This window comes from Dryobates pubescens, chromosome 8 (genome assembly GCF_014839835.1).
Source record: "Dryobates pubescens isolate bDryPub1 chromosome 8, bDryPub1.pri, whole genome shotgun sequence".
In the NCBI taxonomy this organism is placed as follows: Eukaryota; Metazoa; Chordata; class Aves; order Piciformes; family Picidae; genus Dryobates; species Dryobates pubescens.
The window spans coordinates 24,580,925-24,652,838 of record NC_071619.1 but is presented as its reverse complement, the minus strand read 5'-3'; the positions used below and the strand labels follow the sequence as shown (position 1 = coordinate 24,652,838).

The following is a 71,914-nucleotide window of genomic DNA, read 5'->3' as shown; positions in this document are numbered from 1 at the left end:
GTTCTGTATCTGAAAACCAGAAATATTTTTCAAAGTAATAGAACAAAAAACCAACCTGTAGCAATGAGATAGCTATGAAGACACCTGCAACAATGTAGATATTTTTGGGTAACCAAGCTTCAAGAGCAACAATACATCCTTTGACAAAAATTTGATCGTCCCATTCGCTCTTGCTCTGAGTGTAAAAAGGAAGACAACATTTTTCTGTTCAAGTTTATTATACAATAAATCACCTGATATAGCTAAATTCATGTCAACTATGCAGTAATGTTTTCAATCAGACCACAGAAATACTTATATGATCCGATCATACTTATAAGATCTGACACGGATGCAATCCTCCTGCCAGTCTTGTTACTACGGTACTTTAGAATCAGCAGATAATACAATTTAGGCTATTAAAACTGAAAATTGATAACTACATTTGAAATGCAAGTCCTACCCCTTCTTCAAACACACCTTTCCATTTCCCATCCTACCGCAGTACAAGTTTAAACAAAGGAAAATCTTTACCACATTCTATTTGCAGTATGATGTAGCACAATCTGGTTTTTCCTATAATTAATCTGACACCTATCAGCAATTCCACCACTTTTTGCCTATGCAAGCACAGAACAAGACAAACAAGATGAGCACAGCAACTTACCTTCTTTCTGATGTCATAGCCACACTGTGTATTCACCACCTTTTGCTGAAAAGCAAAAATATTTAACACAAATCAACTGAATTGTACTCACATCTGTTCAATAGAAATTTCTGTCTTTTAGATACACAAACAAATCAGGACTGACAATTAAGCAAAGCACTAACAGAACACATACAAAAAGTAATGACAAAGCAGAGGTGTACACTAGTGGGAAAATATCTTCCAAATAGAAATCCCAGCTTCTTCAGTCACTTGGCTTTCAAATAGCAAGGACTTTTTCCACAAAGTACAGCAACTGTACTGCCAGCATATAGCCAGTTTGAGGCTATTTCACATAACACCTAAACACCCAAGTAATAATAAAATTTAAAAAAAAAGGTACCAAGTTGACTGACTTATACCTGCAATGGAAAAATACACCTTACAACTCCATCATTTGAAGTGGTATCCAACTTGCTATCCCAATCGGGCCAACTAACGTCTACAAACTACTTGAGCCCCCTCAATTGGTATTTCAAACTCTCACATACAACCCAACTCCAAGAGACAGCCTTGAACACCAAACACTCCAGTTTCAAATTCCAAGTAGGAATGAACACCTTCCAGATCACAACCACATACAGAGATAAATACTGTCATTGAGTTGTATGAGACTTACAAAAACATGTATTATAACTCTGTAATGCATATCTAATTTACACAATTACATTATATTGAACTATTAGTAGATAAATATTTTTTTAATGTACTTATGCCACCTTAAATATAGCAACCAAAAAGATTCAGTGGAATATTAGTGCTCCAAATTGAAGAAGGAAAAAAAAGTAATATTCTGAACAAGGAGTATTTCCCTCATAAAGACTTTCTTGGCTGATTTCCAAGACAGTGAAAAGCCTCAGTGTAACTTAGCAGTGGCTATCTGGTCTGCACTAGGATTGCTGGATTGATTTTTGAGCTGTAACCCTGTAAATATCCCCACTAGTACTTCAAAGCATTACACCCTAGGTCCTACCTCCATATTTGGGCTTCCACCAAAAGAGTCAGATTCCTAACATTTAGTAAATAGATTTTACCAATAAGTACCGAAGTTTGCCAAAACCAGTCTTAACTGGGACAAATTCTGCTTAGCGCTCTCAGGTCCTCACAAACTAGATAAAACAGGCTGTGAATTCAGGGAAATAATGCACAGGGGGAAAGATAATAATAGAAAAAATAAAATCTGAGGGGTGGATGTCAAGTGGATGGGGCCAAACTCTTTTTGGTGGTGCACAGTAATAAGACAAGGAACAAAGGGTTCAAACCTGAAAACTGAAGCTTTCACCTCAGCATGAGAAGAAATTTCTTTACAGTGAGGGTGTCTGAGCACTGGAACAGGCTGCCCAGAGAGGTTGTGGAGACTTCTCCTCTGGAGACTTTCAAAATCCACCTGGATGCATTCCTGTGTGGACAACCCTAAGTGATCCTGCTTTAGCAGGGAGGTTGGACCCACTGATCTCTTAAGGTACCTTCCAACCTCTGATATACTGTGATAACTTTTAGGGCCCTAGTCCTCACACTTTATTCAGGAAATGCTTCTTTTCATAATTCTCCAACAACATCAGAACAACAAAGCCAGGAAACAACTTACAGCAGGATCAGGTATACAACAGGAAAAAGGAACGCCACACTTCTCACGACTTTTGCTTTCACTGCTGCAATTAAAGTATATGTTGAAGTCCCAGTCTTCTGGACCTTGGGCACCACAGCAATGGTTCTGCAACAGATAAACACTTAGTAATAAGGGGTATTTCAGAGGCAGTTTATCCACTGAATGAACTCTCTGGAATGGTATCTATTCATCACCTTCACTTTCTCCTTGACTGTTCTGAAAGAGTACAAAATAAATATTGCAGTGTTTGGCATATTGCTTCTGGAAACAGGTGTCAACAGGACAAGCAAACCCATAAAAATTACGGCTTTAGATGTAATTAGTGTATATCTGCAAATGGGGCAACAAAACAGTTTGTATAAATGCCTCATACCCCTTGTTTCCAAGTCAACCAAATCCAGAAAACCTATTAAAAAAAAAGTTTCTTTATATTTGTGATTCCATCCTTAAATCTTCATGAATCAACAAGTTTTCTTCTGCCCATTTACTCTTAAAAGTAGATCCAAACATTTGTGAATACACTTCCTTTCTTTTAAATGAGCAGGTTTTCATATCTAAATGAATTAACTGGTAAAGTCTTACTAGCTCAAAGGTCAGTCAGCTCTAGAAGTATTTCACACAAGTTTCTTGACCTAAACAGTGTAACATAATTACTATAATTGCAGGTTGGGAAAAACTCAGCATTTCAAGGATTGTTCAGTTCCTGCAACTAATGGAAGCTAGTTTCTTATTAAATTACACTTTACACTTACTGGCCTCAATATTTAAGGGCACAAATCTTTCTCTACAATTTGAACACTTGAAATGTTGTTATCACATGCATGATCTATGTGCCTAGTGAAACTCCATCCTCATGGAATATCTCTAGCATCTCTTCTACTCAGTGCCTGTCTTCACAAAACTTGAAGTCAGTAGATAGATTCATAAGTTATCAAGTTGTGACAGATAGATGTGTACATACACATAGTTTTTGGAAGAAATATTAAACAGAGCTGCACAGAATAGTCAGAATAAACAACCACAAATAAAAACTGTATCAAGTCACCTATGCATTTACTGTGAAAAAAGCAAATGACATTCATCTGCTCTTTCTAGCCCTTCCTTCCCTCAGACATCTACATCTTTGTCAAAAACAACCCGAAAAAAACACAAACAAACCCACCCCAAAACATAAACCTAGAAAAGACCCAACCACACACAAAAAAAATTACAAAACTAAAAAACAACCAATAACAGGCCCAAACTACACTAAACATGTTCATCTACATCAGTAATGTACAGGCTATGAGGTCATTTACAGACCTGGCAGTAATAAAATCAAACAGAATAAGAAGATACCTGCAAAAAACTCCCTGGATCCCAAGGCATACACTGAGAACAGAGCAAGTCAGCCTAAGGTGCATGGCTCCTTAGAAGACTGACTTCAGTGACGTGCTTGAACACACTGCTGCACCTTACTGTTCAATCCTTGCAGAGCTACACTTGTTAATACACACTTCATACTTCCCCTCCATTCTCAGGACAGTGAGTAATGGATCAACAGAACAATTCAGAGACTTTTCTGGTCTCTCCTTTTACAGGTTTATTATCTTGTTAATCTGGGTTGTGAACTCCTTTTAGTGAGCTAAGTCTTTTGGTTTTTGTCAAAAAGTATTTAACTGGAAAACAACTGTAAATCAGATTAACATATTAAGAGTGGTTGACTGCAGTGAAACCAAATAAATAGAAGGAACAAAAACTGAGTTGACAACATTGAAATAATTACTGGTTTTGGTTGGAGTCAGGAGAATCCTTACCTTACAATGCTCCTTTAGCACTAAAACATAAAGCAAAACTGCACTGAAATCCACCCAAGCAGCTCAAAGAATGTTTCCATAATCAATGCACACAACAGTGAATGAACATGACAGGTAAGTTGCTGGTAATTTACAACTAATCAAGCTGGTATCCACTGCAAAATGGGATTTTCCATCAAACTGAGATGTGAGGACATTTCTAAACAAGACCCTCTAGAAGATGGAAGACATGAAAAAACAACCTTCTTTCATAAAGAGGAAAATATTATACAACACAAACATTTTACCTCTTCATGAAGCACTCACATGTGTACTCTGTTTCTCTCCTTTTAGCCACACACAAATGAATAAAGTCATAAGAGCTATCCTCACTGGGTACTTCCGAGGCATGATTACAAAATCATTTCACTGAAGGAAAGCCTCCAGGTCCTTACTAGGCCTTATCGTTTGCTGGCGTACATCACTATCCTCAAATAACCAAACAGGAGCTGGTTCAACCTTCTTTGACAAATGCCTAGCTAGAGAACAGGTTTTCCCAGTTATAAACGCTCTTGTGCTTCAAGATGAGGTTCATCTTGGAAGATACAATACTGCAATGCATCTGTGTACAAGACTGGGGTGCCTCCTAAAATAGAGTGCAGACTACCAGTTCCTTTTTGCACAACTTCAAGTTTTTTTTGCTTACTTCTCACTTGAGCTGGTGCAACACTGATCAGAACTGGAAAACAAGTCAAGAAAGCCAAGAACAGATGGATGTTTGGCAGAGATTCTGCATTTGCAGTTAGAACAGTACTGTACCTCAAGAGTATCTTGCTTCCCTCACGTATTCAATGCAGAAAGAGCAAACCAGCACACCTGTAGCATGCCACTATTAGCTACAGAATACAATAAATTAACAAAAAAGGAAATCTTCCATATCTGCATCTTCCCCTAGAATGAATGGGGGAAAAAAAGTGACAGGATATACACTTACAATTTTCTGTAGCGAATCAATGAGGTTCTGGAGGTCAATATCATCTCGGTAGGACTTAATGTTATTCTCAAAGAATTCCTTGACCCTATCCCTCACCCAATCCTGGAACAGGAAAGCCAGAACTGCCACTGCCAGCTCCAGCAGGAATATAAACACAATAGCTCCACAGAACTGTAAAAAAAAAAAAAAAAGAAAAAAAAAGAAAAAGAAAAAAATCATCCCAAATTAGAAAGCACCCATTCACACTCCATATCCTATGCCAACTCCAGCATTAGGGCACAGAGAATTATCCTGAAATGCTTCCTTGGCACAGATACCATGAGAACACAGCCTGGTAAATGAGAAAACAATGCACAGAAACTCCCAAGAGGCAGAGTTACCTTTTTGTTGTGGTCACCTGAACACAACAGCAAAATGAGAACCATAACACAGTTATTACACACAGCAGTAAAAATACTAATAAATGAGAATTCACAAAACACAGGGCTAAAGTAGTCTTGATGTTACTCCTTGTGCTGTTTTCAGTTTGTGCGGTTATTTTTGTTGTTGGTTCTGGTTTTTTGTCTGTTTGGGGGTTTTCTCTTGATCTTATTTTGTTCTGTCCAGATTTACAGATCTAAAGCAAAGAAGCCTCATTATAAACATTTCAGTCACTGAAACTTCCAAGTTTTGCCCACCAAACCTTTAAAAGTTTAAGGGATTTTGTCCTCCCTAAGCCACTACTATCTCCTCTCAATAATTTCCAACTGATTAAGTATGTTCCAGATCATCGTATTTTGTGGTATTACATACACAGTGTTAGATTCTGGTATACATGCTGTAAACAACATTGCTGTATAGCAGAAAGAAAAAAAGGCAAGAAACGTTTCCCAGAAAGAGGAAAATATACATCAACTATGAACCTACACTGCTTTTAATACCATTACTTAAAAGGCCCATCAGGGGGTGACATTTACCATATACACTGTAACAAAGCAAATGCTACAAATGAATTCTCTGGGTTTGCTACTAGTTCTTTACCCATCATTCCCGGCTTTCACATGCATAAAAAGCCATTCATACCAATGATGTTACTTACAAACTTCAGAAGGCAGATATTCTCTCTCAATGCTCCAACACAACCAGCAAATCCTAAAGTAAACATCACTATTCCCACCACTAAGACAAGCACCACTGGGTCCAGACCATGAAGACCAGTCACCTTTGTCAGATCAGACAATACACCCTGAAAGAAAAAACAGTGTAAGAGAAAAATGTGACTGCTCTAAGTATCTTTTTTCATTTAACATTCCTTCTGGACATTCATAATTTCAACACGATTCCAAATGAATTAGTTGCAAACCCTTGAGCTTGCCAACAGCAGCCCATGCTGTCCTGTTAGAAAGTGGTTAATGACAAAATCAAATTTTATTCACCCTTGCAGAGGAAGTATTAATGCAAAGTTACAGCTAGTAATGCTTTTAATAAATAAATCCACTGCAGTGAACTTCTCAGATGACATTCTCCTAGATACATTTGCCTAACAGGCTTCCACAAGATGGTGCCAAAAGCTCAATATGGAACTACATGAATATTCAGTGGTACAGGCAAAAGAATGAATGCTTTATATCATCTTGAAATGCATCAATTGGAATGACACACCCTTTCATAGTCTGTTTCAGAAAACTAAATACATGAAATTTTCCCAATTTTAGTATTTAGGCAGCAGAAAGGGAGAGACAGAACAGGTTATGGATGTCATTTTAAGGGAGGGGAATAAAATTTTGGTTTTGTTTCCAAAGGAAGACTTTTTCCTCTCACCATTTCAGTTACATCCCTTCAATACTGAATAGTCTTAGGAAAGTTCCTCCAAATCTTGCAAGAATACAGAATTATAGTCTAAATACTCCCCTTTCACCCCAAATAAAATTCTTACACCAAAAGAAACTATCTATCCCCTATAAGATACTTGCAAATTGCCAAATTTGTCTGCATTTTGTGTTTTGTTAACTATCCAGACATACCACTCATCTTGACAACAATATTGCCTATTAAGCTTGGTTGCCTAGACCTTAGGACAAAATTTCTAAGTTCAGTAAATAGAAGCCCTTATTTTTAATTTAGGTTTTAAAGAAACTAAGTTCATACACCAGCTACCATTAAAATCCCATCAAATATGTCTAACACAAGCTTCCCATGTAGCATGCAAGAACAATATGCAACACAGAGAAGATGGAACAGACAAACAGATGAAACTTAAAGCTGTGGAGAACAATTTGTAGGGATGTCCAGGTGGCCCTGCAAGAGTCTGTGTGTTTATCATACATTCATCAGCAAGAGAGCATTTTAATAAGGAAATACTTTCCCTTTAAAATACAGAAATAAAAGATATAAAATACAGTACAATATCCTGTAATCATCTTCACTATATTCTTTATAAAGTATATTTTGAAGCTAGCTATGTTTACTGTAAGAAAAAGGTATCAGAGACACCACCACCCCCACCCCCCCCCCCAAAGTCATTCATATAAGTAGTCTAACTCTGCCAAAGGAAGGCAAATTTTCATCTTGCTACTCAGGTATTTGTGCTAGAGTTAAGTGCAAAGATTATATATCCTAAGAGAGGATCTTGGAAATATCCTTATCATTTAAGTACTTACCTCAAAATAGCATCTACAAAATACAGCATTGGAAAAACATGTCCACACAGAAAAATATCAGCTGATGAAAAAAATCACTTACAGGAGTTCAACTGCTTTCATTATGTTTCATAACAGATCTTGTAAGGGTACTCCGTTTGGCAACAGCAAGATAATTCTTTTTACCAAAACCGGGTGAAGGGATGAAAAGTGAAAAAAGGTAGCTGAAGCATAGACTTCAGAATTGTCATGTGATAGCTAGTGACTAAAGCTGAAACAGCTTGTTAAAAAGCAATCACTGCTTATAGATTTCCAAGAGTTCACTAAGTCTTGGGAAGCAAAGACTTTTCTAGCATCACCAGTGATGCATTTCCATTCTTACAAACTGTAACACCTTGCAGGTACCTATCAAATTTGGTCTACTGGTTTAGTGATGAGAGTCCCACCTAATCAAACCTTGGCTCAGATCCCACAAGCAAGGAAAACACACCAAGATTAGCTAGGCTAATTCACTGTCTTTGTGGAACCAATACACTATGAAACCAAACACTGTGACAAGGATGTTGCAACTTTCACAGCTATTTCCAGTCGCATCCTCCCCCAACAAAAGCTAACTTTTTTTTTTCCCCTTTTCCTCTAGAAAATCTCGCTTGCTCAAGCAACATCTTTTGGAAGAGAACTTCCTCTCGTCAAAACATGTTACGAAGAAAAGTTGGCAGGAACTGAGCTTTATTATTCACCCTCAGATGACGTTGTTTCACAACAGTTTCTTCGTGATCACATTTGATGGTTACAAAGTTCTCTTTAAAAAAATGAAGTTGAAGGAGAGGAGGTCTGCCTAACAGAAGACATTAAGCAAAAAGTCCTGATGGAAAGAACTAAATAAGAATTATTTTATGGGACTATCTTATTCTACCTCACTCATCTCTCCAAGGATGCTTCTGTCTCTGCCATCTGCAGGACAGTAAAAGCTCTTTGAAGTAGAAGCTCCCCTTTACAACAGCATCTAGATTTCCTACAGGTATACAGAAATTAAGTCTGATACCTGAAGCCAGTGTCCAAAAAATCCAAGAATAAAATTGTCTTCCTTTTAGTCACTTAGAACAGTGAATTAAAAGTTCAACTCTACATGCTTAACTTGTTTTCAACTTGAATTCATGTAAGCATTATGCCACCATCTCAACTGTTTGCAACAAAGGGCAAACATGGATTTGCTTTAGAATAAGCACATACATAAATATCCAGTACAGCCCATCAGCAAATGCCAAATCAGTTACTGTTATGAGACACAGGAGTATAGATACTACAAAAAACATCTGACATAGACACAGTTGATTTCTTAAAATGGATTTCCATGAACTCGATGTTGATTATTACAGTAATGCATTGCCACCGATTATTAACAAGTAACTTCTAGAAAGTTTACATATACCTCCGTACAAACACATATACAGATCAGCAGATTAAACACACTAAAACAGAGTAATTTAAGACTGAAAGATCTGCCTGACACAGGCAAGTCCAAAACTGGATATGGTACTCCACATGTGGCCTTAAATGGGATGTATATTGTTGGAAGAAGCCCCTCTCTCAACCACTGGCCACATTTGTGCTAACTAGTCCAGTATGCTGTTGCCCTTGACATGAGGGCACACCCGATACTGAACTTACGGATTTCACAGACTACACTGCCCAAGCCCCCCTCAGTGAGCAGGGACACCTCCAACCAGATCAGGCTGCCCAGGGCACATCAAGTCTGATCTTGAATATCTCCAGGAACAGGAGGTCAAGGTTTCTTTCCTCACAAAGCTGCCTTCTGAATAGTCAACCCCCAGCCCATACTAATGCATAGGGTTACTCCATCGCAGTCACAGGATTTTGCAATTGCATTTTTTAATTATTATTTTTAAATAACTTTCATACAGTTCCTATTAACCCCTCCAGAGAAGGGCAACAAAACTGGTGAGGGGTTTGGAACACAAGCCCTATGAGGAGAGGCTGAGGGAGCTGGGGTTGCTTAGCCTGGAGAAGAGGAGGCTCAGGGGAGACCTTATTACTGTCTACAACTACCTGAAGGGAGGTTGTAGCCAGGTGGGGGTTGGTCTCTTCTCCCAGGCAACCACCAACAGAACAAGAGGACAGTCTCAAGCTGCACCAGGGGAGGTTTAGGCTGGATGTTAGGAAGAAGTTCTTCACTGAAAGAGTGATTGGTTATCGGAATGGGCTGCCCAGGGAGGTGGTGGAATCATCATCACTGCAGGTGTTTCAGAAGAGACTGGATGAGGCACTTGGTGTCATGGTTTAGTTGATTAGATGGTATTGGGTGATAAGTTGGACTTGATGATCTCAAAGGTCTTTTCTAACCTGGTTAATTCTATTCTATTTCTTCACGCTCTTGGAGTCCCTCTACATAAGAGTTTTGCATTGAAGTAAACCAATTCCTCCCTTTCCATTTATTATTAGCCCTCAACTTGCTGAAAAGAAGTTAAGCTGACCAGTCTCTATCTTCCCAGATCTTCCCCTGTATCATTATTAAAATTGTTTTACCAATAAGCACTGCTTTCCCAACCAGAGGGCTGAGTGTTATTCACCCTGCTTCTATTAATAGTTTATAATTCACTTTGTCTTGGTGATTTCTGCAATATTCCTTAGTGACTTTTAAAACATTATGCAATTTAACTTCTACATGATTGCTCAGAACTACAAAAAACCAATTACAAGACCATAACGATGAGCCAGTTAAATACACCAGATAAAAAAAAGACTAAATTTGACTCACAAAAGTAATGCAAACCAGGATGACTAACATTTTCACATATAGTATTTCCAACATTTTTCACAAACCAGCATGCTCATTCCTGTGCTAAAGGCACAAGAATTATAACCAGAAAGAAAAAAAAAAAAAAAAAAAGACTGTTTAGGAATCAATCTGAAGTACAGTCCTACTGGAAAAAGAAAAAAATACATAAGTTATAAGGACTAGATTTACTTCATGCTGCACTAAGAGACAGGATGTTCAAAACTCTTCCACCACCTGTAGTTTACCTTTGGGTTTACCACTGAAGCACTGCTTCTGGAGTGTTTTTCTCCTGCTTCCCATCTAATGTTCACCAAGATGTTTATCAGAAAACAGACAGATCCATAGAGGCGCTATGGCTAAAAAATAGCACTAGTATGAAAGACTGCACACAGCACAGAACAGCCATGGAAAAATAACTTACAGATTTCATGAGCCATTCAGAAGATCAAAGCCACAGGAAAAGCTTTGAAGCACTTCTGTGCAAGACAGGACAAAGAGCAGAAATAGCTCAGTAAAGATTTAAGAAATAGAGTCTGTTTTGCCTTTTAGTAACTTTGGTGTATGGTGTACCATCAAGTCCATTTGGTAAATGGAGCTTGTTACGAGGTAGTCATTCCCAACACCAGATACTGTGTGCTTTTTTACAGAACAGCAGATCATATCTGAGCATGGAGAAGGCAAATTCAAGACACTGTTAACACCCTCCCTAAAGAGCACCTTCCCTTTTCTAACAGCAGAATAGGAGGGAACTGTGTTTTTGTGTGGAGATAGGCTGCTTACAACATATCAACGATATCAGTGACCAAGTTGTGACAATGCTCACAGAGACAGCGGGGAGAAGGAGATCAAGTACTATCATAAAACTCTTCCACTTTTTGGAAGTGAAAATCCCAGAAGCTCGCTCTCTATGGGAGGTGCTATGTATAAACACTCTGATTAAGGAAGCAGTTCCACTGTGATGGTAATTAAAGTGGTCCTACTCAGCAGCACAACTGAAGAGAGAGAGCACCAGTCCTCCATTATTAAGACAAGGATCAATAAGTCTGCTACTATCCCTTTTTCCTACTGCTTGCAGTCATATTAAAGCCACACTTTTACATTCATAGCAAGCAGGTGAATCATTCATTTCTATACCTATACCATCTTTTCTCTTGTAGCAAGAGAACTCTGTAGGTATATGCTCACACAGACTTCCTCTGAGAAGGTTCTCAGCTTAAATGAACTTTTGTTGAAAATCACAGTATCACAGTATAACTAAGGTTGGAAGAGACCCCAAGGATCGAGTCCAACCTGTCTCCACAGACCTCACGACTAGACCATGGCACCAAGTGCCACGTCCAATCTCCTCTTGAACACCTCCAGGGACGGTGACTCCACCACCTCCCTGCGCAGCCCATTCCAATGATGAACGACTCGCTCAGTGAAGAACTTTCTCTTCACTTTGAGTCTAAGCCTCCCCTGGCACAGCTTGAGACTGTGTCCCCTTGTTCTGGTGCTGGTTGCCTGGGAGAAGAGACCAACCCCTTCCTGGCTACAACCACATTTCAGGTAGTTGTAGAGGGCAATGAGGTCACCCCTGATCCTTCTCTTCTCCAGGCTAAACAATCCCAGTTCCCTCAGCCTCTCCTCACAGGGCTTGTGCTCAAGGCCTCTTCCCAGCCTTGTTGCCCTTCTCTGGACACGTTCAAGTGTCTCAATGTCCTTAAACTGAGTGGCCCAGAACTGGACACAGTACTCAAGGTGTGGCCTAACCAATACAGAGTACAGGGGCACAATGACCTCCCTGCTCCTGCTGGCCACACTATTCCTAATACAGGCCAGGATGCCATTGGCCCTCTTGGCCACCTGGGCATACTGCTGGCTCACGCTTAGGCAGGTGTCAATCAGCACCCCCAGGTCCCTCTCTGTTTGGCAGCTCTCCAGCCACTCTGACCCCAGCCTGTAGCTCTGCACGGGGTTGCCATGGCCGAAGTGCAGCACCTGGCACATAAGAATGTTAGTCAGCGAGATCATGCTCTCCAAGTTTGTTCCTCTACATGGAGACACAATTAACCTAAGCAATTCCACAGAGGGTAAAGTAGAAGACAATAGAATCAACCAAGTTGGAAGAGACCTCCAAGATCATCAAGTCCAACAGATCACCCAAGCCTAACTAATCACTAAGTGCTTCATCCAGTCTTTCCTTAAAGACCTCCAGGGATGCTGACCCCACCACCTTCCTGGGTAGCCCATTCCAATGGGCAATCACTTTCCGTGAAGAACTTCTAAGATCGAGCCTAAACTTCCCCCTGCACAGTTGCAGACTGTGTCCTCTTGTTGGTTGCCTGAGAGAAGAGACCAACACCCATCTGGCTATAACCTCCCTTCAGGTAGTTGTAGACATCAATAAGGTCTCTCCTGAGCCTCCTCTTCTCTAGGCTAAACCACCCCAGCCCCCTCAGCCGCCCCTCATAGTCCTTGTGCTCCAGGCCCCTCACCAGATGGCCTAAAGACTGAAATATTTCAGAAAAATGTTTCTGAAGACACATACTGGGTTTTTTAATGTAGAAGAACTGTATTTTATATTCCTCCCAAATGCTTATTTTTAATGAAGAGGTGAGTAGAGAAGTATTTTTGAAAACACGCTCTCAAAGACGACCCAGTTCATAAAGGCTATTCAAAGATTAAAATCTACCTACCAACCTGCTCTTACAAGTTTACAACATGGTCTAAACATCAAGGGCCATAGGTTAACACTTCATCAAGGACAAGAAGAAAGACTCAAACTCAGGTTAGAACACTTCAATATGGACTTGAGCTCAAATGCTACATGTAACCTTTGCTGGCAGGAGAGGGAAGTCAAAGTTAGACCAGTAATTTCTACCCTTACCTTTTCACTCCATGCCCACAGACCAGCTGCAAGGAAGGCCACTCCAGCTAGCTAAAGAAAAAAAAAAAACAAAACACAAAACAACCAAAAAGGTACATTAGTCTGTAGTACATTAGCACTGCTGTTCAAGTGAAACAAAAAGTCTGTAGTAATGGGACATTCCTGCCCACAAGGTTAACTCTTGCAAAAAGGATTTAGTGTTCTTAATCCACAATATTCTTGCATTTTATAAGTTACTTTTAAAATGTAGTTCAATTTTATTATTCACAAATTCTCAAGAAGCATAATACTGAACTCATGATTCCACAATAGCCTGCAAGTGGGAGTTACCCTTCTTCCAAGCACTTGCACTAAACCTTTGGCCTGCACACTAACAAAGCCTACAGAATAATCAATTTTTGAGTTTATTCCCTATTTTGTCATTTTACAGCTCCACTTTCAGCCAACAGCCATGTTTGACTCTTCCTAACTTCTCATTCTGTGTCACCCTCTTCTCTAATTAAATACACCATTTGTCTGAATCCTTACATTGTTTAAGCCCTTCTGAATTAAGATGAAGTAATGATTCATCTGCTTACTTTCAACAAGCAACAAGTCTAACGCTGACAACACACAAATCCTTCACCAGTTCATATGATTACATAGTGAATATTTCTGAATTATAGTCATTTAAATGAAGCATTGTTCTATTCTTGCTCTAGTCTTTCATTCCCATTCTCAGGCAGTTTGTCTACAATATCCAACTTCAATAATCGAACTAAAATTACCTCCCTACAAACTGAGGGCAGCTACCCCCCCGTAACTTAAAACAGTATTCTATCCTGTTATGCCAATGTAACCCACCACCAGGTCATCAAGCATATTGTATGTTGCTGGAATCCAGAGTGCTGATTCTTCTCTCCTCTTACCTCACTCTTCTCTCATACTCTCACTCTGTCTCTCTGACATATGCTAGGCAATCACCTTGCCTGTCTCAAGAACCAGTGTGTGCAATTCACTTTCATCATAAACTTGTAATTAACGAATTGTGAACCATTCTAGCCATTTCACTGTCAGTTTGCCTTGACTCAATCCTTAGGTATCATTCAAGAGCCTCCCATGAAGCCTTCCTGGGAGGGCAGGTCACAACAAGTCTTATGAGCAGTGGCTGAAAGAACTGGGATTCCTTTTCTCCACACTAAAACTGTGGGGAGACCTTATTGCTCTCTACAACTACCTGAAAAGAGGTTGTAGACAGGTGGGTGTTGGTCTATTCCCCCATGCAGCAACCTACAGGACAAGAGGAAATATCCTCAAGTTCTGCCAAGAGATGCTGCTTAGATTGGACAGGAAAATTCAACAGCCCTGCAGAAAAGGTGTTGGTGGACGTAAAGCTGGACATGAGTAAGCAATGGGCACTTGTAGCCCAGAAGGCAAATCACATCCTGGGCTGCATCAAAAGTAGTACACCCAAGAGACTGGGAGAGGCAATTCTGCCTTTCTACTTTGCTCTGGTAAGACATCACCTGGAGCACTGTGTCCAGCTCTGGACCCCCCCAACACAAGAATGACATGGACCTGATCCAGCAGGTCCAGAAGGCAGCCACAGAGGATTTAAACATATCCCCTACAAGAACAGGCTGTAAGAGTTGGGGCTGGAGAAAAGGCAGCTCCAAGGATTTCAGTACCTGAAGACAACCTACAGGAAGGCTGGGGAAGGACTGTTTAAATGGGCTTGTTGCAATAAGACAAGGGGCAATGGTTTTAAGCTGAAGCAGGCTAGATTTAGATGGGATATAAGGTGGAAGTTCTTTACAATGAGTGTGATAAAATCCCAGAACAGGTTGCCCAGAGATATGGTTGATGCCACACTCTTGAAGACATTCAAGATATATCCCTTCTCACTGCAGGGGGATTAAACAAGGTGAAATGAGGGTCCTTCCAGCTCAATGCATTCTGCCATTCTCTGAAAATACCCTCTATTTACCACTCTTGCACAGAAGTGCTCAAGTGATTGCTATAAAGCACATCAGGGAACTGATCATCCCAGCCTGAACTGAAAGAAACTTGAGGCTTCATCAGCTCACTGAACTAACTGGCCACATGACTGACAGAACAGGCAGCTCAGAGGCAGACATGCTAAGAGAAGGTGTTACCAGCATAAGGGTGAGCAAGCCAGCTACTTGCAAGAGGCATTTTGAAATTCACCTCTGAACAGAATTTGGAAGATGTATAAGGAAGTAGAAACTTCAGTCACAGAGTCACATTTATGACGTATATTGCATAAATGGTTAGATGAAAACATAGACAAAGCAGCTCAACTGCATCCCTTTGAACTGGAAACTAAATCTAGTAACCAGAACCTGGTGCATTTTCTGCTTTAGAACTGAAAAATCCACATTGTTAACATATTGCACTAAGCCATACAACTCTGATGCCAATTCAGGGACACCAAGCACAAGACCACTCTTAGCCTAAGCATTATCTGTTCCCAACCACACTGAATTTCTTTGATTATGCTATTAGAAGAATCCAATTAGATGAGAGAAAAAGTCTAAGTTGTTTCTCTGATCTAGGTTGCAGCTAAACATAATTCTTGCAATACAGTCCTTTCACACAAACTGATTTGGGGCCAGCCTGAATCAAGGTCTGTTTAGAAGCAGTGGGAATGCATTACAACTGCGCTTAGCTTTTGTAAGCACAAAATGTTACTCTTATAGAGAACACTTTTTCCATCATCTTGATAATCCTATCAGCAGCCTACAGCCCTTTCTTCCTACCCTTTTTATCTTCCCAGATGTTTTCCTCTCAGGTCAAGAAACCACCAGGTGGTGGATTCTTTCCTCTTCCTAGCACAGTCTTGCTGTTTTAGATGATCCTGAAAAACAACAAACTACAAATGGCAAGAAAATCCTATGATAGCCTGGGTCTTCTCTTACATTTAAAAAATGAGCTCAGAATTCTTTTGCAGATCTTAAGAGAATTTATGCCCTTCATGATGTTCAGGGCAAAACCACCTCATCTTCTATAGCATGAGTGAAAAGTTTTATTTACTTTTTTCTCCAAAAACCCTTAAGAGCCACACACAAAGCTACAGAACATTAGAAAATAAATCAAGATGACAGCAGCTAAAAGCTATTTTACCCTCTCTTCTCAATTCAATTGAGATACAGTGAGCTCACATGCAACCTAAGAGGCTTTGTCAGTGAACACATGCTTCCCTTCACTGAAATAGCCATGTCATGGCTGAGGGGCAAACCCAAAAAAAATCTTTTGCTGGAGACAAGCAAGCACCAGACACAGGCAATTTGTAGCACCACCTTTTATTCCCTGGGCCTTCCCAAGTGCAGGTTAGATGGCACAGTACAGTGCTGTACTTCAATACAGGGAACCCCTAAACTCCCCCTAGGGTCAGCTGTCCACCCCTGGCCTCCTCCCTCCACTGGGGCTGTCACAGGACTCAATTACAGCATGACTCAGAATAGAAGAAAATTGTTAGAACCAAGCTCTTCACTTTGTACTACTGCACTCTTCATTTGGTGTAATGAAATTAAGCTCTTTGGGGGGGGGGGGGGGGGGGGGGAACCAACCCAAGCAACAACAAACAACCCACCACAAAACACAACAACCCACACCAAAAAACCCAAACAGCTTTATTACTCAAAAGGAGGTCCCACCTTACTGTGATAATGTAATTTCACTTAAAGCCCTCAGTATTCTTTGCAGGGCTATCTTACTGAGTGCAATAGTGCCTCATCACTACTCTACAACAAGTGTACTTGGAGAAGTTAAACCTTATCAGCATGTTTAAAAAGCAAGATGAAAATAAAGTGATCCCGTATTAACATCATGCCTGTGAACACAAAGCCTTCCTATAATGTCCATTCACCAGTGCAGGTAAGGGGTTGACCTGCTGGAAAGCAGCTCCAGAGAAGGACCTGGGCAATCCTGGTGGACATCAAGTTCAAGGGCACTGCAATGTGCCCTTGTAGCCAATGGTATTTGAGGTACATTAAGAAGAATGTGGCCAGCAGGTCAAGGAAGGTTCTTCTGCCCCTCCAGTCTGTCCTTGTGAGATCACGCTTCGAGTATTGTGTCCAGTTCTGAACTCCCCAGGTTCAACAAGGACAGGGAATGACTGGAGAGAGTCCAAGGAAGGGCCACTAGGGGTCTAGCAAGCTGAGACACCTGTAGCTCTTCAGCTTGGGAAAGAGAAGACAAAGGGGATCTTACCAATGCTTATCAGTATCTCAAGGGCAGGTGTCAAGAGGATGGGAGCAGACTCTTTCCTGTGATACCCCATGATAGGACAAAGGGGCAATGGGCACAAACATAGGAAAAATATCTTTACTTTGAGGGTGACAGAGCATGGGAAACCATTGCTCAGAGAGATTTTGAGATTGGAGACTTTCAAAACGTGCCAGGACATGTTCCTGTACAACTTGATCTAGACAAACTTGCTTTAGCAGAGAGGTTGAATTAGATGATATTCAGAGATTCCTTTGAACCCCTACCATTTTATGATTCCCTGTATTACAAGGGAAAGCAAAGCACAAAGAAAAGTGATTCTGCAGGCCAATTGTACTCAACTCAAAAGACATCAAAACTGAACTTCCTTTGATAAGTTACCCATCTGAAAAAAAACAAACTTCCAAAGAATGAAGATTTACAGATTTCTAATATGTGATTAAACTGTGAACCTGCCACTATTAAAGTAGTCATATTTGTCCTCTTGAGTTCAATACTTGAGCCCTACTTGAAAGGGGATACAAACTGAAGTAACCACCTACAAAAAAGTTTAAATATTCTGTAAACTACCAAGCCACCATATACTTTCAAGTGTATACAGTCACTGATATTACCTTTAGAGCTACAACTGGAAAGTCAAAATGCATCTTTAGCACGAGCGACAGAAGAATAAATGCAGCTCTCTACTTACACGCAAATTACCTGGCTTGTGAATAAACTGTTGTGACAGGTAAGTTATCATCATACTTCTAAGTAACAGGTTAAATGGGCAAAAGGCAGCCTGCACATCTATCTAAATACGTCACAGGCTACAGAATCACTGTGTCAGCAAAGTGATTCGTACATTACCTACAGGAGCATCTACCCTCCCACTCAATAATTACATAGCTTGTTCTACAACTAAAGCTGCTGAACTCTTATCAAAAGAGCTGTAGATACATGTGATCTAATTGGACTACCCAGTAGAAGCTTCAGACCATTTCCTGAGCAAGCTACCAAGATTACGAGTGTATAATCAGACCAATTCCTCCAGACAAGAGATCAGCTGAAGCACACAAGCTGCATTTCAAATTCTCAAATTTTCTTCATCTCTTCTTTAAAAATAATTTAGTAACACAGAAAAATCCTTGGATTTTAATAATTTAATTTCAAGAGAATATAATAAAAAAAATGTGAACTGTAAGGACTTTGTAGGGGGAAAAAAGGATATATGAAATTAATGCTTATGAAAAAGCAGAACAAATTCCTGATAGTCTTCTCAGTAAAGATAAATATATTTCCATTTTTCAAAGGTTGTTTACCCATCAAAACCAGTAATAGACCCCACTTCATGAGACACTCAGTAGAAAGAAAACAGAAGTCCTAATACATTTATAAACAAGCATTGGTCATTTTTTCATATAAACTCCATGCTATACAGAATGAACCAGGCTGGAAAAGACCTTTGAAGAGCATCCACTCAGCTACAAAGTGATTTCTCTAAAAATCACAACAGCCTGACAAGTATTACTTCTTACGTGACCACTGTCCACTTCAGGTACATGGAAGATGTACTACATAGAATAAAAAAAAAAAAATAATAAGTGGACCTGGTAGCCTTTGAGCACATACTCTTTGACACATGAGGTCATGAATCCTCAGTTGCTGGGGGGGAAAAAGAAGGGGAGGAAATCCCTATGATGAACATTTACACTATGGCAATACTGGGGCAAATTAACCCTTACTGGAAAAAAGCTTCTGCACAACCCAAAACATATTTTCTGCCCGGTCATCTATACAAGCATGAAAATCCCCTGCAGCTTAAACCTACAGTACCATGTTAAAGCTTTGCACTAGTAAACATGAGCTGTTGACAACAGTAAAACATTCTGGGTTTTTTTGACAACGATAACCAAACTTTGCAGTCTCAATATTATCTGGCCTTCTGACATTTTTATTAGGATAAAGGCAACAGGAAATTGATGAGTAATAAAATTTCCAATCTTTTCTCTTTGAGCAGTCATTTTCTTCCTTACGGGTCTTGCTTTCAACAGAATACAGGGTGAGAGTCCATCAAACCTAGATTTTTCTATGACTCTAAGTTAATTCAGAGTTTTGTCCATCATATATGCAGCTTTCAAGAAAAAGCTTATTTTCTACCTTAAATACTGTTAAATGAGCCAAAATGTGAAGAAATGCCAATGCAGTTTACCAAATGCAAAATCACAAGTCACTGTTGAAAAGTATGAACAAGATTCTGCAGCCTGCAATTTTTATTCAGATACTAAAGCTCCTTTATAAAACTGAAGTTAAATATGGATCTGGGTAATAATTCTGCAAATATTAAATCTGAGGTTGTAAAAATCTGACACGGCTTAAGGAATCACAGTGAACAAATAGAATCAAAATTGTCTGTTCTAGCATCTCTTCTGATTTCAGACAAGTCAGGATCAGAAGAACCAACTTTTACCCTTAAACTAGTTACTTCAATCACACAGCATACTTGCATTCTTACTATGTGATCCATTCATCTTTGAAAAAAATCTAAAGTTCTCTAAAAAGAAACTATTCATAGTAGGAAATATTTTAACTCTTAATCAGAATATTAATAAAAGCTGCTAGCACTGGGCAAGTCCATGTACCCATACCTCTTTGCAATTACCCACTTGCCTGTTTTTTGCACACTTTTCATTCACAATTCTAAACAAACACTATTGGACGCTAGTCCATAACCAAGTATTTCAAGACAGTATCAGCCAATTTTGATGCCCATGGGGTATGACATTCAAGATCTTGGCAGTGTTGCAATGCCAGCTGTTGACACACATCTCGGGGAGTTCCCTTCTTCTGCATAGTGTATTTACAGCAGTTACAGCTACACCACTCCAACTCAGACATCAAAGATGATCTGAGATATTAGAAGAGACTTCTCTTAACAGGGAAACAATTTAACCTAGCACTTAAGGGTATTTAAGAAAGGGTGCTTTAACCCTTATCCAAACACAACAGGAATTTAACAGCCTCCACCATTCAAAACACAGAGGCCTCGTCAGCAACATTTGACACTACACTGTTTTCTTTACACAAATACAGTTTAATGTGTTTCTTTCCTTTGGAGTCACTCAAAAGACAGGAAGAAGATGATGTTAAAAGTCATATGGATTTTGATTACTCACAATAATTACTTTATCATGGGGGAGAGGCTTCTTCAATTTCAAAACAAATCAGCTTCCCACTTTCAAGTATTTCAGCCTGTTCTCTTGAACAGAACGAATTCAATAAAACTGAGGTAGACTATTTTGGTCTCTAAATTTCATACTTACCCAGAAGACAATATTGTAGCTGAAGAGCAGGTATTTATACCAACAGCTGACTTCCGCATTAGAGTATCGGTAATAGTGCATCTTCTATAGCAGTGTGCCTGCACAGTAAAGAATGAGAAGAATTAGAAGTTTTAAAGAAGTTTTTCTACACCTCTTTGGGTGTTCTGTTGAGAACACCCAAAGTCAGCTCATAAAATTCTCCTCTCCCTAAGCTCCCTCTAAGTATTTGTTGCTTTATAATTTTATCTTCAAGAAAGCTTATGTGGCAACAGAGACAGACATCCAAAAAGGAAACTAGCTGTAGGAAGGTTTGCTTCAGCAAGTAGGCATTGGAGTGTCTTCTCATTCCTTCAAAACAATGTGGCTTAGCTACTTGGGTTTATGCAAAAGTCTAAACACACACCCTATGGATTGCACATCCTACAATCCAGCTAGCAAGGGAAGTCATTACCTGAAAAACCTCAATGTCTACAGACTGCTAAATAAATAAGTAGCTGTACTCGGTCTTTTCCATACTTTAATGTTTCTTTACCAAACCAATACCCAGCAACAAGTTACACTCAAACACAAAAGCCCTAATATTAAACAACTGATCTGTTCTGCAGAAGCTCTTGCTTCCTTACATACACTCGAGATATGGTTCAATTGCAACTGTTGCTCAAATATTTCAGAGCGCTACAGCTTTTCAGAGTATCACCACCCAACTTCTGCAGAAATGCTATGCATAAGGCGGGGGGGGTGGGTGGGGACCACAATACCAAAACAACCCACCCACAGAAGAGAAGACAAGCTGTTACACTAAGAGCCAGAGCTGGGAAGACAAAGTACTTGCATAGCCTTTGTGTTCCAGAAAGCTGACAACAAAGTGCTGCCTATGACAGACAAGAAGCAGTCCCACATTTCAACCCTCTACCCACTTGAGTCAAATGTTTTCCTTCCATAAACGTCAGTGAAAGGCTTGCAACAGGGAATCGAGCATAGAGAATTTTCAAACACCTTATAACTGGGGGGGTTGGGGACAAAGACTTCAAGGACTGTGCTGTCCTGGATAGTCATAGCAGGCATGTGCTAAAAAAACAAGCCAACAAAGTCTAAACTAAGCACCATGGAACACAGAATTGAAGATTTCAATCACATCCACAGCTATGAGAAAGGTAACTCTTTTTTTGTTTTATTTTTTAGGACAACAAACTGCACCTGGCTGTAAAAAACCCACCCACTGAAAGAAAAAAGCAAACACCTGTCAGCTTTGAATATTTCATTCAATAAACAGCTGGCTTCAGCTTTTCAGTGAAACACTGATTATTTTCCAGTACAATTATGGAGCACAGCCATCAGTGTCTTATTTGACGAGCTTGTTTTTTGAAATCTTAACATAAATATTTCATGTCTTAAACTAATTTTCCCTAAAGCTAAAATCACACACACTCACAGAGATCAAGGACATACAAGAGGCATTTCTAGTCCACAAAACTAAGGACAGAGTTCCCAAAACAGACTCTGTTTTTCCTCACGGAAGTTTCCCCATGCCAGGTTTGGCTTCCATCCGGAAGCAAATTGAGTATCTTTCTTGGTCCAGATACATGTCTCATCCCTCTTTAAGCCCAGCCAGAAAGTCTCTCCACTAGACAGTCAAATAGAATTCTATTCTATATAGAAGTAGTTCTCAGAAATACAGAGACCATGCAGAAAAATCTAAGGAAAGTACATTTTGGTAGAATACTCCAGCAAGAAACAACTGGGATATCATGTGACTTAGAGAAGATGATTGCAAGCCTTGGAGAGATTAATTTCTGCTTTTGTTCAAGCTAAGATGGCCTGAACACGTGTAAGAGGAATTTCCACAGTTTTAATCAAATATTGAAAACAAGATTTTTTTTTTCCCCCCTTCTAAAATATCACCTTATAACCAGGTTCTAATGCTCACAGTACATTTATAGGAAAAAGCACTTTAAGATAATGTATGTTAGTACAGACAGTCACTAGTGGTGTGCCCCAAGGATCAGTGCTGGGCCCCATGCTCTTTAACGTCTTTATTGATGATCTGGATGAGGGCATTGAGTCCATCATCAGTAAATTTGCAGATGATACCAAGGTAGGGGCAGGTGCTGATCTGCTGGAGGGTAGAGTCTTTGCAGAGGGACCTCGACAGGCTGGACAGATGGGCAGAGTCCAGCGGTATGAGATTTAACATATCCAAGTGCCGGGTTCTGCACATTGGCCACAGCAACCCCATGCAGAGCTACAGGCTGGGGTCAGAGTGGCTGGAGAGCAGCCAGGCAGAGAAAGACCTGGGGGTACTGGCCTATGGTAGGCTGAACATGAGCCTGCAGTGTGCCCAGGCAGCCAAGAGGGCCAACGGCATCCTGGCCTGTATCAGGAACAGTGTGGCCAGCAGGTGCAGGAAGGTCATTGTGCTGCCCCTGTACACCCCTTGTGGTTCTCTGTAAAGCTTTCATTGTGGTTTGGTTTGTTTTTTTTTCCCCCCCATTTAAACTTTCCACCACTTTTTTTGCAATCCGTTTGTCTGAGTCGTTATTTTTGCCCGTGGTGGGAGAATTGGTCTCCCAAACCACGACACTGTTCAAGTCTCAACTTCAGTAAAACGATTCACAGAAATAAGAGCAACAAAATTACTTACTGATTAACACCATTTCCCACCTACTTCCTCATTCTGACCACAGATTGTAAAACATTTCCCTCCACTTCCTCATAAAACTGGCAAGATGCCTTGGTCAGTATCTATCACAATATTTTCTTCCTTTTTTAAAATTTTATTTTATTTAAGATGTTGGGGGTGGGGCTTAATGTTCTGAAGTGACAGAGGCCCGAGTACTACCAGTACTCAGTCCTTGTTACAAGAAGCTGCCCTGTAAGAGCACATGCTTCTCCAGGCAGACGTTACCTTCAGAAACATATGCTGTATTATGAGCTGATTTCACTTATTCTCTTCCTTTATCCTCATCAGCAGGCTTTTGGTGGCTCTTGACAGACCACTGAACACCACATGGAGCAATATAGTCACTGCTGGTGTGGGAGTCAGGTTCTGACATAACAAATTTAATGTGTAGGTGTGGCTGATTTCCCCCCCTAATCCTACATATAAACAGGATAAGCAAACCACTCGAGATCACACAGCCACTTTTCCCATGTTTATACTAAACCCAGTCATGTTTCCTAAGGTACAAGGCATCTGTTACTGGTCTAGAATCTGCTACATCAGTATTTCATTTAATTTACATTACAGGCTACATAACTATTATTAGGCAACACTGCAAAACAGTTGGAAGATTTAAGTAATATGTGGGCAGCACAGACAAGTAACTTTCTCTACTGTGACAAAGTCACATTGTGTCAGCTGACAGTTATCACCCACTCCTAACAAGAATGTCTAAAAAATACAGAGCACTGCTGTTTTGGTAGAATAATTTAATTTTGTCTTGGTGTTTATAGCTACACTAGAGGAAAAAAAAAAAAAAGTAGTAATTCATCAAGGCCCTACTGACATTTCCAAAGCATTTCTACACCCACAGATTCCACCCTTACCTTCAGAATGCTTCAGGAGTGATATTCGGAGTCTACAGATTTTAACTCTCATAAAACAGAGGCTGTGATATATTAAACAGCCTAATTAGAGTACGTAGGAAAATCCTCACAGATACTAAATTTAGAACAACAGTAACACTAACACACTTCTCTAGACCTAGGTCCACAAATTCTTTTGACATGCAGGGGGCATTAACTTTACAAGTCACAAGCACTGCCACCATACGTGGTCCTGACTCCCCTCCCCTGCCCATTTCTAAAATTCACAACCATTAATCATATTAATCAGTGAAGCAAACAATAATACAGCAATTCATGTAGCAAATCCTCAGATCAATCCTGTGATCGTGTACCAAATGCCAAGAAAACAGTTTTAAGCCTCCCAATCTACCTCCCCAGAGCTCATACAGATGCCAGTGCGTACAGTTAGGAAGTGGGAGGAGAACAAAGATGGGAGCGCTAGCTTCTCAGAGTGCTCAAGGAAATGCAGCACCCCTCCAACACCAGTCTACACCAGCATTACAGGCTACTTGATGCTAACAGTGAACTAAATGAAGCTGGGAGGACAGAGGCAGAACTGATGCAAGAGAAAACAATGGAAAAAAAATTATTTTCTAAGTGTTTGGCTGCTCTCACCATGACTCATCAACACACTGCATCGAGTCTACATGAAACTGGTGAAGCAAACCAACAAACTCAAAATACAAAAAGCACTGACAAGCAAGATGAATTTTTTAAAATACAGTAAGAGATGCACTTTGCCATTTGTTTGGGTAAGGCTACTTCATTCCATTACTCCATCAAAACCACATCTGTATCAAAAAGCATCATCAGTTTGTTCATTCAAGATGCCGTGCCACTAAAAGTAATTGTCATATTCTTTGGAAGTGCTCAGTCAATAGGATTTGGGTTTTCTTGTGAAGTTGAAACAAAGACTTATCTCTAACCAGGCATAGCTCAGAGATTTTTGCAAGACCTTCTGAAAATGAAGCAGCTAAGAGGTGCCTACCGACTGCTCTTTACACATCAAAGCAGCTGACCACCAAGGGATTCTTAACGCTCAGTACAATACCCAATAACTGGGCATCAAATCTTCATGTTTGAGGACTGAGCGGGTACAACACAAAGGGAAGAAAAACTGACAAGTTCTGGAGTTCTTGTGGGCTAATCTGTTCCTGGAAACATATAGTAGCCCTGCCAATGACTCAGGAACTAAAAGCATGAGTGTTTTTTTTTTTTGTTGTTCCAAGGAACTCCAACTGAGGCCTCACAAAGAAAATACAAGCTTAAGGAATAGAAGTATAGTGTATTTGCTTCTGCTGCAGTCCAGAAAAGGAGAAAAATATTTGTTCACTCTTGGTGGAAACCAGGATTGTTCAAGCAAGAGACTTTTTTAACCTGAAAGATTCCTGTTGCAAGACAAATATTGTTCATAGGTTATCTGTTTTACCACAAAAATAATGACAGATAACAGACCTCTGAACTCGATGGAAAACATGAGCAGATAGACTTAAGGGATCATCTTCTGAAGCTTTTACTTCTATAGTGTGCTATAGACTAAAGTCCTCAAAATATTAAAAAAAATATTTCAAGCACGAGTTGCTCCAATAAAAACCTCTATGAAACAATCCCTCATGGCAGAGGGAATGGGAAGAGCTTTAGATTCTGTGTCCAGGCTTTGCTCACTGTAGCACAAATTGCAACTAAGGAAAACTTTTAAGGAACATAAATTAGCGTTCCTAAAACAAGGAAGCAAAGATTCAGAAGAGCTCTACTCCAGTTCTTTAGACAACTAACACTGAAATTAAGCATGTGCTTTTGGCAAAGCCACTGCTTTTACATGGATAGGTTGCAGCTGAAACACCATGTAAAAGCACTCTGAACTCACACTAACATTCAGAATACAGACATCTTAAATTCTGATAAACAATCTACTTGGACATCAAGCAGCAGCCTCTTTTAATCTCTTCTGAACTGCCCACTTGACCAGCATCACCAATAATTTGGTATAAGAGCTCCACACTGCACATCTGTAATTCAAAAGCCTATTCAAACTATCATTCATGGAACATTTTCAGCTTCACTTCACTTCTTAAACTAAGAGAAATACACTAAAGGAAGACTGGAAAAATGAGATCAGAATTACAGATCACTCAAACAGTCAGTGACAGAGCACAATACCAGTTGTAACAATTCTTCAGGTTGCCATTCTTCACACAGAACCTACAAAAAAGATATAGTTGGCTTGCCTTGCTTTCTAAAGTTAGTCTTTTTTTTCCTCCTTAGCTATAAAAGCTACTAACAATATATATTTATAACAAAGAGCCACAAAACAAAAGCAGCTCAAAAAAAGTCTAGATTTTTATTTACACAGAATGAAAACCAATGACACTGTAGAACTATTGACTATGTAAATACAAACCATAAATACTTTTTAGTTATTTACACTGAGAAGATACACAACTGGAGTCAGTTATTCACTAAACTTTACCAGGTTTATGCTAACATTACCTCACTGACCTCAGGTTCATTGAGGTAATAAGCGAACTGATAAAGAGGCTTGCCACTCTCCAAGGTACCTCAGCACTTAACAAAGGCACCAACTAAAAGGCATCTCTTACCTAGTTTGGAAGAAAACCCAAATCTTTCATGTGTATGAAAATTTAACACCCAAATTTCACCCAAACAGGGGCTTGCTTGTGTTGTAACTTATTGTATGCAAAACAAGCTATATTTTCCTTTTACTTTGCAGGAAGGTATTGTGAAACTTGTGGAAGTGCGTCAGTCATTCTGAGCAGTTTATTCACTCCGGGCAGCAAAGCCTGTTAGAACAAGTAGTCAGAATAATCTTAGCTATCAAAACTCCCTAGCTGCTTTCCACTACCACTCAGGAGAGCAGATACATACCCAACCCCCTATATCAGTAGCAAGGCATAATCTCAAATTAAAGCTAGTGTCCCCTCCAGCAGAATGCTTTGGAACTCTTACAAAGTACATATTATATTTGAAGAGTCAGAACTTCCAATTTGGGGAATAATTGTATTTCCATTCAGTAATCCAACAATAAAAGAACCTATTCCATACACACTGTCTGCTCCCTCCCATACCTCCACACAGAACAAAATGGTTCCTCTATTTGCTATACCACTTATATATCAGAGTCACAGCTTAACAGCAGCAAAGACAGGAAGCCACCAACTGTCTTTCCCAAACAAATCCACTCTTTCTTCAGAGAACATCCTCAACTTTTACATATATTGTGTTTTCTCCTCCATTTTCAGGAACAACACTTGTTCAAGTCTCTAGTTACATTTCAGCCAAGAACAATATCCCTCCATAAGAGAGGAAAAACAGGAAAGTGATTATAGTAATATATACTGAAGAAATGAGAAGCATATAATTTGGTTTGAGTTTTGTTGAGCCTTTTTTCCCCCCCTTTAAAATATTCCTTGCAGCCCATCCACAACATATTTCTTAGCCTTTATATTGAATTTTGAATGCTATATACATACACATTGTTAAAATATAGAACTATTTTATTTTACATAATTTAAAATCAGATCAAGTTATCTATAAGTTAGGAAAAGAATTCCATCACTGAGCATCTGTAATGAGCACACTAAGAAATGAATGCATGTATCTGTACAATACTAGTTACATTCACCACTTGTCTGGTTAAACAGTGCTGTCTTCATCTCAGGGAGATATGATGTGGAACTGAAAACAAAACCTCTTCCTTTTCCTCTCCTCCCACTCCAAGAGGCAGGACCATGCTTTCTAAAACTAAATGAACACTCATTCCAAATGAAGCATCTTCTCAGCACCAGGGCATGTTACTTATTGGAGGATGAGGTGTTAATGCACATTGGGTTTGGGAATGATGCTTCCCAAGTTTTCTTTCTTTTGCTCCCCTCCACCTTGTACACCAATTGCTTTCACAGCACACCTAGGAGAACCTTGTTCTACAAGCTGAGCAGACAATCAGCAGCTCACAGGCCACAAGAGAAAACAGCTCTTTGTGGCCCTGTAGATAGCTCAACAATTGGGTAATTATTTCCCCTAAGAACTGACTTTCTCATAAAGAAACACACTTGTGCAGCTTTCAAAAAGGAACTATCAGGTAACATAACATAAGAGATGTGACAAAATAGTATTCATCAAACACCTCACAATGCTAACCACTGCCAGCTCTTCAGACTATCAGGCCGAAGACAGAAATAAGCTAACACTTCCGAAGATGTAGCAGTTACATTCACAGAGCATCTTGTGCATGCTACCACAATACACAGAAAAAGCATTAAAATGACAAAGAACAAAGCTACTCCAAGTCAAGTCCATGATTGAACAGCTCTAGTCCTCCCCTCAAGAGCAAGTGCTCAGGCAGGTCATGAGAAAACCTCCACTGCCAATTGTCTCATTGGAAGATACTGCGTACCCCCAGGGGGAAAAGGGAAAACAGGCTTTCTACCTCTCAGGATTATGCCAAGAACAACATGGTTCCAGTAAGAGCTGAGAGTAGCAAAGGCCACAAAGTGACACTATCAGAGTTCCTCCCAACACAGGCACCAGTCTCTGCAATAGCTAGGACCAAATGGAGCAGCAGAACTAGAAAGCGCATAAGTTAGATATAAACATTTCTTAATATGTGCTTTTTTATTGAAAGAAAACCCAAATACCTCCAGGCACAAAAACCAGTGAGAACACAGGAAACTGCCATCTTAACAGGCAGACAGCACTGGTTGCACAAGCAGCCCAGCTCAGAAAAAAACAAACTCAGAGCTGAGCAAACCTCCTCATTTGTCCTATCTGGCCAGGGTCTTCCAGTTCCACTCCTGCTTTACAGAAGCAGGCCACTGCTATGACCACTTTGTCAAAATACCCTTTGCAATCTCAGTGCACTATAGACTTTGCAAAGGAAGCCACCTTGCTGTCTTCTGAGAGACACCTCATTAATTGCCAATTCATTAGTTTCAAGTCAGACAACTTTTCGGATAGGCCTTCTTCCTCCATGGGCTGACATATAGGCAAGCTGAAGCAACACTCAGGGCAGGGTAGAAAGCTTTGCCATTTTGCACCCTCTTGTATATAGCTATACCACTGGATCCATATACCACACAATATTAAGCACTTCCCTGAGCACCATTTAATAGGAGATTGTTGAAAGAAACTTGCATCAAGAGCATCAGCTCCTTATCTCAACAGTCAGAAGTCTGCCATCATATAGAGACCAAAGTCTAACATCTCAGGTGTCTTCTTTCACATCCAACTTACTTGAGACCATTCCCTTTGTTTTCTATTCAGGGGTTTCTACATGCCACTGTATATTTCAGCACTGATTTTATATCCCAAAGCAAGAGTAGACAGCTCTTGCCAAGCAGACAATTTTTTTTTTTTTAATATTAAAATTTACAGCATTGAGCTTCCTCTGAATACTGTGCTTCATTCAGTTTCCTGTAGCTGTAACTGCAGCATCTCAAAGCTGTCTGGTTACCTTCAAGCTTATCAATTATTTAGAGAAAACACCTTTCCATAGAGACTCCTGTATTGATTATTTAGTCTTTGAGCAGATGACAAAAATCTCTAAAAGAGAAAATAGTTTCCAGAAAGGGCCACTGAGCCACAGGAACAAATGTAGGTTTGTACACTAGCAACCTGCCTGAAACAGAATGAAAAACCCAAAATAAAACAACCCGCAAAAGACAAAAGCTCCTGTTCACACAGGCTCAGCAAGTATCTGAGACTATCAGTGTCAAAGCAGCTGCTTCAACTACATCATGGGGCTTCAGTAAATGTCTTTAGAAGAATACCTTTATCAATTTGTTATAAATGCCAGCTCTCCTGACTAGGAGTGTAAAACAAAGAAGCCCCTTTGTAATACCAGGACAACATTCAACTGCTCTTATTGCAAAGATCAAGAAGCAAAAACATGCGTTTCTTATACCCTTGCCTTTCACACTCAGGTTCAGATTAAGGATGACGATAACCCTCAGATTTTCAGAGCTCTATAGACAGCACACAGGAACAGCTCTCAGAAGAAACCCATGTAAGCAGACACTCTAGATAAGAACAGAAATTAATTCACTTCTTGTCATGGTTCAGACCCAGACGGCAGCCAAGCCCCACACAACTGCTCACACAACTGCCCCCTGCCTGCACCACCTCCCCAGTGGGAGGGGAAGGAAAATCAGGAGAAAAAGGCCAAAAGGCCCACAGGAAGAGGTTAATAGACTAGCAAAAGACAGAAAAAAACTTCAGGAGTAACAATAATACTAATGAGATGGTACATAAAGTGTGTGATAGGAAACACAGCACTGACCACAATGGCCCATCTACCTGATCCTGTCCCGCCATGCTACAGCCACTTGCTCAAAACACCTGCACTTGCCTGGCTAGTCCTTCCTTTTACAGACTGGGCACGAGGTCAGTATTGCATTGAACGCCCCAGTGGCTGGTCCAACTGGTTGTCTTGGTTGCGGTCTCTCCCAGCTTCTTGTGAAAAAGTAAGAAAATATTAGCCCAATCCTAGCCAAATCCCAGACATCCACAAATATTATGTATGAACTTTACTACAAAGAAAGATAAAACACTGTTGCTTTGCTCTTAAAAAGGAAGAAAGAAAACACTGAAGGAAAACATGTCTTGGTGCCCCCTTCTAAACAGGCTGAGGCACATTTTGAACCAGAACATAAAATAAACTTAACTTTTAAATTCTGCTAGGAGCCCTGGGTTTTGAGATAGTTCCTCTTGCGGTCAAAATATTTTATTTTCATTTGCTTAAACTTCTCTGCATAAGTGATAAAAGAATTCAACATGAAGAGCAAAGCAGAATAATACTTGTTTCTCAAAGGGCTATAATTCCAAGGCTTAGGGCAAATTGGTAAAAAGGTCAACAAAATCCAGCCATTCAGGTCAGTGGTTTCAACTACAAGCACTGCAATCCCTTATTCTGTCAATATTTGAGGATCACCATTTTCTGAAGGTCCAATCCTTCGCTGTAATCCTCATCTGTGACATCGAAAGTAGAATAATTTGCCCAGTAATTTCTCAGCTTACTGACCATACTAGAAACAAGTTTTGTTTTGTCATCCAGAATAAGGAGAAGCTGGTTTACAAAGCAAAAAAATTCAAACACAAGACCTTCAATTATATTTAATTAAATTGTGGCTGTTTTCAAAATTAAATACACTGAATCTAGACACTTCAGATTTTTCTCTTTTTTGATTGTTAGGTTAAAATCACATACCTCAGTTTTTTTTCCTGGGGACACAAATCATTAAGTTTTAAAACTCACATATATCTAACCTTGATGTGCTTTGCTCTGACCATCTCTGACATTACTCTTAACTTTTTCTTTAACAGGTATTTTTGGCTGAGCATGACAAAGAGTCAAGAAAAAGAATCCTGGTTCCTGCCCAGGCTGCAGCAGTACTATTACGCAAGTCACCAACACTACAGCTCTAGAAGAGCCATAGATTTTTACATTTACTCTGAAGAAAATTGAGGGTTTGATTTACTCCATCTGAGGTACTTTAGCATTAAAAAACCCACAGTATGTCCATGGATTTTGTGAATTGTACCCTTGAAAACACATCACAGATGCCAAAATACAAGTCATATCTATAAGAACAGTTTTGACAATAGCTCTGTGAACTCTGTTTCTCCCCACACACCTCAATGAGATTTCCATTACAACACAGTGAAATTAGAACAGGAGCTTAATTTACCCACATTCAGTGGTGCTCAAACTCTGCCATACCTAACACACAAAGAGAGACTTGATATAAGACTATGAAAATTAATTGCAGGAGTTTGTCAGCAGAAAAATCCCCATCCCCTCTCCCTTCTCTCCCCAAACATCCATTTACAGGTAGCCACACACCAAAGCCTCATGAACTAAATATAACTACCCTCTAAGAAAATCAGAGGTCAACCTGAAGACACAACAATCTAAGAGATCAAAAAAGTATATTCCTTTGAACTTATAGCTCAAAACTGCTTCATCCAGATTATCTAAACATTTGCATCCACATGCAGCCAAAGTCATAACACATCATCTTCCTACATCTAGATCTAAAAGCAAATACTTATATCAAAAGACCAAAAGAAAGTGGCCCCATTAGATAACATTTTAGGGCTCAAAGAGGTTTTTTTATGATCCTTTCATTACAAGGCCTAAAGCTAGCAGAAGGTAGCCAGAACATGTTCCATTTCAGTCCTGTCAGGTATGTTACCTATATAAAGGCTCTTACAGACACTGATCCTAAGAAAACATTCATTCTTCCTTTTCTGCCACCCTCCACAAGGGGGCAGGGAGCAGAGGAAAGAGGCTTTTAGGGGAAAAACAGAGTAAGATTAAGCATTCTACAATGCACATCTGGCAAAGCCAAAGACAAGAGTAACACTCAAATTAAGACTCAAGTAAGGTTTTCCTACTTGGGGACTGTAAATAACTCTTCAACACAAATCAAGCTAACTGGATCAGTTTACACTAAATAATAAAAATAATGAAAGTTGCTCCTCTTCTCTGTGCACACTGCAATGTATTTTTATTTTTTCAGTTCTAGATCTCACCTTTATCAAGTTCGTTTATATGCAAAATCAACAAAAATAAAGCAGAATGACAACCCTGTAGCTTACTTGCATGTTGTTTTTCCAAACTTGTGGGAAGCTATTTATAAAAACTGCTTTTTTAGTAACACTGTAATTTTGAACATAAGAATCTGAAGGACAGGCAACGTTAATCCTTCTCCACCTCGCAAGAACAGAACTAAAAGGATGTACATCACACTCAGAAGCCCAAAAACACAACAAAACCCCCAAAAACTTCCCTTATAGCTAATTTTAACTTCACAACAATGACTAGACTTCAATTCCCGCCCAATTCCCCCCTCCTCCACGACAGTTCCCCTGTCAAGCAGGCAGCATCTCAACCATCCACCCACAAGTATGTCAAGTTTTACATATTCAAGCAAAAAGTCATAAGAGCATGCGAGTATTGATTCCTAACTTGCTGGCAGAAAGAGACAGAAAGGAGATCACCCCACTAGGCACTTATGAACAAGTTATGCCCTGTACTTTTTTTCTCTAGGAGTTGGTTTCCTTCTATTTTATCCAGAGCTCTAGGTCACAAGCTTTATGCCCTTATTGAAAAACAAAACAAAACAAAAGGCAGTGCCAGAAAACTCTTATCCTGTCAGTAATCTTAAAATATCCTTCCCTCCACTACTGCCTTTGAAGACTTACTAAGGAAAGGAAAAACCAACACAACAGTTAACTTATCTTGTTTTTACAACTTTATTTTTATTCAGAAAGACTCCAAATAAAACCACCAAGTCTGCACTGAATATGTGAGATTAAGTCAAATGTATGTTTAACAGCCTTATGCAAATACTCTGTGTAAAAATAGCCATTTTTTGTACACAAAAGACACCGGTATCGGAGCTAGGCAAGTGTAACACCACGGGTCCAACGTAGTAACAAGAGTTTCACAGTTTAGCTTAAAGTCTCTCCCTGGAAATGCAAAAAGACAAACTCTTTCAAAAGTCTACAAAGGCAAATCCTCACTGTCCCCATATCCTCCGTGCATAATGCATTTTACTTGAACTCAGGGGAGCCTGCGTTCAGCAGCTTCCCGGCAGCGCTCTGTAGCGGTCATACAGCAGAAATGAAACACTCACCTGAAACTACAGCGGCAACCAGGAAGAAAGTAAATGACCAAACAGGAACCAGAGATGTGTTAATCCAAACGCCCACCCTTAGGACCCCGCTGGAGTCGAACAGGCCCAGCCATTAAGCACGGCCCGTTTCAGCGAGAGGTCCCTCGCTAACGCAGCTTATAAGTAATTAAAGTTCTTTGTAAGAAAAAAGAAGTCACAGGCCTCGTTCCTCGCACGCCTAGAGCAGTGGCTCCTGCTGCCTGGACAGAGAGCTGGGGCTGGCAGCAGCCGGTGCAACGGCAGAGTAAGGAGCAGGCAAACGCCGCCCTGCAAGCTGCAGCACCCCGAAAGGCTTTTGTATTATTTCGATAAAATAAACATTTTACCCCTTGTGGCACCTCACTCACGAAACAACTTCGCCTGCACTCCCAAAGGAAGCCTCGCCCGACCTCTCCGGCTTCCTTTAATGGACAAGGACAAAGGCAGGAGCTCGCCACAGCCTCGCGTTCTCGGAGAATTTGGCAAGTCCGAGAGCTGCCCTGACGGAGGGCAAGCCGGGCAGCCCTTGCTCCCCACACGGTGCAACGGTTGCCAGCTCCCAGGGCATACTGTATGGAAGAATCGAACTCTAGCTCTGACAGAAAGCGAAATACTGGTGTTCGTAAGACGGATTAGGAAGAAAGCGACATTCCGTACAGCGGGAACGCAGCACAACTCCCTGAAAAGACGACTGAAGGGGATGCCCGGCCCAGGACTCACCAGGGGCAGCAGCCTGCTCGCTAAGTTTCGCCAAGTTGGGTGGAGGGCGAGGCGGCAAGCAGCGTAACCGGTGGTCCCTCCACTGCCTCGGCTAGTCCATGGACACAGCAGGGCAGGGCAAGGCAGGGCACGGCGGACGCTCCCAGACCTTCCCCACGTCAGCGCGGCCGGACGCCAGCACCAGGGGTGCCTCTTCGCCGTGGCGAGCCGCTGTGCCGAACCACCCCGCCTTGCCGCCGTGCTCCCGCCAGGGCCCAGGCAGCACGGAAATGCACGCCCGTCCCTCCGGCCACGCCCTCTCCCCGCACGCAGCCGTGCTCCACACAAAGGGGACGCGCAGGAGGCCCAGCTCTCCCGCCAGACCTCCGAGCTCCCATGGGGCTCTGGGCGGTTTCGCCTGCTGTGTGCTCTACAGGTCGACAGGAGAGGTCCGGCCCCCCACGAGGACGCTCAAGGCCAGGTAGTGGCTACGAGCGCTAGCAGCCCCTGCGCGAGCAGCGGAAATGGCCGTCCCTCGCGCTCCCCTCGCCCCTTCCCCGCGATCCCCCCTCTGCAGCCTCCTTCGGCGGCTCAGGCGGGGGAAGCCGGTATTTTACTTCAGACTATTTTTCAGGTTGAGACGCCCCCCCCCCGTCTCCGCTGCGGAAGAGGCTCAGCAAAGCCAGCGTGCCCCGCCCCCGGGCTGGGCCCTGCAGCTGGCCCTTCCTCCCAGATCTGGGGCTGGCGGAGCGAGAGGCAGTGTGCCAGCGAGAGCACTTTTAGGGCAATGTTGAAGGCACAATTAAGCTTTAACTGGAAAGCCTGAAAGTGGGGGGGGGGAAAAAAAAAAAAAAAAAAAAAAAAAAGACCCTAAAGAATGTTTTAAGTCTTTACGTGTCCTATGGTCCTGAAATCTCTCTTCTGAGGTGCTGGGAAGATAGGGGGGCAAAAAGGAGAGGCTAAGCCGGGAGTTTTAAACCCATGCGGTGAGCAAGTGATAGCTGACAGGAGAGGTAATCACCTTCTGACGGTAGGGAAGTGCCCTCCCCTTCCAGTGTGTGCCTTCGCTTCCAAGCTTCATGCGCTGCTCCTGTTCCCATCTTTTCCATACCTTACGATCTCTCTTGACACAAGGAAACATTTCTGTCACCTTCATTCTCTTCCTCTTATATAGAGCAAAATTATTTTCTGCGTGCCTCACTATCAAAATACATGCGTGCAGGCAGGCAAGGCTAAGGAAGGGTGTTGGAACACCACAGGCTATAGTATAGGCTTTCACCTGCTCTGGGGCTTGGATTTTGGAGGCTCCCTCATTCCCTCTAGATCAGGAACAAGCACTACTCACAAAGAAAGCAGCAATCATGCCCAGTGCTTGGCTAAAGGGTGAAAGGAACCATTGAGCAATTATATGGAGTGAGCTTAGTGCTTCCATTGCGTGATATTTCTCCACTAGGTCAAGGCCAACAACTAAAATCATGCAAGAATTAATACGACATAACTGCACAGTTCCCAACGTATACACCCATTTGAAGTCAGAGAAAGTGGATAGACACAAATGTGTCACACACCCATGCGTTATCAGGATTTCTCCTCATCCCCTGCATGTGATTATTCAAATAATAATTAAAAAATGTGTTACTTTGTTCTTGGCTGTGGGGTATTTTTTCCTCAAGCTTGCTTGAAGCTTCTAGAAGGTCAAGTAAAATTGAATTTACTGGTAAATCTAAAAGAGAAAGAATTTCCTGAATTTTAGGGAAGATGTGAGGAAGAGGATATATAACAGCCATTGGATTATTAGGTGATCAAAAGAACTAGAAGAGTTCCTTTCTCCTTCTCAGAAGTACTTAAGAGTACTTAAGTCATCTTACAGAGTACTGAGACACATCTCTAGATGGATGGTACAATATTAACAGCTAGAATTCAGCAGGGGAAATGGGAAACTTCATGGAAATTTGGCAGCTTTATGACATAAGGACTGTGGAATTAGGAAGTGCATCCATCAATAAAATAAGAGTCTCTTGCAGTTTAGAAGTCTTGTAAAATGTTAGTGTTACCATTTCACAGGATAGTGAACTAACAAACTTGTGCAGGCAAACATTCATGTATGTTTGTCAGTGCTGTTTCCTCTGACCACTACAAAACATTTCCTGAAATTAGTGATCCATTATGAGGAGCAGCCAGTGGAAAATGACATGACCAGAGCTATTCACCAATTTCTATTGATGCAGGGAGATTTCTGGAAATCAGAGTTGAAGTTATCATGTGGTTTTGATAATTCTGAGGTTAAAAGAAAGAGTCACGTGTGTGGAAGAAAGCCCACAGAAGCTACGGAGAGCCTTTAAACAATTTCAACTACAAAGTTATCACTAGCAGGACCTAAAAGAGAAAGCAGAAATATTTTAAGAAAAACCTTCAGACTGTATTAGAGATCAGTTAGATTAGACTGACTCAGTGATGTAACTAACATCTTGTCCTCACAGTATTTTCTCTAGCTCCCCAGCTCACTCTGCTGTTGCCAAATGGGAACTGCACCTGTCTACTCGGGCTCTACTGTGCCAGCCTGACAGAAGTCTGTGGGATAAAGGAAGCCACCCACACATACTGGCAGTATCTAAAATTAATATTACTAAAACGTAAAAGATTAGCAAGGATTACAGCAAGTCTGTTAATAATTTATTCCCTCCACACTCATTTATTAATATCTATATATCACAGAATGTGTCATTCTGTACAGTATATCCTTATTAAAAAAAAAAAACACCACCACACCAGTTCACAGAAGTAAAAATATCGCAGTAGTATATGTCTTTTCTTCTAGTATATGTCTTTTCTTCTAGCCTAATCGGAGTCTACAGTAGTCTCTCCCTGGCATCTTTGTTATGCAAATCTTTTACTGCAGAAAGAATCCTCGGGATTACCACTGACCTTCATGCTGGCTGAGGTAGCAGTGACATCCAGCGGCTCACAAGGTAAAAAAAAAATCTGCTCATTTTCTTTTTACTACAGTTCATCAACAGGAACACGTCAAAAAAATGGCAGGAATCCCTTGGCATCCCATTCTGTTTGCCATTTGTAAATGGCACCGACTGCAGTAGGCTTGAGAGACATGGGAATGGCTAAGCCAAATGGGGGGAAAAAATTGCAGATCAGGAAATAAACAGAAAACACGCTGTGAAGCAGACCATCTTTCAAATAGCTTTAAAAGGACACCACAGATAGGACATGTAGTCACTATTTTTTTAATGTTCCAGATGAAAAGCACTTTCCTGTATTACGCTTACCCTACTGACTTCACAGCATTTCCCCCTCTTTAAATTTTATTAACTCTGGTTTTGTACTGTAAAAAAAAGGATTAATAAGATTACAAAGAAAATTTGATTGAAGAGAAATTACTACAGGGAAGGGTTTGGGGTTTTGTTTTGGTTTTTTGTTTTTCCCAAGCCCAGAATAAACAAATTTTCAGTTGTTGGAGTTTCCAATAACTAGCTGAGCGTTGAGCTGTGATGTCATATGTGATGCACTGAGGAATTATTTAGATTTTGTGTACAGGTTGTGTTAAAAGGAGAAAAAAAAAAAAAAAAGGGAAAAAGGGGGGAAAAAAAAGAAAGAAAAAAACCAAACCAAACCAAACCAAAACATTAAATGCATATAAGGAACTGGGCCAGCAGAGGTAGCTGTTGGTACAACAAAGCCAACAACTCTGATTATTATTTTTTTCTTTTTTTTTTCCCCCAATGAACAGTCTATATTTAGAAGCAAAATGTTTTTTAAAAGCAGATAGTCACACCTTGCAGTTTCCAGCATTAGAAATTAATTTAGAATTCATTTGTTCCTCCTCTAGTATTTGGCTGTCATTTTTATTTCTTCATGACTGCCTATTTCCAATTCTTATTAACAGTTCCTAGCTCTTAGGTGCTGTGTATTTTCTGTCCTCTCCATTTTTATTTTGTCAACATGGAGTTCAGAAAGGATGAACCAACTCCAAATCCCAAAGCTGGCTCAAAAAAACCCCAGATTTTTCAGCAGTAATTCCTGAGAACAGTTTCAAATACCAACTGGACCTTTTGTGGCTCTAAATTTTGACTTATCTCTGAAAGATGGGGTTAGAAAACTCTGAAATGTAAGCTTACATAACTCTTAAATCAAGAAATAGGCTGTCCTGCCAACTCTTTATGGGAACTAGCACTCTTAACAGTAGGAAAACACACCCTTCCAGACCTAGGTATGACATGGTTACCATACATATGCCTTGCTGAAGCCAACACAGCAGAGAACTTTCAGTTCCCATGAGTAATTTTAATAACACCCTTCAAAGGACTTCATGGATCTTTCTTAAAATGTTTCTACACTGAAAGAACAATTCACTATGTTGAGGCATTAGTGATTTGTATGTTTAACATTCATTTTACTTTGGATAAACATTTTAAATGCTGGACACGATGGCTTCTTGCATCTATTCCAAGATCACAAAAAACCAGCTTGTTTGTGTGGGCTAACAGCAGGGCTGCAACCTCGTGGCATCCTTGTAATCATTTAGGACCTTGTGCAAGCTTCACTGAAAGAATCAGCAGCTAGCTCTGCCAGAGTGGGTGGCATTCGATTGCATGTACACAAAACTCTAAGTAGATGCTCTCCAGATTTAGCAGGTTTTAAAGGCACTTTACTTTATCTTCCATTTCTCAGAATGTATCTGGCTTCCATCCCATTCTCCAAGGACTGTTTATGGCTTTCACATTTCATGTTTATGTGAAACGCATAAACAGCCCTTGGAACAAGGCCTGAAATCCAGGTCTAAGATCAGTACCTTCTTTGCCCATGTCTGTGCAAGATCATTCTCTGCAAATGGCAAAGCTCTCCAATTCCCACTGAAAACTCAAAACTCTGCAGGAGCTATGATCCAGAATTCTCCTACTTTAAACAATCTCGGTTTTATTAGTAGCACCTTGCAGAAACAGTAGCTTACACCTATTTCTTCTAGCATCTTTTGTTTCATACAACTTGCACTGCAAACTAACAGCACACCCACTGCAGACAAGTGGCCACTTGCACAATGCTTTGAATTTTGATTTGGGTCTGTAGAGGACATTTTAGGTGTCTTTTGTCAGGCAAGGACTCATGATAAGGTATTTCCTTTCAGTGGTAAAACCCAGGACAAAATGCCCTCAAATACAATGCCTTAGCCCGTGGAGCAAACCCTTGGCAGCCTCCTGGCTGCTTGGGATGCGATTCAGATTTGTCCACCTCAAGTCATTTTATTTCTTTGAGTACTCAACAGTTTTTTGACATCATCTTATGGGCACACTTACCCATGCAGCACAGAACAGATATGGTTTTCTGCTCCTGTCCGTGAGTCCTAGGAGAGTCTTCATAGAGAAAGTCTGTATGATGTAGTTGATTTGCTGTTGCTTTTGCTGCTCTACTCAAACTCCTATTTCTTTCTCTGTCCTCCAGAAGTCAAACACAAATTGCAGCTGTTAGCATACGTGAGTCCAGTTTCCATTTTTTCAAACGAAGCATCTTAGTGAACATATTAATCACTCATCATCACTGCTAGTGTAGCTTCATGGAACTGTAACAAACAGACTCTGAAGAGCACATAAATATCCTTATTAAAGTAAGGTCTGCCTGGACATAAAATTAAAGTTAGTCAGGATTTCATTCATAATGATGCAATTTTGAAGCCTTTGTAAGTAATTTAACACAGATCAAGACCAGGACTCAGTGTTTGTGAAGTCCTAGAATTTTGTGGAATTTGGTTTCATACAGTCAGTATCATGTATGACCATTTTTTTGTACACAGCTCAAGACAGATGGATAGGAACTGGCATACAGTGCAAAAATAGGTATATTACCAGAGTTGCAAATTATCCCTGCCCTCAGTACCAATAATAAATAAAAGTTTCATTAGTTTCTTTAAGGTCAGAAGAAAGCAGGATGACAGTTCAGACTGACCTGCTGTCAGGACAAAAGAATCCTTCCCTTTAACTCCTCTGCCAGCCTAGTATGTTTTAGCCTGTGTCTTCTTCCAAAATTACCTAGCGTTTTACATGCACCAGTTAGTGATGAATGCACCACACTTGTTCATCCTCTCTAAGTGCAATGTTAAAATTTTGTTCACACTTTGAAACATCAAATTCATGATGTCCTGTTCATTCTTCAGTCTATATGTATTGGCTGTGTAAGATATTGGCTCACATTGGTTGCGCAACAGAACATCTATTTTTAGGAGTCAGAGCCCAGATATTCTACTGCAGAATTCAAGCCAGGATGGAAACACTACCTAATCTGCTCTCTGGTATTGTTCTCTCTCTTTTTTTCTTTTTTTAAACAGCTTTAAACACAAGATGGAACTTGCCCTCATGCCACAGTTATCTTCTGAAGTGGATGTGAGATGTCTTCAGTCTTCCTTGCAGGAAATCACACAAAGAGCTGAAAGACCTAGAGCTAGTCATTAACTAACCAGAAACTTATTGGGTAGACATATGTCACGTCTGAATGCAGAAATCTCAGAAAAATCTAAACTGACAGGATTTAAGTCTTCTAAAACACAGATGTGTTTACATGTCAACGAAAAAGCAAAAAGCAAAGGCATTTCATTTACATAAAGCTTTATTATCTTTCAACCTCAGCTGGTAATTCCATTATTCTAGCCTTAGCAGAGTTTTTCTTCCTAGGTAGACAGGTTTTCAACTGACTGTCTCTGACTGAAAACATCAAGGTTAGGTCAGACTTTAGACTTTGCCTTTCATTAATAGTCAAACAGCAGTTGAAATCCTAACCACCCGAAAGGCTGCAAAGCAAGAAAAGATCCAGGAGAATTTTCATTATTTTCTATGTTTGAATAGAGAGTTTTTCCTCTGCATTGATCACTAAATAGTGATGAAGCAATTAAACTGCACATTGAAGAAACAGATGCATTCTACATTTCAAGCTGTGATCAGAAGCATGTACAACTATTTTTCTGCTTATGAAGCATCTGGTTTTATCTTCTCAGCAGCTTCAAGGACAGATGGAAGGCTGACTTTGTCTCCAAATTCTTTCTCACGGTGCTCCAGTAAAACACCCTAATCAAAGACATAAGAGAGAAATTCATACACTAGTCTCCCCACTAGACATGAATTTACCGGCAACTGAACAATTCCAGAAAATAAGCTTCTGGTCTCACAGGAGACACAAAAGCCTCTTAGATTGCCTGCAGTACCTGTCTTCCTGCTCCAATAACATATACTCCTCCCAAGGTGAATCCTTCTCCTTCCAGGTTACCGCTATATCCATTTTTCCAAGCACGGAAGAAATTTTGCCAGACTCCAAAGCGGAAGAAGCCTGACAACATCATTCTTCGTCTGCGTGGACCATAGAAGCCCTTCTGCAGAGAAACAGAAAATATCTCAGCAAACAAAACAGAAAGGATTTTTCTGCCCAAATGAAATTCAGGAAACCAGACAACCTTGTATGCAAGAAAGGTCACAACACACAAAAGCTAACCATGCAGAGCTGAAAAGAAACTGCGTCCTGAACTAACCTGTTCAATGCACCATATGACTGCTTACCTTCACAGAGCCAGCTAGTGGTATTGCCACCAGTCATCTCGATTCTAAGCTGATCCACAGGTATTTAAGTCCCATCTACACACCTACTGCTGACAAGTGTACTTTGTGATAAACATACTTCAAAAATAAGAAAAGAGATGACAATAAAAATGCTGATAAAGAGACAGCAGTGGTGCCAAGTCCTGAAATTTTTTTTATTTGGTTGGGGTTGTTTTGTTTTGGTTGGTTGTTTTTTTTTGGGGGGGGATTGACATTTTGTTTGTGGTTTGTTTCTTTTAAATCAGACTGATTCTTTCACACATGCAGAGTGGGCAGGGAAACTGTTAAGTATATATTTGATTTTGAGTATTGTATATTCTTTTTCCTCCAAAAGTCAAATTATTTCTAAATATGTCTTCTGCTTTAAAGAGTAAGATGGCCATGGTTTTGTGGGACATGATACTGGCAATACTGCATGTGTCAGTGTACTGGGACAAGCCATGTTGCTGCAATTTGGCCTGCACATCATGTATTAATTGTCTGTCACCTTTAGACTTTGATTCATACATCATAAACATCAGCAAGTCACACAGTCAGTAAAAGAAAAAAATAAACATAATAGGCCATATTATTTAACTGCGAAAGGGGAGGAATAATCCTGCAACACCAAGTTTTAGTTGATAAGGTGGTGTTGAGTGATAGGCTGGACTCGATGATTTCAAAGGTCTTTTCCAACCTGGTTAATTCTAGTCTATTCTAAAGTTATCAGTGCATAGCTACAGAGCAGTTTGTAAGCTGAGCAGAAAATACATATATATATAGAAAAGCAAAGCTAATTAACTTCTTAAACTGCAATACTACTAAATCCTTCACCCAGACCACATACTATCTATACTATTTATACAAGCTATTCAAAGAGGATGTTCATAAGCTTGGTTTTAAATAAAAGGAGAACACCGACTTCACTATACCTTTCCATCCAGAAAGATTTCTCCTTTAAAATAATGCTGAAAATCCTCCACTTCAGTCCCTATCTTCTCTTTCACAACTGCATAGAGAGGGACACCCAGCTTGGACAGCTGAGGTATCAGAGAGGAGAGCTCAGAAGCCTCCTAAGAATGGAAAAAAATAATAAATTAATAATCAAACATTTCAGGCAGTATATGGAGACTGGAAAGCTTCACCCTGAATTTCAAGAGTATCAGAAATACATGTAAATTCTAGCCTAAAGAGCAACACAGAATTAGACCTGCAAATCAGACATTTAAGCTAGATCTACTCCAAAGCAGGTCTTCATTAGATTTACTACTGTTTTATTCATTAAGCATAAAGGGAACTTTTGAAGCATTTACTGGATATTAAAATCCTGGAGAACACATTATTTAATTCAAAGCTGTAGATATATCTAGCTTCTGATAGGGCTTCTTCTACAGTTTTTAAAGAACAGTAAGCATATACTGTCTGCACACCACTTAACTCTCCCAGGCCAGAATTTCCAATTCTTTATTCCAAGGGAAAACACGTCATTGTCAGCCCTTTTGCAAAGTATTTGAAGGGCTCTGTAAAGAAGCAGGTTAAACAAGACCAGAATAAGTAATAGAATGGAGACGCATTCTCTTTCCTAGATCCTCCAGTGAAAATAGTGAGGGAATTTCTGCAAACACCTTCACGATCCCAGGAGCAATACTGCTTTTTCTGGCATGTTAAGTGTCACCATTCATCTGCTGGCTTTTTAGTTCTGTCTTCAGCAGAATCCCAGCTCTCACATTTGTACAAAGGCCTCTGAGGTTCCCAACAGATCAGAGTTCATACTTCTATAGGCAATGGAGATAGGTTACTTTTACTGAAAAAAACAAACCTCCCACAACAAACTCCATGCTTTAAAAAAAATGAACATAGTTTACATTAACACCCTCAGCCATCTCAACGAAAGTGCCTTAACTCAAAAGGCTTGCACGACATCTAGAATTTACTTAGTATCAAGTAGCAAACAGATAAGGGTTAACAGACAGGAGGAAAGACATCAGTAGGTGAAAGGGTAAGGGCAGCTCTGCAGTACACTGCTCTGTCGTCTTCAGAGAAAATGCAAAAGGATGAATCAGCATCACAAGCAAACATCAAGTAGAGAGTGGTGAGAGTTAAAAGATTATACTTGTTAGATCTTTTCCAGCTTTTCTATTGTTAAAGATCTGGTAATTATTTTCTACTTTTCCTCAACAGAATGTCTTACGATCTTCCTAAAAAGGACATTAATAACAATGTTTCATATAGGTAAAAACTCTCACAACCAACAATACAAACCAAAAAAGATTTGGCTTGCAATTTAATGCATCTGAAAACTGATGTTCCAGGCTAGTGCGGTGGGATGACCCATAAAGACAGAAATCACACTCTGGAGAGACAGCAAGGCCATGAAACTGATTAGCCTTTTGGAAAAATGCACTTCAGTAGTTTGGTGGTGTTGATTTTATATCTTCTTACTTGGCTTTTGGGAGGGGAAGAGCAGGAATGATGTAAGAGCATACCTAAGTTTTAAAATTCTCAAGAGATTGGACATCAAGTGGCACCTTGGGACCAGACCAAGTTTTTTCATTATTGCTATTTAATCTGAGACAATAAGAGAAAGCAAAGAAGTCTATGGTTGTGGGCAAACTGTAGCACATAACAGCTGTACAGCCTTACCATGGGACTGCAAACATTTCGTCTAGTCTGTGAAACCGTTTTCATATTTGTGTAAAAAGCAGACACGTTTACCCTAGCAGAATACTTCTCCAAGGCAGGGACAACTCAAAAGAATGATTCCCATCTCAGTGTAGTCGTCTGATAGTTCAACTATGGCTCTTCTGCTACTTTAGAAGCATGTTGGCATCTACAATATTTAGCAAGCCCACAGTACTTTCACAGTGACTGGATCACTGGATCACTACATGGCCTGCTCCAGACTATGAGATGTACAAGTGCAGTCCTGTGAAATAAGGAATCTGATGATTTAGGATGCAGAAAATTAAGAGAAAAGACTCCATATTTCTTGAGTCTACAGGCCTCAATTCTCAAGGATCCAAAGGCATCCTTCCAGTAGGATTTGTCAATGAGGACCAATTTCAACATCCTTTGCAAGGTGTAAGATAGTGGGAAGCTGGTGTGTTTTGTCCTTTGCAAAATGATAAAAACATACTGCCTGCAGGTTAACAGATATGGCAAGTCACCTATACTGAATCATTCCACCAGCTCAGAGTCAGTGACAGTAGGGAAAGAAGCAGCTTTCTTACTGCAGAAAAGCATCAGTGGACACAAAGGAAAGGACAACTGAACTGTTCTTAGGAGAAAGGCAAGAGACAGCTCACAAAAATGCTTTGAGTACAGGACAATCAAAAATAACATTGGATGAGACAGTTAATTTTTTTTTTCAAACACTTTCACTGTTAAAAAACAAAACAATTCTTTGTCCCAATTAGCTGATTAGTAGTATGGCTGCCACCATTAAAATGTTGAAGTTTTGAAGCAAAACCAATTAGAATGTTAAATTTCTCTCTACATTTTTTTCTTGAAAAAGAACATTACCATTCTTTGAACTGGGACATTTGTGTCTACGTAGGAAGTTGGCCTAAAAAAATAAAAGTCATTAACAAATTCCTGTCTGACCCCAAATGTGAAAGGCACAAAGTCAGGCATGCAGTGCACTCTCCTGCCTACGCTACACCTGTTCAGAAATTAAAGTACTTTAATCGTTAACCTTCCAGGAATTCTACAGATACTTAAGCAGTTACTATTGATTGGAGTAGACCCCTTAAGTAAGTGGTTGCAATATTAATTACTCCACATTATACAGTAGTGAGTAATAACATAACCGCTATTTTCCCCCATAGCTATGAGAAAAATAATGGCCAAGGTGCAAGTTATGGCTGTTCCCAGGCACACGGTACATTTAAATTCTATTTTAAGTGCCTACTCCCACCTCCATCTAAGGAGTCTAATGACAACCTAAGGATCATACTTTATTTCCCACTCACCTCATTATGGAACCAAACCACCTTGTCTTCAGATTCCTTACCTTCCTGTTCAGTATCCACAACAGTAAGGGACTCCCCTTCACGTGCATCTCTTTTTTGCTGATGAGCTTTATCTGATGGCTTTCTTTCAGTTCAGTCTTGGGCTGCTTTTAACCAGAGACTAACAGTCTCTCAAAGATTTGTTTAGGGCATATGGAATACAACTATCTCCTAAGACTCATTACCAATTGTATTTTGTGTAATCTCCCTTTCTAATTACCATGAGCTAGGTCCTTGGAAGATGTAATAACCGTGTAACCATCGCTTTTCAGAAGGAAAATGATCAGACTATAGACTACACAAACTGTAGACTATACAAACCAGCTCCCAAGAAAAATAAGCATGTTGTTAGCTGGCAACTGATTTGGGCTAGAAAGAAGACCTTACAGATACTGCCAATGTATATTATGACTGTGCTATTCACGCCCCTTTATGCGTGTAGAACTCAGCTCTTCCTAATTAATCCCCAAGCCCAGAAGTACCTCTCTGCACAAAAATCATCCAGGTCTTCGCACAGCCATGATCACTGCACCATTCTTCTTCCATAGTTCACCTGCTTTGAATGTTCTCTGTTCTGTTTATACAGGAGAAACAGCATCAACAATAATATCAGTCATACTTTTTTGTAATGATTAATGCTTTAAGGACCAACACAAAGCAGAGAATTACACATTCAAATACAGTTCTATCAGACAAACAATCTTTATGCATAACACAGAATTATTGCTTTACTGATTTTTAGAAGTATGTCATGCTTCATCCAGAAATAGCAGTTCTGGTTCCTTTTCCTTCATCAGAAGGCCATCAAGGACACTCAACAAGCTATGTGCTGTAACTAGGAAAGACTAAGAAAAACTTGCAACTTTGCCCTTAACAAAAGTTCTTCTAAAGGCTCAATTATTGAAGAATGTGGGCTGGAACATCTGTAGTCTTACCTGATCCCAACGTTTTCAGCTCTATTTCCTCTAAAAACTCCAATGTAGCTTTTTCTGGTTTGGACAAAAATAAGTCAGTGTTAGCAAGGACAATCCCTGTCACAGCTGCACCAATGGCTCCAAGACCAACAGACCACATGCCCATGGTGAAGATCCCCAAGTCAGGCAGGAAGGACATTTCTGGAAAGAGAAAGAAAAAAGCAGCTCCAACCCTGGACAGCCATGATGCCAGACAAGGAGAAACTGGATTAAAACAACTAAAAGCTCTATCTATTTTTTTTATTTGTTATTGGTTTGTCTTTTGTTTGTTGGGGTTTGGGCTTTTTGACTGGAAATGATCTGCATATTTATTAATGTACTGAACTGGGTTTTTGGAAATCTAGATTAAATCACAGTTCCATGCTTGACCCATATCAAAACTGTTAACAAGATACTCTTACCTTTTCCTGCTATCAGGCAAAAGCATTCATGATTAAAGTGCTCAGATGCAATAGGGAGAAAGATGATAGAAGTCTATGTGTGCAATAAAGAGCCTCCAACAAGACAACCTCTATGTTAGCCAACAACTTACTACAGTAAGAAAGTGGTTTCTTTCAAAAAAGAAGTACGTGTAGGTAATTTTCCCCACCCTTCTCTATATTAGATAGTGAACTTTACAAATATGCAACAGAAGACTTCTTTAAAAAACAAAAATCCCTATCTGGTTTGCCATAACTGGTCACCTTTCCTATTCCTTACAGTTCCACATTAGAATCAAAAGAGGCACCAAGCCAAAATCAGAGCTCATCAGTCAGACAGAAATATATAGACTTGCAACCATTTTATTAGAGACAGTGATCCAACACTACAAACATGCCCTGGACAGCACTACCTATATGCTAACCAATTTCTAGTGTTGCTAAACCTGAAATAACATCAGGAACAAACAACTTAATCTCACACCCCTCAGTCAGAACTGATAACATTGCAATGGAAGCCATTATATATGCATGCTCAAGTCTTAAAGTGAAAACACTCCTTGTTGTTACCAAGACAAAGGTCACTGGAATTTTGGCAGTGTGAGAAGTCACTGTGCACTTAGATCATAACAGCTATTTGTTACAAAGGGCCGTAGGTTTGCAGTCACCCAACTTTAGTATTACACAATATGGGGAATCAAATATTTTCCAGAGCCATCTACAAAACACTATTCCCTGAAAGACTGTTTTGGCAAATACTGCCATCTAAATATACTTTTGTATAGGAGAAGAAGCATTTTTTCTCCCTCATAAACATAGGAAAATATTGTTTTGAGCTGTGACTGGCAATAAAACAGAGACATACATAATCTATACCCCCACTGCCAGCTTTTAACAGAAGTCATAAATTAAGGACTCAGAGTAACTCCTCAATTTGTGCCCAGCATTTTCTGGGATAAAATCCCTTTGCATCCTTAAAACTATCTCCAGAATACCACTGAGAAACAAACACAATCAACTGTCTGCCTGTAGAAACAGCTAGAAAACAGTCTGGGAAAAAAAACAATGACAGCTTCATTCTTTTAACAGAATACTTTGTTTCAAGGAAGACAGAATCACAGTATGTAGAAATTTAATTCACAATCCCATGCAAGAAACAAGGCCAGTTTACACAAACATAATAGGGTAGAATCTGTTCTCTTATCATCTCACCATTTATTTCTGAACAATGGAAACCTTCTTTGATCATATCTGCGTTCTCTACATACATTTTTCAAACATAAAGTCGTACTGGAATGACATTTTTTGATATCTTCCTGACTCATATCAGAGCCCATCCTGACCCCAGCCTTTAGAATGACCAAAACATAATGCAAAATGTATTGCTGTGGTGCAGCAATATCCTTGTGTTAAGACTCAAAATCTCTGTGGCATATCCAAAATGCTATAGCCTTGTTTCCATTCAGCGCTTGATTAACCAACTATTTTTGGATTTGAATCTTTTCTAGTCAATAACTGATTTTCAAGTAATTCCTAAGTTAGAAGGGGATAAAACCCAAGTATTAATCCCTTGTGTACAAAACCATTGCCAAATCCATAGCAATTGGTCAATGTGTAGTTCTCACATAACTTTTAATTTTTATTAGTGTTATTATTATTGTTATCAATATTAGCATTGTTAAAAGGCAGATTCTACTCCTTTGTAGTTGATAGAGAGGCGATCATTAAACTTAGTCAACACATCTCTTTAATTTAGTTGAACTCTTTGGTCTCCACTTAGTGACAAAATAAAAATTCCCCCATTCAAATATGCAAGGTTTTTTTGCTAGTTCAGTAAATATGAAAATGGAAGAAGCTGTTCTAAATGCTGATATGGAAATTCCTCTGCAACTAAGCAAACACCACTGTGAGCAACTCTGAAAAATACGTATGGGAAACAGCAGCCAGGATTATCAAAACATTTACTAACAAGACAGGCTGAGGAACCCTGACAGATCTGTCACTGAACCCCAAGTGAAGAGACTAAATGGGAAACAGCTGAACATCTGCAACTACTGGCTTCAGTTCTGTTTAGCTGCTGTTTATTAAGGAAATCTCAATCTCAAAATAAGCCCTCCATCCTCCTTATAATACAAACACTCCTGCCCCCTGATCAAAAGGGGTTTAAAACATATAATGACAATCCACAATAAGAAGATAATCCCATAAACCATAATCCAAAAGAAACTACAGCAGAGCAGTCTGTAAACCTTTAACATTTAGGCGGATGCACTCACCAGAACCCATGCTGCCTGCTCGAGCATCAGCCACCACCAGCTCACCCCAAATGCGAGTGCAGGCACGAGGGACAGCCAACTGCACTGCCACAGAGCACACGTGGGCAGGACCAGGCAGGAGTCCAGCTCTGGAGCCTTTGCCTTGCCGCCAGGACCTGTCTCTCAACGTCTTTTAAGCAGTAAGTGCCGCAGTCACCCGGAGGCAGTTACGAAAGAACAGCTGTCCAATCCACCACAGGATTGGTTTCAAAGTATCTTAGTCGGGGTTGGTTTTGTTTGTTTGTTTTTGTTTGGTTGGTTGGTTGTTTTTTTAAACATGAACACATGGTTACCCTCGTTATGGGGTGGGTGGGTGAGTAGAGGGAATGGGAATTACGGAAACCTTTCTGAAGCTGGGAACCCAGGACTAAAGCTCAAGATCTGTGCCATTTTTACATTATTTTCCTGTGCTTCAGCTTATTCTAATTCTAACCCCCTACACACACTCTGCATACCAAAACATTACAAACAACCCTGAACACAATTAAAAAGCCATCACAACGCACAACGGTAGGAAAAAAGTTTCAATGTAGAGGCTGTACTGGTGAATTAATCTGTGTTTCTATGCTTCGTTACCTGCTTTAGTGGCAACATCCCTTTGCTAAAGAGCATCATTTTCACTGGAACTATCAGATCTTCAAGCTCTCAGTTCTGCTGAAACCTTCAAAAGGGAACAAGCACTTCTCTTTACAGAGAACGGAGGAAAAAAAGAAAACCATCTTTTTGTGTGGTTTTGTGCTGGCCACAAGAGATCCCCAAGAAAACAAAGTATTGTATAATCTGTCACTGTTTGGCTAACCAGAATTTAAAATAATTTAGTCATAATCCTGGTTTAAGTGCAAGCTGATGGCCTTCAATTTGTGTCAATAAGACCAGTTAAAACATGGTTTTCTAGATGTCTCATTTCCCTCCCACCCACAACTAGAGAAAAAAATGTCATTAAAAGGATATCTATCCTCAAAACATTTATTTTAGCAGTGTAAACAGGACCCATTGCAGCTGCATAAAAAAAGACCTGTAAAAGTCTGTTTTCAAGTTGACAGTAAAACTTAGGGTAGCATATGGGTTTACTTACAAAGCTGATCAAAAGTGGAAACATTCATTGCGCTCAGTCCACTGACAAGATGGACTGCACTAGCACATATACCCTAACTTCAAATGGCTTTGACCACTGCATATTCTTCTTCTTTCCCACTCCCAAATTCCCCAAGACATTCCACATTGAGTGTAAAAATCTTTCAGTGCTTTGTCACAACTTGCATATCCCAAACAAGTTGATCTGATTATTTTTTATGAGACATTCCCTCAAAAATGAGTCATATGATTACAAGTATCTTTGTAATCTAACTCCTAAAAGAAAATTTACAATTCACAATTACCTGATAACATGCTCATCAAAATTTCACGGGCTTTCAAATACCATTAAGGTTTACAAAACACAACATGCTGATGGGGCTTCAATATAAGCTTTGTTTTAAGTGGGATTTGACTGGATAAACTCCAGAGGGCCCTTCTGACCTGAACTGTCCTTTAAATGCCAAAATCAATGCACAAAGAAGCCTCCTAATATTTCTGATGGCATGAATGTAAGTAATTTTCACTATGCAGGGATTTTTTTTTTTCTTTTCACCATTGTAAAGATCCTGTAACAAACCACTACTTGTGCCGAGAGTAACAGATACCGTTTTAGGTTTCTTCCCAGTCTGTGCATCTTTCATTACCAAATTCAAGAGAATATTGCACCGAGAAGATGCTGTGTCCTTCCTTTGAAAGTAAGTTAGCTGTTAGACCAAATAATGTCTCCCATTCTCATACTGCTTTAAAGAAATGATGCACATCAACACTCTTTTCTTTTCAGCAAGGGAGAGCAAAGAGCCCTGGCATGAGTCTTCCAACTTTCTAGGTATTTCCAGATGGATCAGGCAGCTAGATACCACATATGGGAAAATTCAAATCTCTGCTTAATCACCAAAACGACGACACCACAGACATGGGAGAACGTACTGGGAGAACAGGTCTGCATTAAATACTTCTGGGACGATAATACAGGTTGAACTCATTGCTTCTCTGCTGGGGATCAAAAGCAGGAATGCTACATATTGTGGCAGTCTGCAGACCTTGAGGAAGGAGTATCAACAGTCCCACTAATAACGTAAATTAGCATTGTGATGGAGTGATTACTTTAATTGGCTTTGTCATTAATAACAGCATTCACCAAAAACACTGCAGCAAGTGGTCCATCCAGCCCCAAATCAGCTATAACTGCTGTAGATTCTGTACCTACTTAAACCAGGGTTAAGCAATATCAGAATGCAAGGATCAGTCAAAGGACAGGCACAAGCAAGATTTCACGTATCAAGACTATCGGGAAAAGCAGCAGAGGCCCGATAGCAAGAGCAGACAGAGAAAAGGCCACCACGGCTGTCCAGCGGGGGCAGGGAGAGGCACTTGGCGCCCTTCACATCGTCCTGCGCTGTCAGAAGGGCACCCCTGACCCTCAAGTGTCAACGTTAGTAACCGCTGCCGCCCCTTCCCCGCTGGATTAGCATGGCCATCGCGCACGCAGGACACGAGCAGGTACGGTTAGAAAAGCAGACCACCGCGGCAGCAGCCCGAGGCGGTGCGGCGGGCCCAGCGCCATTGCGGGGCCAGCCTACCCTACACTGCCCTCCCCGCGGACCCAAGCCCCCTCACTCACGCCGCCGCTCCGCCGCTGTAGACCCCGCAGCCGCCGCAGGCCACGTGCCGTGCTCAGGCACCGCCCCCGACGGCCTCCGCGCAGGCACCATGCCCAGCCGCGAGCGCGGAATGGTTGCGCTGAAGCACTTTAACCCCGCCGCTAAGAACTGGAGTGCCCAAAGGCCTCCTGTTCCCTCCCGGGACCCATTTTCTCTATACTAGGATTTTTCTACCGACTGCTAAGCAAAGGGAGAAACAAAAAGTATGGAAAGATACAGCGCCTGCATATATTTAAGGTAAACAAAGAATCGAACAACGCGACATAAAGACTTGAAATCTTGAGAATGTAATGAGTTTAGCATTCAAGTAGTCTGTTTAATGGGGCACTTAAAGACCTTACGTATACGTTACATTCAAGATTATACTTGCTCAAACAGCCAAAAACATGCCACAACATCATTCAAGGAAGGCGCTCTTTACTTGATTGTGGTCATTAGGCACTGCTCCAGCGAGAAACGCGGGAGCACTCACTCACCCTTGCAGCCTTGGGTGCATTTCCTGAGGTCTCCTGTTAACCGGGGACTTCCGACACCAAAACCCAAACAAAAGGTAGCAAGGACAGCACATGCTGGTCAGTAACTCAACAGCAGCTCAGGAGAATGAAGGTAACCTTAGACGGTTCCAAGATTAGACGGTTCCAAGATTCTACGTTTCCAAAGACTAAGAGCCCCTGTTTTTCAGCGTGTCCCAAACTTACCTAGACCAAATGGCCTTTTCTTACCTGTCTCATAACTGGAACTCACTAGCCATTCAGTTCAGACTGCCAAGTTTATTAGCAGTTTCTGTTTAGCACAGAACTTGTTGGCCATTTTTGAAGGAATCTCACTACAAAACAAGGTCCCTGCTAATTGGAAGCAACAGCAGCATGGAGGTTCTAACCTAGCACACATCAAACTAGAGGCGATATGCCGTGTATGCTGGGAGGTACTAGAAAACATCACCTTAACACACAGGTAGAGCCCCTTTTGAGTCCAGACCACGCTGCTGCATGGAGGCAGCCCTCCTTCCACCAGGGAGCACAGCATCCCTCTGCAGCAGGACAGTCTTTCGGGAAGAGACAGCCCTGTTGCTTTGTGTTGCTCAGTGAATATTAGAATGGCGTGGGTTTAGGCAGTTGCTGGGAAAATACTTTATGGCTTTTTGCTCCAGATTAAGGTAGCTTTGCTTTGATCTATCCACATGCTTTTAGAAATGAGATGGCATATAAAAAGCACCAAAGCCACTCAGACTTACTAGCAAAGCAAAAACAAGATAAGGAAACTTTATGACAGAAACAGCATTAGTGGACTACCCAAAAGAGCTGAGGAATGTGGGAGGACCTGTATGGTTTGGGGCTGCTTTTTTCCTTGGAAATAGATGAAACCATGTATCATCTCTACTTTTTAACTAGTTTGTGAAGGCTCTTAGTCAACACCAAACATAATTTGATGAAATTACTTTCTCCCTGTTTCTGAAATGCAATCAGCATTGGAATACACACACAAACATATATGTAAAGACTGCTGTGCCACAGCAGTCTTCAGAAAAACATGACAAAAATGATTGACAGATGGGGTCAGCCATCACCATATAATGAAAACACTAATTTCTGCAGGCAGTCAACATTCCTTTCTTCTGAATTTCAGAATGATTGTGGCTTCAGCTGTCAACATTTGGCAATAGCAGAATTGCAATTCCATTATTTTTTGTTGCCCTGACAAGCACACAAAACAAAACCCCCAACTTTTTTTCTTAATACTTCTCTGCATTCTTCTAACAATCTGGCAGCTGGCCTTCACAATTCAAAGGTAGCCGGATTCAGGGCGGGGGGAACCCACCCATCACAAGATAAAACCATCTTTTTATTTATTCTTTGCTCTGGGTAGGAGTCCATGATGAGGCACCATCAGGCAGGAACAATAAGCAGTTAATCACAGAAATGTCCTTACTGTATAAAGGAAAATCACAGAAAAATTTTAGTGTACCTATCTGGATTCCACATAGTATCTTCCTACTTTACAAAGCAGTGAAACCCCTTGAATGCATGGACAGTGTTAGATGCAGAATTCAAAAGTGGTGTCATGAAAACACTGGAATTTAACCTTCTCTGCCTACATCTGTGGAAAGACTTCTTTCCACAAAAAACTACTGTGTTGTGTAAGTGGATTTGCAACAACCACTTTTGTCCTTATTAAACTTCCTTTGCCATCATTGCTGTACAAAGGTATTGAGATTTTGGCAGTAAAGCTGAACAGGAATTGACTTTTTGGGGGTTTATGGTTTTCCCTCTTGATAAAATCATATTATGACTGATCTGTAATTTACCTTTTCCATACACCTATTCAGATATTATTCACACAATTTTCCTATTACAAAGAATATTAAGTCCCTAACACACGCATGAGAATATTTCAGAGCAACAGGCACTGACACTTCATCTAGTTCTTGGGTTTTTAATAGTGATCTTAAAATGGCCATTGAGCCCTTCTTTTTGTAATTCAGTTTTGTAGCAGTTTGTCTGCAAACTGCTTGTGTGTCAGTTAAACTTCCATAGCATGCCTATGCAGAAGTCACTCAGCATGCAGTGTATCAGTATCTATGCTAAAACATGATATTGCATTACGAAACTTTCAATTCACATACAGAATGACAAAGCTGTGTGTTATTTCAGAAGTTAATTATTTCTACTTCTTGTTGGATCATGCTTCTCTAGATCAGCTTCAGACAAACAGTACTGTTAGAAAAATGGCTTATATTAAACAGTCTTTTCTATCAGGAAATAGGAGATCCAAAAAGCACTGAAGAAAAAAGACAGTGGTGAGTAAGGCACAGGCCCCATGTCTGTACAAAGATTTCCAGACTAATTAGGATTATCAATACTAAGCAAATAAGACTGGATGCAGCTATACTAAAATAGTTTGAACTTTTCACTCATGTGCTTATAAATGCCCATCCACCCAGATGCAGCCTGACATGGCTTTTGCCTGGTCTAGCTGAAATCTATCTCATTTGGAGGCTGTACAGTTCTATGTACTCATGTGGTGGTGTTTTCAACCTCATCCTGCTTCTCAGGAAAAAAAAAAAAGCATCAGTCTGTCTATAGATAGCCTGGACACAAGAGCCTAGATTTATTGTAAGTAAGATTATGGTGTGGTAGCCACTGATAAAACCAAAGGACCTACAGGTCTTTCAAAATCAGTTTCACTCACAAGAGCAGTCTGTAGTGCACCACCAAGTGACTGATCACCACCCTCCATCTGGACAAGAGCAGGAAGAAAGAATTAGTAAAGCTTTTTAATAGGTATACAGATGCTCAGTAAAAATCTCTTTTGGCAATAGCCTAATAAACACTGAATCACAGAAAAGCCAACCAGTTAAAACAATGCAACAGATAGCCAAAGCCTTTGTAAAGAGTAGATGAGGCAATCTGTCCTTTTGTCTGTCCTTCAGACTTTACTATCTTTACATCAGATAAGTGCAATAAAAGCAAAAGTCAATCTCCATAACCTGTTGTTTTTCTTCACCCTATTTGCTGTACTACTACCTATACTGTTATTATATTCCAAGTTTTAGCTTTTCTCACATCTGGTAGGGCACTGAAGCCTAGAGGAAAAAAAGGAGTTCTTTTTAACAACTATTCAAGCCACTAGTATGGCAAACAAGTTTCAGGCTCTCTAAGCAAAAAAACCCAGGGACTTGGACATCCTTCAATACCCACACAAATGGCAACAAAAAGGCAGTGACTGCACTTCTGCAAGATCAGGGCATCAAAGTCATTCTGTGGCAGTTCTGCTTAACTGCCCACAACTACTACATACTACTTATTAAAATCCCAACACCTAGTGTGCTTCTAGGCTATTTCAAGATGTTGGGGCAAACCCAGCACATTTAATTCCTTACAGTAGACTTCAGTACTAGCTATACATCTTGCAATCTATGCAAGACGTTAGTACAGACAATAGTGCTTGTGTTATTGATAAAACTAAACAATGTGCTATAATGTCCTTAAGACAGCTAGCTTCTATAGTCAAGTAGTGTTATCACACCAAATTGTTTCTATGTAGGTAGAAAAACTGGTGTATTTAAGTACGTAAAGCTTGGAGGTGACTTGTAAGTTTTTAAGTCACCTGTTGATTTAGTGGACAATTTTGCCATTACTTAGAGTAACTTGTTTAATTGCTAAGGAAGAAAACCAGTCTTTCACTAACAATTTTGAGTTTCTTCAGTAGCAGCTGAGCTGCTCTTCATATTTAAGCTGCCTTCAGTATTTAAAATTTGAGATAAAAATTCTGTAGCCTCTTCTGCTAAAAGTATCTGTATTAGAAAAACAAAGTAGTCCTGTTATTAAAAGTGTGAATGTTAAATTAGGGTTATTTTGATAGAAATTGGCTAAGAATTAAATACACATGCCAGCAAGCAGTTGCAGCTTCTGGTGGTAGGGTGGTAATGAGTAGTTGGTCACAGTGAACTTCTCACTCTAGCCTTAAAGATCTTAATCCTCTTACTAAACTACTTATCTATGCAACTTTCTTCTACTGGAGCAAAACAGTGTTTTACTATCATGCTTATTTCAACGCTGCATTTGTTTCAGCATTTATTCTTGATCTTTGTACAACAAATCAACTTGGGAAGGTTCACAAGCTGCACATTTCATGTTTTCAGTGTATGTTTTCCATGTAATTCTTTGTGAACATCCTTTTTAAGGGGCTGCACTCATCTATGGTGACACAGACTGTGTCCATGTTGAAATAAAAAATCCTTACTTCTTAATTTTCACCACAACTTGACAGAAAAGCAATGTATCAAAGCACCTAGTGGAGAATCACCAAATATCTGAAATGAAAGACTAACTGACAAGGACATGTATCATGCAGAAACAGGCAACAGAAAGATACTCTACTAAGCAAGATACATTTCAAGTCCACTGCATCACTTCTGCATTTTCCATTTCCTGAGATGTGTTATGTGCCTTTAATGGGAATATGAAAGACTTTGACACTTCCAGCAGAATACGTAATTAACTCAGGATCAATCTTTCTTCCTAGAACCAAGTTACATTCTTTGTCACTGTTTCTGGTGATACTGGTTTAGTCATAGACAAAATTTAAACTTCAAAGACATCACATAAATGTTGCCTGAATATTTTGTTCATTAGATAAAGCTTGTCAAAGCCAGAAATTGATTTAAGGAATGGAGATATTTTTCTAAGTAAAAACAAACAAAAAACCCCCCAAGAAAACACCCAACCACCAAAACAATATTGCCTTCTTTCACTAACCTGTTTAAATGCTTTCAAGTACTTTCCCCCGCCACTCATTCTGCTTGCATCTGCTGCCATTTTTGCCACTGCATAAATTGTCAAGCACAGTACATACTTAAAATGATTCTGTAGGAAGTAAAACTCAAGCATTTCATGGATACAACATTTTGGTAGATTATAAACAAGTGATTTTACTATATTGTTTCCTGCTCTTGATTTAACTAAGGTTGTATTTCAGTGCTAATCATTCAACAGTGGGACAGAATGGGTAGTATGATGATGCACTGATAATGTTGGAAACTTTCAAAGTCAGTAGTTATGGTGGACTACCAAAGCAGTATTTTAGAATTACAAATTGTTCATGTATCTTGCAGGTTAAGCTTACCAGCTGAGACCTTGGAGAGGGAAAGAAGATTGCTCGGACAGGTAGAAAGGGGAGTGGTAAGGCTAATTCATTTCAAGCCACAACTCTTGAAGAATTGATCCACGATGTTCCCCATTCCTGTGGTTTTACCATTATAATCCAAACATTCACAGAAAACAAAGTCAGCACCCTGAGATGATTTGGCAAGTTCTTTTCTGCATATGCCAACGATTGTTCTACTAACAGACAACCTGAGGGTGCTCTAGCTAGCTAAAGTTGAAAAAAATACTGGAGGAGTAAAATACTTGCAATTTAGAATTTTTCATGTGTAGTAAGAGATAGATTATAGGCTGAAGGGATTTATGGGATGTGAATGAAAGTCACTTCAAGACAAGACAGATAAAAAGATGACTAAAGACCTAAACCAAGCCAGACAAGCAATACTCCAAATGCTAAATAGGGAGGCTAGTGAAACCCAGAAAGAATTCTGAATAGTAGCCATTAGACTCATATGGATATCAATCGAATTGTATTATTTTGATTCAGGGGAAGCCCTAGTTAAGCATATTGAAGAGTACTTAGGAAAAGTGACTCTGAATTGAAGTACTGCTGTTCAGCATAATTTCTTACCTCCAGTGATGCATAACCTAAGTATGAACATTCTGGAAGCTTCATGTCCTAATCACTTTCTTTAATACTGGCAGCCAGGTTATTTAGAGGGAAAAAAAAATAAAAATATGGTCACTGTGACCATATATTGGGTCTTATCTGATGCCCTACCTTAACCACCCTATGATTATTTTATGCCACACCCTGTAATCTTCTGGTATTCTCCACCTGCATTTCTGTTAACAAATTTTATAAAATGTTTAATATTCACTTTTGTCGCTACACAGATAAAGCACCTGACCAGAACAAATAAGCTGCATAATAGTTTCCGCTACCCCAAATAAATGCATGAAGTTTTAATAGCAACTAAAAAATAAAATACACAGTTTACAAACTGACTGCTTTTCTTACAAAAGGCTTAAGTAATTACACCTCAAAAATTCCAGTTAATGGAGGTTTTTAAAGACCATTTCCACATCAGTCAAAATCATAAACAGAGTTTCATAATCACAGGAGTAAAACTAGAGTTCCTAAATAAGACAAAAAGAAGCTGAGTGGATAAAGAAGGAAACTGAAGAACAATGGAAGTCTAATACTTATTTTTTAAAATTACTTTTAATATAAATCTGAATACAAAAATAACCAAAATACTCTATGGTCATCTCAAACAAATCTTCAAGGTTTTCTCTATCAGTTCCCCGACAATTTGGCAAGCGCTTGTTTTCTCTGTTCCGCAGTCATATACTCACAGGCCTCCAGAATATTTACTATAATTAAAGTCTGTTGAACTGTTTTTGCTTTTACCCATATTCTTCCATTCATTCCCAGCACGAGCTCAAATGGGTACAATTGTGACAACTCTTGAATTATTTCACATTTGGGAGCCAAGAGTCTGTAAACAAGATTTTTAAAAGTCAGAGGAAGAAATACTCACATTTGACAGACATCACGGTATAACCAATCAATAACTAAACTGCAGTACTGGTGTAAAGGGAATTACTAAAGCAACACCTAAAGTTAAGATTATTAAATTGCATATACATCCAAAATAGCAATGCAGTATCAGATTATTACTTCTCCTCTGAAAAAAAAAAAAAGCACCTAAAAATGGGAGTAGTTGTGAATTTAGTTTTCTAATTTGATTCAGAAGTAATACGTGAAAAATTTAAAGTGAATTGATACTTTTGTAATAAGTCTATGATTTAATAAAGTCTAGAAGGACACTGTTTGACTAACACTGTTAAAGTGCTACAAGATATAAATTTGACACATATTAGTATTTTTCAAAACACGGCCTTCCTTCTCCTCCAGGAGACAGTAATAGCAGTATACAGACCATCATTTATTAGGTGACAGCAGACCAAAGAGTAACTGTAAAATGTATTGTAATACATCTAGAATTAAAATCAAGCTTCCATAGGCTCTCTCAAATGAGAAACAAACATATCACGATTTTGCAATTTACTTGTAATATACTGATATGCAGGTAAAGAACAAGTGATAGAATGAGAGGAAATGGCCTGAAATTGAGCTTGGGCAGGTTTAGAGTGGGTATTAAGAGAAACTTCTTTACTGCAGGGATGGTCAGGAATAGGTTGTCCAGGGAGGTGGAGGCACTGTCCCAGGACATGGTTTAATGCCCATGGTGGTGTTAGGTCAATGCTTGGCCTCAATGATCTTAAAAGTCTTTTCCAAACAAAACAATTCCAGATTCTATAATTTTATAAATACAGTAAAGCAATTACACAAATTACCAAATTGTCCACATTGCTTAGAGAAAATTGCTGTGCAAATCCTACACACCATATCACATGTTAGAATGACTACTTACTTTTCTCAGTACTTACTTTCTTATTAAACCTAAGGAAACTTTAAAGAGGAAACCATCTTGTCCAATTATTCCCATTCCAGTTGATCTTCCACTGCTATCTATACAGACCATCTCTGGTTCCATATCTTTATTTGCCACAAGGAACTGACCATAAATAAGATCTCCCACCTAAACAAAGAATCACACAAAGAATTGTACATTTCCAAGTAGTACTCTGTTGATGAAGATCCCTTGAGGACACAAAACAGTTTTGAACAGGAATTTGCATTTTCTCCTCTCCTACTAAAGGTAGGAACAATTATCTTGTATCACTACTGGAATTTGAAAGACAGAACTTTTAGAGTTGTATTTCATACAGTGATCCTATTTTTGAAGTAAGTGCCAAACATGAATTCCTCTTTCTTCAGACTATAAGAGTATTAAAAGTCTAAGCAAGCTGCTCTTGTAACCCTTTATCAGAACAACAAAACAAACCACACTAACCCATTTTTTCCTTGACAGTCTGTTTTCACATTCCAGTTATGTGATGCTATTTCACAGCTGCATGCAGAAGACAGAAGCTGTGGCATTCAAGTGTCACAGAAAAAGATTAGTAAAAATTCTACCAGTATCAGGTGATGTAAAAGCCAGTCTTGAAACCCACGCTTCAGAGGGCCCCTTGGATGCACATTACTAATGAATTGCATCTGCTTGCAGATAGCATTGTGGGAAAGTTCAAATGTAAGGAGTAAAAATGCCTGTTGTATGACAGACACTAAAACCCACTACTTACATATTCTGTTCAGAAACCTCAGAGTGCTCCCAGTCAAATCGTGCAAAAAACTGAAAAGAGCCAGGGCAAAATCAGTGCAAATAAACCTGCACTCCTGACACGTGGCTTATAAAAACACTTTTACTGGGGGGGAGGGGAACCACCATCAAAACCGGCGTAGAAGCACCACCAAACGACATCGCTTAAGTGTTAGTGTCAATATCGAGAGCATTAACCTGCACATTTGGCCTGTTCCTCTTCGTGGCGCCTTCAAAGGCCAAATAGGACAGCGACGCCTGTTCGCTCCCCCCGACGTCCAGCTTAAACACGTCTCCCGCTTTGGCCGTCACTATTCCTATTACATGGTCTCCCTTGACCGGAACATACTGCAAATAGCGGTACAGGACAGGGGTCAAGCAAGTGCGGACAAGAGGGGAACTTCTCCCCCGGTGCATTCCCGGTCCCTACCCTTTTCTGCTGCGAGTCCACCCAGTAAACACCGCCCGCCGCACCGCCGCCCCCCGCCTGCCGGTGCCGTAGCAGGCCGCACTTGGTCACCAGCAGCCCGGCCCCGCACCGCCGCAAGCCCGGCCCGCACAGCAGACGGCCCCGCGGGGCCGCGCCGGCGCCCAGCCGCAGCCGCTCCCCGTCCTCGTCGGGGTGGGCGGGAAGGAGCAGCACGTCTCCGGGCAGCACTACTTGTCCTACGCAGGCCTCGGCGGCCATTCCACGTTCCGCCGCCATTACCGCGCAGGCACAAAGCTATCGCCGGGCGCCGCGCAGGCGCAAGGAGCGCAGAGGCACCTCTGCCGGCCGTGGCGAAAAGCGCAACGGCAGCTCGAGCGTGGAGCTTCTGCGCCTCACCCGCCTCGTAAAACGCGTTAACAGAGTGCCGGCGACATCGTCTGGCCGGAACATCAATCCCCGCCACGGCGTGTGCTTTTTATCGGCTCCGCTTTACGTACGAAATACCGAAGCCAGCTTCTTACCTTTCAAAAGTCAGTTTTATCAGGTGGTTGCTTCATTACTCCCATGCAGTCTTTGGTTCTGGAAAGCGTTCGTTCTGCAGCCTTTCACTTCTATTGGGGAAAGACAAAGATAATGCAATTAAGTTTCAGAATTATTAAAGGTGCTCAATTAATCACTTCAGCTGCAATTGTTTCCAGGGGGTTTCAATAGCTGATTTAAAGTTGCTAGTAAAGCAAACAGCTGGTGAGATTTGAGGTGAATGTCAGCCACGAAGTTTGTCAGTGAAGAGGAAAGGTTATTTTGCTTTCACGTTGAAAGCCGATCTTAAAAGTGTGGGAAATTACTGCTCTATTTACAAACATACTCTGTACTTCGCTACAAAAGGCTCACTCAGCGCTACCTCAGGTTCCCTACACGAAATTTCCAAGAATACTGCCTTCCTTAAATTGCTTTCTAATCTTCCCGTTTATTTATTTATACAGAGAGAGACTGTTTCAGTATCCACATCAACCAGGAAGGACCTCTGTGTTGCCAGCTGATGTGTTCAAAACTGACTGAAGGTGTTTCCCTGTGGAAATCCCTTCTCTTACAAGAGGAAACTGTTCACGGAGAACCGGTGTTAAACGTGTTTAAAATGGGCTTGTCCTGCGGAAGACCCTCATCCGCAACCCCAAGGAGCGGTGACGGACGCTTAATTTCGGCGGCGTCGCTAGTCAGTGGTTCATCGCCCTGGGCTTCCGTGAGGGACGCTGCCCCGGGCGTTACCTTCCACTCCGTGCGCTGGAGGGCGGTGTTGCTTAGCAACCCAGCGCGTTCCGCAGCGTGCCGCCGTCGCAGCCTCTTAGCAACCGTGGTGGCCGCCACGGCGTTGGAGCGAGTGGAGAGGTGCCCTTCGGACAACGAGGCTGTTGGTAGGAGCGACCTAGGTGTGTACGTGTGGACTGCTGTCCCGCGACCGAGCTTGGGGCTCCAGGAGCCAGCGAGCAGCAGGCCTGCTCTCTGACGAAAGGCAAAGAGGGGAGAGGTGAGGGCGGCGGTAGCGCAGGCCCACGGCACCAGAGGTAAGGTAGCAACAGCGTCGAGCTCTAGCGACAGTCCATAGGGTACTGGGCGAAGCAAGGTAATGTACCAGGCCTACCATCCGAACTGCACTACAGGACCATATCTAAAGAACAAACCCGCCCGGCCCGTAGCCTGGGGAAAAAGTAAATGCCCCAACCTGCGCTTAAATAGAGCCCGGGAACGGAGGACGTGGGTGGAGGCTCCACGTGACACTGGTAGGGACAGCTGAGGTCTACCAATACCATTAAGGCTCAGAGTATTAGTTACGGACCCGCCACCCCTAAACCCTGCGTGAAAGCGAAGAGCGTGAGATGTTTTACATCTCTCCGCCTCTGGCTGGCCGTGCGGCGCTAAGCTGTATGGTTTCTGGTAGGGGGCCTGGTGCCCAACGAACGCCGTTCCTTGAGAGGGAGGGATACGGAGTCTCCGCCGGGCCAGGGCCCCGCGGGACGAAGGATGTGTCAGCATTTCAGAAGTCCAATTTCAGATGTGTTACGTATTTACCTTGTGCGTGCAGAGATTTGTACCTTTCATAAACGTGTATCGTGATTGCTTAAGGCTCTGGTCTTGCATACATACCATAAAGATAGCTTTATTAGTTCAAACAAAAATCTATCATTAATCATTTACAGAACTACGTTGCTGTTCTTCATATATCTGCACAGAAGTTTTCTATGCCCTGTTGTAGCTTTGGGGTTTTTTTTTCTGTCATACTGACCTAGAATTACCAGTGTATTTCCAAGCAGTTTCTGAATTAAACAGTGGAGGAGATTTTGAGCATATTTTTTGGTCTGCAGTGCTTGGTGTAACCAGTCTATAAATGTAGCTTGTAACAACTAAACCAATGTTTAATGTAAATAACTCTCTTCTATTAATTGCTATGTTAATAAAATGAGTAATATGATATTCAATATTTGGTGTCTAAGGCAATTTAATTCTGACATTGATGCTAATGTCTACCTGTTGTTAGTAGATGTGAATGGAGTCTCAGTATCTGAAGAGATGTCTGGGAAGTTGCTTGAAAAAGGGACTGGCAGAGGTTGTAGAGCGTCGTCCAGCAGATCCAATAGAGTATCTGGCACATTGGATTTACAACTACAGAAGAATCTTAGATGAAGAAAAAAAGGTGGATCCCTTCTGGGCAGAAAAAATCATGATAATACGATTGATGCTGTTATTTATTTTTTTTTTCCCCCTTCCAATTGATTCTGTGTTACCCCTGAAATAGAGAATGTTGGAGAGGGTTGAGCTGGAACAAGAACGGGAGGTGGCCCTGCTGGAGCTTGAGAAGTTAAGAAAAATTAAAGAAGCCCTACTGATCCAGCAGAAACGTGAAGAACAGCATCAGGTTAATAATACTTAATAGTAGATAATTATAAACAATATATGGTGCTGTGGCATCTTGTAGCTGTTTGTTTATTTCCAATATATTTTTGTATACTTCTGCATTTTAAGAATTTTAATCTCAAGTTTCTAAATAATGACTGAAATTATTAGTCAGCACATGGGAAGGAAAACTTACATCCTGTGTGGTAAAATCCTATTAAAAAAGTGGAAGGGCCTAAGATAAAAAGCAACCAATTTAAGATTTGCATGAGAACTAGCTTAAGCAGAGTAGCTTCTGTAGTTAATTATGAACAAGAGCTGGTACAAATAAAGCTAGAAATTAACTGCAACACTTTTTGACAGGCTAGGAGTAATAACAGACGATTGTCACAAGTAACTTCAATGTAATATCAGTAATGTGAAAAAAGGTAATGAGAATGTATACATAGTTATAGAATCCTGAAACTGATTGGGAATCAGTGAATGAAGATTGCCTATTACAGCTGTATATATAGCCTTTGCTTTGCTACCTGAGCATTCTGTTGGCGTAAAGCAATCTGAATCCTATAATATATGGACTTTTAAGTATGAGAAATAATATCCCTGTTTCTATTGTTTATAAAGGAATCATGTGAATTTGACTATAAAGGTAGCAATGACATTATCTGACTGGATTTTTTTCCATGGCTGACTGTCGCAATGTTAAAATCAAAAGTGTAATTTTGAATCTGTGCTGATCTTGTTGAGCCCAGTTCTAATGTAGGATGCATTAATTCTATTTCACTTGCACTATTTAAATTTGAAATTTTTTATTTTGCAGACCAAAAGTTATGTGCTTAAGAATTTAATCAGTCATTTAAAGCAGTAAATGGAGAAAGATAACATGAGATTGTGTCTAGAGACATTTCACAGACAAGTAAATTATTTAATGTAAACTATACGAAAAATGTTGAGCAATACTCACATTAGGCACATTTATTTACCTAACTGACAATTTTGGCTATAGTCATATATTCAGGCATGTTTTGCTTTTATGTACCAAAAGGAATGTTAAAACTAGTTGCTTCAATATGACTGTATTTGTAGTTTCTTGTTCTGATTTAACCCTAGCCAGCAACTAAGCCCACACAGCTGCTTGCTTATTTCCCTCTGATGGGGTGGGGAAGAGAATCAGAAACATAAAAGTGAGAAAACTGGTGGGTTGAGATAATGACAGTTTAACAGATAAAGCAAAAGCCATGTTCATGAGCAAAGCAAAATAAGGAATTCATTCACTACTTCCCAGCAGCTGGCAGGTGTTCAGGAGCCCAGGAAAGCAGGGCTCCATCATACTTAATGGTTACTTGGGAAGATAAATGACATCACTCTGAACATTCCCACCCTTCTTTCTTCTTATCCCTAGCTTTATATGCTGAGTATTATGTCATATAGTGTGGGTTAATCGCTTTGGTCAGCTGGAGTCAGCTGTCACAGGCATGTGCCTCCCAACTTTTGGTGTGCTTCCAGCCTACTCACTGGTGGGGTGAGGTGAGAAGCAGAAAAGGCCTTCACTGTGTCTAAGCACTGCTCAACAGTAAGACATCCCTGTATTACCAACACTGTTTCCAGCACAGATTGTAAACTTAGCCCCATGCCTGCTACTAGGAAAAAAAATTACTCTCTCCCAGCCCAAACCAGAATAAAACTACTCATAGTACAGCAAACAGTATTCTCTGAGCCCTAGTGGTGTGAATGTGAACAGTTAGGTCACGCAGTTTCTGAAGTTTTGATGCAATAGGTCTTAGGCTCACAAAGAGTAGAGACTTTGTATTAGATATTTCTGATTGGAAATATTGAAGGTTGATGATGAGGTTGATGAATGCAAATAACATTGCTTACCAATCTTTTCTATAGATTCGATTCTATATAGATTCATCTGTTTGTGCTAGATGCTATGTAAAGTATCAAAGGGCTTAATCTAAAGTGTAGAAGATAAAGAATGTAGACTAGTAAACAGCATGCAGAATGAGACAGTACACTTAGTTGTCTGCTTCTTCTTGGTTTTAATCCCTTTCTGTCTATGGGAGTCTAAAACCTATGAAATATTGAGTCAGACGATACTGGAAGGGATTTATATTCTTGCAGTTATGTTTGATGCTTCCTTTTTTTTATGTAAGATTTCAGTTGTGATATACATTGCAAGCAATGGGTGGGGAAGATGAATGTGGGCGGTTTTTCCTTATCATTTGTCTTTTTAAAAACTGTCTGTAGGGTCAGTTGGAACACAAACGTGAGGAGTCAGAACTGCAAAATGAAGAAAATGACAAGGTGTTGTAGCAGAAAGTTCAAGAGGTTTAAAGCAAGGCTTAGTCAGTGATTTTTAACTACTGTTAATCAGCTGCCTTTTCCAGATGCAGACACTAAGTATGAAACAAAAGGCAGAAGCCCATGGGTGTTAAACTAACACATAATTGGGGAGGGGGAAAAAAAAAAAAGTGAAAATGAGGGAAGAATGTCTAATGCCTTGTTTCCAGTCTGGGTTTTATATATGACTTTTTGTCTGTTTATTTTTACTCAGAACAGAGCATAAGTGTATTGCAAAATTTAGTGTAAAATCATCTTCTTAATAGATGCTTTCACATTCCTTGATCTTACTTATGAGAAAGTATTATAACTTAATCATGTCTAATTGAAGTGTCTAGACAGTAATGTCATACAGTATGCCAGTGCAAAGCTCATTTGCTGTACCTGGAAAAGGAACTGTGGTTTGGAATTGGGATGCCTCTTGATTCTGAAATCTTCCTAGTGCACAGGAATTTATACTAACAGAGCAGTGCGTATGTAAGTGTGTGGTCTTTTAATGCTATTTCATACACTGATAATTGGCATGTTTATCTCAATAAAGCTTTTAAATGTGAGTATTTCTTAAATGTATGTGGAGCACATCATATGTTAAAGATATGTATGTTTTTAAAACACAGATAGAATTACAGAAGGATGGCAGTGTGCAGGCGACAGAAAACATGTAGTTTAAACAATAGGTATTTTGAATTAAAAAAGTGATAAAAATACTGTTAACAAGCATACAAAGACCATATTTACATACTAACACATTTCTGTAGTGCACATCTAAGTACTCTCTGTATATTAACACATAATGTCATTTTAAATATATCTGGAATACTTTTAACTGAAAACTGTTCATTACCATAGGAAAATGAAAAGAGAGTAGATGAACTTACAGAGAGACCTGGAACACCTAATTTGACCACAGCTGAGGAGCTAGATGAGAATGAAGAGTTTGAGGTAAGAATTTAGAAATAACAGGGATATTATAAATAGTTGAATCTTACAGCTTTTCTTTTCTGTGCTGATGTATCAAAAGGTTAAAACTGTTGCAGCTAAGTCTGTGCTGGTTTTCTGCTATGGTTTTAAGGGATTTTGGTCACAACCTCTAAGCTGTCTGTAGCTTGTTCTCTGGTGCACGTTAAGCCATTCTAAAATACTGTATGGTCTTGGCTGACTAAATTATCAAGATTTAAAATACCCTTTTGTATTCAGATGTCACAAATGGAAGTAAGAATATCCTCAGAGAGGAGGCAGCCTTCCTTTGCCACATGAACAAATAGTCACAAATAACTTGTAATAAATCAATAGTGCTACTCTAGATCAGAATTTATATTCTGATACTAATATGCTTTATGCTTAAGGTTACTTTAATTACAGTCTGTTTCATACATGTTCTCTAAATGTGTGAGCACACTCATTTTTTTTAGGTTCAGGTTTTCACAAGTGTTTTTCTCCCTAAGGTAAATCATATGAATTCTCAAAAACTTGTGTAGCCTAGATTTTTATAATTTTCTGATAATTACATATTAAAAAGTAATTGTGAGGCTTCAGGCATAGTTTATGTGTTGTTAAATAAGTGAACTGCAGAACCCAATGTAAAAATGAGTAGTAAACTTACTTCTTGCTACTTCATTCAGACTTGCTGAATTTTCTAATAAAAGTCAGGTGATAAACATCATATTTCACTGAATGGAAGCATTCATAATTACATTGATAAATTGATGGAATACCTACAAAGTTCAATTAATGTTAGCAACTAATAGTATTGCTTGCTTTCTTTCTTTTTTTTTTTTTTTTTTTTAGAGTATAACAGATCCCATGGCAGAAGCAAAACAAAAAAGTTCCCCAGTGATCTGAAAGCAGTAAATATATTTTCTACTTGTTAATTGCTGATCCTGAAATTTAACATCGTAATTTGTGCTTTATGTATGCAACTGATTTCCATACCAATTGTTTGAGTTTCTGGGCTATAAAGTCTGCGTTATAAAGTCCAATAATTCGGTGTTTGGTGACTCGTTCTTATTCTTAAACCTTGTATCTAGCGCAGCTGATGAGGAAGAAAACTGTAATTGAAATGAAAGCAGTAACTATATTTTCTACTTATTGCCCACTGATTCTTGAAGTGTAGCCCTAGTACAGGTATAATTGATTTCACAAGATTCCCCCACCAGTGAAGGGATGGAGTCATGATCTCCAGAGGTGTTTAAAAAACGTGTAGATGTGAAGCTGAGGGACATGGTTTAGTGGTGGACTTGGCAGTGCTAAGTTAATGGGTGGACTCCATGATCTTAAAGGTCTTTTCCAACCTAAATGATTCTATGATTATTTTGGAGTAGAGGATACAATATTATAATTTGCAATTAGTATTAAAGGAAAAAAAGATGATTGAAAAAGGATTTTTCAAGAATTTGAATGATTTCTGACTGATGAAAGGAGGGAATGCTCTAAACATTAGAAGATGGAGAGAGGGTTGTGCATGTAAAATTCGCATGGGAGAATATTTAGTTTGATTAATATTTATCTTTTAAAATTAATCTTGTAACCCTTAAAGATCGGATTAATTTTTATAACAACAAATTTCTGTAGTCAATGATATCTTCATATAGGTTGTCAAGAATGTTCTGCGTCTGCTTATTATAAATGGGAAAGACACCTGCATTAAGCTTCTTGGCCAAAACATGCCTTTGCATCTTAGTATGTTCTGTTAGTACAGGTTAGTTGAACCATTACCATGAAGTCGTTGTCAATATTTTATAAAGAAAATACTCTTAATTACAAATTCAGTGTCTGGTTAGTGCATTTACTTCTTTTTCCAGTTTTAGGGTGAAAGAGATTTTTCTTATAGTTTTGCTTTTTTAAGTATTTTGCTGCATTTGGGAAATTGTTAGAAATATCTGTATACTGAAGAGGGAAAGGTCAATCATGTAATAAATATTCTTCTGCTCTGACTTGCTGTGTTCATGTAGCTCATATTAGGCATAATACTACTTATTTTCAAAAAGGTAAGCAGTATTTTTTTTAGAGTATGGTAATACATATTTTTTCTCTTGACAAAGTATGCTCCTTTAAAAAGTCCTGTTGCCCTCTTTATTGCCATATTGCTTTTTGGACATTTAATTGCTATGTCTTATATGAACATACTTAAAAGAGAAAAATGCCATGTTCCAGGTATAAATACTTTCCAGGTATAAATACTTTGAAATGTTTGTGTTACATTTTAAGTAACGAAAAACTGATCTACTTTTGTAACTAGGTGGTCAGGCTTTGCTACCTGTGTTTATTCTGCATTGGAATAGGTTTGCAGTTTCTATGACAGTCAAGAAACTTTTCTGTGGATTGAATATGCCCTCACAGTTGATGCCCAGTAAAGCAATTCTGTTATAATTTATCATTATATTTATTAGTAACAGTTAAAATAGTAGTATTTTAAGGCCACACTTTAAGATACTACTGTTCTAATAACACCTCTTTACACTGTGCGCACAGCAGCTTCTTGTGCCAATCTCAGAAGGACTGTATAACTGGATAAATATGTGGAGTTTCTCTTTTGAGCCAGTAGGTATAACTTAATCTTATTATTGAGATTCAAATTGATAAGTAATTTTCCATCTTATATCCAGCATTTTGACTATGAAAATGTCAGTCTTCATACAGATGTCATATCTAAGTAGGCAATGTGTTAAGGGACAGTATTTTAAAACCTGCTAGTAGATAATTCTAATTACTACTTCCAACATGTGGCTTTAGTTTTGTATCTTTTTATAACACTTGTAGCTTAGTTTGATTTTGTCCACTAGAGTGCATCCTAAATAAACACACTGGGGCTTCTGTCAGTTATAGCTCATGAAAATTACAACTTCTGATTTTATTTTTAACTGTGCCTTCTTTGTGATCTTGTAGTTCATATTCCCCATTCTCTTTCTAGAGAAATTTTTGGGTGGACACTTTTATCAGAAAATTGCTTAGCAAGAATCAAAATAAAATGGTAGATTCCAATCTACCTATTCCTTTGTTGGTCTATTATGTACTGAAGACAAGTTCTTCAAGTGTTATTTATAGTAATTCACATGTTTTTTACAGAATTTGATATGCATAAGCCTGGTGCATTCTACAGCTTTATAGGAATTCTTACGTTGGATGTGGGACCAGAGGGTAAACGGTTGTTGGCTCAGTGCTTTCTTAAGGTGCAAAGCAGCCTGTAGGTCACTTAGAAATGTAGTTCACAACAAAGATGACTTCTTCTTGGGTATCTAAGCCTGGAGGGAAATTAAGGCAACTTAAAATCACCTTTTCTTCTCCTGAAATTCAGCCTTCTTTGAAGTATAGCAAGCTAAAGTGTGGAACAGAAAGAGAACAGAGGAAATGGTACTATTCCTTTGTTACTACATGTGATGTGATTGCAGAAGTGTTAATACAATCTAACCTCTGCATAAAATCTAAAGTTGTATCTTGGAAAAAAAATGCAATTTCCTAATTTAATTTCAGTTAGAGCTTGCATTCCTTTTGAATACATCTTTGTGGAATGAAGAAGATGGAATTCTGAGGCAGATGATAGAAAATGCTGCTGATAGGTTGGACTTGATGATCTTTG

The 71,914-nt window shown here is 39.9% G+C and overlaps 4 protein-coding genes across 5 annotated transcripts in view; 1 reads left to right on the top strand and 3 right to left on the bottom strand.

Moving 5' to 3' along the window:
• TSPAN14 (tetraspanin 14) overlaps nucleotides 1-35,036 on the bottom strand; it is a 37,197-nt gene extending 2,161 nt beyond the window's left edge. Inside the window, exons 1-8 of the mRNA XM_054163479.1 lie at nucleotides 34,841-35,036; nucleotides 20,880-20,977; nucleotides 13,351-13,401; nucleotides 6,142-6,288; nucleotides 5,064-5,234; nucleotides 2,274-2,399; nucleotides 647-691; nucleotides 56-175 (exon numbers count right to left, since the gene is read on the bottom strand). Coding sequence (XP_054019454.1) covers nucleotides 56-175; nucleotides 647-691; nucleotides 2,274-2,399; nucleotides 5,064-5,234; nucleotides 6,142-6,288; nucleotides 13,351-13,401; nucleotides 20,880-20,960 — 741 coding nt within the window. The 5' untranslated portion in view covers nucleotides 20,961-20,977; nucleotides 34,841-35,036. The remainder of the gene's footprint in view (nucleotides 1-55; nucleotides 176-646; nucleotides 692-2,273; nucleotides 2,400-5,063; nucleotides 5,235-6,141; nucleotides 6,289-13,350; nucleotides 13,402-20,879; nucleotides 20,978-34,840) is intronic.
• Nucleotides 35,037-41,312: 6,276 nt separating this feature from the next.
• PRXL2A (peroxiredoxin like 2A) lies at nucleotides 41,313-52,914 on the bottom strand. Of its 2 annotated transcripts, none has more exons than XM_054163297.1 (6): nucleotides 52,804-52,914; nucleotides 47,333-47,512; nucleotides 46,880-46,971; nucleotides 43,320-43,460; nucleotides 42,021-42,185; nucleotides 41,313-41,883 (listed from the first exon to the last, which is right to left on the bottom strand). In XM_054163297.1, exons 1-6 carry the CDS (start codon nucleotides 52,892-52,894, stop codon nucleotides 41,785-41,787), a joined length of 768 nt encoding a protein of 255 aa, XP_054019272.1. In that variant the 5' UTR covers nucleotides 52,895-52,914; the 3' UTR covers nucleotides 41,313-41,784. The 2 variants fall into 2 exon arrangements, with proteins under 2 accessions (XP_054019272.1, XP_009907205.2); XM_009908903.2 differs by lacking the exon at nucleotides 52,804-52,914 and adding an exon at nucleotides 50,067-50,229 and having other exon boundaries at nucleotides 41,314-41,883.
• A 6,292-nt stretch (nucleotides 52,915-59,206) lies between these two features.
• Nucleotides 59,207-62,382, bottom strand: EXOSC3 (exosome component 3). The gene is made up of 4 exons (XM_009908948.2): nucleotides 62,107-62,382; nucleotides 61,875-62,024; nucleotides 60,904-61,055; nucleotides 59,207-59,948 (listed from the first exon to the last, which is right to left on the bottom strand). The coding sequence occupies exons 1-4, from the start codon at nucleotides 62,380-62,382 to the stop codon at nucleotides 59,747-59,749; spliced, it is 780 nt and encodes a 259-aa protein (XP_009907250.2). The 3' UTR covers nucleotides 59,207-59,746.
• Nucleotides 62,383-64,430: 2,048 nt separating this feature from the next.
• Nucleotides 64,431-69,256, top strand: LOC104307858 (DPY30 domain-containing protein 1). Its single transcript, XM_054163769.1, has 5 exons — nucleotides 64,431-64,795; nucleotides 64,898-65,017; nucleotides 67,246-67,302; nucleotides 68,188-68,280; nucleotides 69,127-69,256. Exons 1-5 carry the CDS (start codon nucleotides 64,649-64,651, stop codon nucleotides 69,178-69,180), a joined length of 471 nt encoding a protein of 156 aa, XP_054019744.1. The 5' UTR covers nucleotides 64,431-64,648; the 3' UTR covers nucleotides 69,181-69,256.
• The last annotated feature ends 2,658 nt before the right edge of the window (nucleotides 69,257-71,914 follow it).

Coding starts and splice junctions, on each gene's coding strand:
- EXOSC3 (XM_009908948.2), bottom strand. CDS start 62,382: ATGGCGGCGGAACGTGGAATGGCCGCCGAGGCCTGCGTAGGACAAGTA. Junction 61,056..61,874: donor GGAACAGGCCAAATGTGCAG/GTTAATGCTCTC, acceptor TTCTTTGTTTAG/GTGGGAGATCTTATTTATGG. Junction 59,949..60,903: donor TCCTTAGGTTTAATAAGAAA/GTAAGTACTGAG, acceptor TCTTGTTTACAG/ACTCTTGGCTCCCAAATGTG.
- LOC104307858 (XM_054163769.1), top strand. CDS start 64,649: ATGGAGTCTCAGTATCTGAAGAGATGTCTGGGAAGTTGCTTGAAAAAG. Junction 64,796..64,897: donor TCTTAGATGAAGAAAAAAAG/GTGGATCCCTTC, acceptor CCCCTGAAATAG/AGAATGTTGGAGAGGGTTGA. Junction 68,281..69,126: donor ATGAGAATGAAGAGTTTGAG/GTAAGAATTTAG, acceptor TTTTTTTTTTAG/AGTATAACAGATCCCATGGC.